Source organism: Callorhinchus milii, unplaced genomic scaffold (genome assembly GCF_018977255.1).
Source record: "Callorhinchus milii isolate IMCB2004 unplaced genomic scaffold, IMCB_Cmil_1.0 Scaffold1, whole genome shotgun sequence".
Lineage (NCBI taxonomy): Eukaryota > Metazoa > Chordata > Chondrichthyes > Chimaeriformes > Callorhinchidae > Callorhinchus > Callorhinchus milii.
In genome coordinates, this window is record NW_024704742.1 from 58,067,569 (window position 1) to 58,119,402 (window position 51,834).

The 51,834-nt window shown below is 43.2% G+C and overlaps 1 protein-coding gene across 2 annotated transcripts; it reads right to left on the minus strand.

Moving 5' to 3' along the window:
- Nucleotides 1-9,336: 9,336 nt before the first annotated feature.
- On the minus strand, nt 9,337-40,846 carry LOC103187395 (solute carrier family 22 member 5). Of its 2 annotated transcripts, XM_007906865.2 has the most exons (10): nt 40,400-40,846; nt 27,710-27,813; nt 21,990-22,144; nt 20,293-20,464; nt 19,061-19,193; nt 18,520-18,614; nt 16,325-16,539; nt 13,345-13,527; nt 11,424-11,559; nt 9,337-10,023 (listed from the first exon to the last, which is right to left on the minus strand). In XM_007906865.2, exons 1-10 carry the CDS (start codon nt 40,763-40,765, stop codon nt 9,930-9,932), a joined length of 1,653 nt encoding a protein of 550 aa, XP_007905056.1. In that variant the 5' UTR covers nt 40,766-40,846; the 3' UTR covers nt 9,337-9,929. The 2 variants fall into 2 exon arrangements, with proteins under 2 accessions (XP_007905056.1, XP_007905057.1); XM_007906866.2 differs by lacking the exons at nt 20,293-20,464; nt 21,990-22,144.
- Nucleotides 40,847-51,834: the final 10,988 nt, after the last annotated feature.

Below are 51,834 nucleotides of genomic sequence, written 5' to 3' on the forward strand. Positions count from 1 at the left end.
CCCAGGCTCCTCTTCTCCACCACCAACCAGTTCCTCCGCTCACCCTTTCACGTCTTGCCCATTCTCTCCTCCAACTGCAACTGCAAGGAGATGCTGGACTTCCTCAAAACAAAAATCAAGGGGATCTGCTCAGCTGCCTCTGCCCTTCCAAATGCTGACCCTTCCCCATTTCCCCCTCATACTCCTACCCTTCCCTCCCTCCACACATTCAACCTGTCTCCCCCTCCTCTCTAACCACTATTATAACCCATATGAAACCCACCACCTGATCCCTCGACCTCATCCATACACCTCTCCTTACCTCCCAGCTCAACCTCCTTGCCTATATACTCACATACCTTGTCAACCTCTCCCTGTCCAATGACACTGTTGCCACCCCCTTAAAATAGTAGTCATCAACCCTATCCTTAAAATATCTTACCTGGACCCTTCCCTGTTATCAAATTACTGCCCAATCTCCAACCTACTTTTTCTTTCCAAGGTCCTTGATCGAGTCATTGCTTCCCAGCTTCATTTCTTCCTCGCCCACCACTCCCTCTACAAAACATTCCAATTTGGTTTCCTTGCTGCCAAAAGCCTTGGGCAAAGTGACAAATGACATTCTGTCTATCTGTGACCAGGGTTTCCTCTGTCTCCTTGTCCTCCTTAAACTCTCTGCTGCTTTTGATACCGTCGACCACTCGATCCTCCTCCATGACCTCACCTCTCACCTCAGCTTTCATGGTTCTGTCCTTGATCAGTTCACATCCTAACTTGCACACCGTCTCCACTTTGTCTCCACAAATGGTTTCTCCTGCAGCCCCCGCATCGTCTTGTGTGGCATTCCTCAGGACTCTGTCCTTGGCCCTCTCCTTCTCAACATGAGGGTAGTGGCGAATGGTTGTTTTGCAGATTGGAGGGAAGTATACAGTGGTGTCCCCCAGGGGTTGATATTAGATCCACAGCTCTTTTTGATATACACAAATGACTTAGATTTAGGCAGAGAGAGCAAAATTTTAAAGTTTGCAGATGAACACAAAATGTGTAAACATAGTAAACAGTGAGGAGGATGGTAGCAGACTGCAGGAGGACATAGACAGACTGGTGAAATGGGCAGGCACTCTACAGATGAAGTTTAATGTAGAGATGTGTGAGGTGATGCATTTTGAGAGGAAGAATAGGTGAGGCAATATACACAAAATGATGCAGTTTTAAAGGGGAATAGGAGCGGAGAGACCTGGGGGTTCATCTACATAGGTCTTTGAAGGTGGCAGGACAGGTTGATAGAGCTGTTAAAAAAGCAGATGGGATCCTTGGTTTTATAAATAGAGTCATAGAGTATAAAGGCAAGGATGTTCTGCTAAACCTTTATAAATCACTGGTTAGGCTTCAGCTGGGGTATTCTGTCCCATTCTGGGAACCACACTTTAGAAAGGATATCGAGGAGATTCATCAGAATGGTACCAGGGATGAGGGGCTTTAGTTATGAGGAGTGACTAAAGAAGCTGAGATTGTTATCCTTGGAGGAGAGAAGGTTACGGGGAGATTTAATAGAGGTGTTCAAAACTATGATGGAGATAATTGGCAAAAGAACCAGAGAGAAGATGAGGAGATTTTGTTTTACACAGAGAGTTGTTACGGTCTGGAATGCACTTCCTGAAAGGGTGGTGGAAACAGATTCAATAACAACTTTCAAAATGGAATTGGACAGGTACTTGAAAAGGAAACATTTGCAAGGATATGGGGAGTGGGTGTGGGAGTGTCACTGACTGGGTAGCTCTTCCAAAGAGCCGGCACAGGTACAATGGGCCGAATGGCCTCCTTCTGTGCTGTAATATTCTGTGATTCTAATGATTCTACTAGTGCTCTGTTATCATCCCACCTGCCCTTTCTAGAAACAATAGCTATTGAAATAAGTAACGCAAGAATAAATAATGAGGTCACTTTGATATACCTTTGCTCAGTGTAATGTAAAGTAGCTCTATGAAGCTAACCAGCCATTTAGCTCTCACATTATCAATTACCTTCATGAGGCTGGCATGATTGATAGTTTGGGGTGCAATGCATGGTGTTCATTATTTAACACCGAGTATAGTGGTAAATAAGAAATATCATAAATATCACCCCTTACTGTCACATATGACCACCTCACACCTCTCCAAGGCCTCACACTTCTCCAAGTTAAGACACCCTAGAATGGCCTTAGTTTAAGTCAGGATGGTCCAAACTATGGGTTGCCATGGGCCATATTCCCTATTTGAGAAAGGTTCGCAGGCCACATCCATCGTGGGCAGCTGGTGGCCCACGGCCGTATCCGGCCCGAGACCATTTCCAACATTCCAACCCATTCTCTCCCTCCCTGGTGAATGGCCTCCCAGGGCAGCGGCTGGAGCCAGTGGTTGGGAGTTTGTAGCCCGGAGACTCAAGCGCATCTCTTACCAACCATGTTCTTAGCAACCAATTTGCTTTCCTGACAGACAGCAGTGAAGGCTCTGTGTGCTGGGTCCTCCCAACCATCATCTCCTGCCGCTGCCCTGGGAGGACATTCACTAGGGAGGGAGGGAGCAGAAGTTGGAATGGTGGAAATTGTCGAGGGACGTGTAAAATCACCCGCCACGGAGCTGACTGCCCACGTGCTGCCTGTTGGAGCAGGCTGCTTTATTTGAAGACAGCACGGAATAGCAGAAAACAACCTGGACAGATTTCTGCCCTTTCAGGTGTTTCAAAGTTTGAATGGGGTGCCTTCTGCAGCTGCAGAAACTCCCCCAGCTAACTGCAACATAGCAACATGGTGGGAAGCTTAGCCTGAGCACTAGGGAAACTTGCTGGAATGGCTTAAAAGTACACATGGTTATCAGTGAGCACTGCTGATACAGAAACATCATTTTCTACTGATTCAGACCTCTTGAAAGACAACAGATGAAGCATGACAGAAGTCAAAGTGAAGATTCTATTCATGTTAAAATATAACAATCACTAAACCTTTGGCTGAGACTTTTTTTGTGTTTTTAGCTCATTGGGACGCCCTTCCGATGTGAAAGGCACCATATAAATGTAATTTGTTGTTGTGTTTGTTTCTGTCAAAATTTGATTTTCAATATTTTGGTTTCTCTACTAACTGTGTTGCACCTCAAATTTCTGCTGTTCAAAAATACCCTGTTGCAAAACCTGAAAGAATATTTTGGTTCAAAACTATCTATACATAGAAACTGCACTTTTGCACCTTTTGAAAAGTGTTATCTTCTGCTTTTGTTAAATAAAGCATTGATAAATTATTATTTTGGAACAATCTATCACGCGTTGTTTCTTCATGTTTATTTTTTATCAATAAAGTGAAAAAATGTAGGTTAGCAGTAACCCATGGCTTTCAATAACACCAATCAAATTCCCGCAATTTTCTGCTCCAACCTGGGAATCCTCCGTCAGCTCACCGTGGCACTCGCCATTGGCTGTCCACCATGGCACAGATGTGGGGTAGAAAGGATAGTTGAGGGTCAAACAAGATGTCAAGGTTCCGGACTGACTTAGCAAGGTGGAGCGAGGACCCTTGGATGGTGATGCTGTCAGCGACTGAGGTGTGGAGGCGCTGACAGGAGTCAATCAGGAGGGCTTTGCTCTTGTTGACGTTCAACTGTAGAAAATTAGCCTGGCAGCCAAGAAATGACTGAAAATGAACAGTTGAACATTGACTAAGGCACTAGCTAAATTTTCACAAATGTTTCCATTTCAAAACTCTATTTCAGTCAGAAAATAAATGGAAGTGAGTTTGAAAAATTTGAATAAAGGAACTAGACGGATGATGTAGTTAAAACTTGGCACTCGGCATCCAGCCCTGCCAATGTGCAATATTCTGAGGTGTTATCGTGTATGAAGGGCTCTATGTAGATTTGTTTTGCAATGGTGGGTGCATGCCTTCACGTAGTTACATATGTATGTTGTGTAACATTGCTGTGCACAATCTGGCTGCCGCGTTTCGCCCACAAAATAAAGTCAATCCACTTTACAACATATTCTGTGAAGCGTTTTGAGATGTAATAAGGTTCTATATCAAATGCAAGGATTATTATTATATTGATATTATTATTAGTATCATGAACATTGTAGCTGGACCTCAATAAGATCAATGAATGAAGTGAATCTCCACTCTGCGATGTGGCTGCATTGTGTATTCACGAGCCAGGCCCTTAATTTCTGATTTGTATCTGTCCATGCAAGTTGCAATTTGTGGCAAGATGAAGGTGCAGATACAACTACACTCAGAAATCCCAGAGATAGATGGTGGGAATGGAATGTGCACTCTCTCCCTGGAGGGACGCATCCTGCTTACCGAGTTCGGAAAATATTAGTCCCTGTGATTGATGTGCAAAACATGTTAATTGACTGCTGCTTTCCCCCCAAAATGCTCCCTATTCTGCAACTCTCCGTTGTGTCCTCCTTTCTCTCCGACCTCCTCGACTCCTACTCCCACTTGACCATCCAACAGCCTCCTTCTGCTCCAGCCTAGAAATCATCCATCAGGCTCACAGTGGCACTTGCGTTGGCTGTTCAGCAGCAGCCACACTGACTGCCCCATTCTCCACAATCACTGCAGGCACCGCCAAACCCAGACCCCGGAGCCTAAACTCTCCTCCCTCATCCTCATTCTCACCCTCCCTGCCAATCAGTCCATCATGCCCTCCCATCTCACACATTCCCCTGGCAACTGTCCCCTCTGCATTGGCCTTCAAAATGTTCGCTCCCTTTCTAACAGGGCTCTCGTCATCAGCAACATCATCATTGATAAAAACATCGATATCCTGGCCCTCACTGAAACCTGGATCACCCCAGCCGACACTTCCCTCTGATTGAGGCCACACCACCTGGCTATACCTTCCACCATACCCCAAGTCCTAACTGCCATGGCGGTAGTGTTGCTCTCATATCCAGGTCCTCACTTCTCTATTCCCCTACTCCTCCGGCTCATTCCTCTCCTTCCAGCACCTTACCCCCTAACATCCCTTCAATCTTTCTCTCAAAATTCTCCTGATATATCATCCCCCAAACCTTCACACACCTTCATCTCTGACATCTCCACCCTCCTAGCTTCCCTCCAACTCTGTTCTGAATGCCTCTTCATCTTAGGCAACTTCAACCTGCACTGCACTCGCTCTTGCTCTAACTCCACTGACTTCTCATCTCTCAAAACATTTCCCTCAACATCCACTCTGCCACCCACATCCATGGCCACCCACTCAACCTGGTGATTACGTGGGACCTCAGTGTCTCGGACCTCACAATTACCGATAAAGCCATCTTAGATCACCATTTCATCTCTCTTAACAGCTTAATCCCTCTCCCCAACACCACCCAGCCCATTTCCATCTCCGACTGTTCCTGGAAAAGAATCTGCATGCACTCCCTCTCCGCTATCCTGGAGTTGTCTCAACTCCTCCCCCTATGGCCCAGCTCGTGCACTGAGTTATCTTCCTCGGTCACTCTCCTCCACAATTCCATCTCTACCATTCTCAATGCTATTGCCCCCCTCACATCCCGAACCACGCCCTACTCGGGCATTCACCCTGGTACACCAGCTACCTTCGCTCACTCAAGGGTCAGGTGCATGCCGCCAAATTCACCTGGCTCAAATGTGATTAACGGTCAACCAGCAGTTGTGGCTGGACCACATCAAAACTTACAGCTCCGCCCTCGCCTCTGCTAAATCATCCTTCTGGTTCAAATATTCTTGGAGGCCAAGGACAACCCTAGATTTCTCTTCTCCACTACCAACTGGCTCCTCCATCCACCCTCTCACTCCTCGCCCATCTTCTTACCTCCCAGCTCTAACTCCTCATCCTTTTACTCTCAGACCTCATCAATCTCTCCGTGTCAAATGGCACTGTTCCCACCCCACTAAAAACAGCTGTCATCATCCCGATCCTAAAAAAAACCTTCCTTGGACCCATCCCTGATCACTAACTGCAGCCTCATCTCCAACCTCCCTTTCCTTTCCAAAATCCTTGAAAGAGTTGTTGCTTCCCAGCTTTACTCCTTCCTCTCCTGCCATTCCCTTTACAAACCCCTCCAACCGGGTGTCCGTGCAGCCCATAGCATGGAAACAGCCTTGGTCAAGGTGACAAATGACTCTCTGCCCATCTGTGGATTTCGCCTCTGGTGGATCTGTCCATCTTGCCTCAGCCAAATTGTCCTTCTACTCCAAGATAATCTTGGAGGCGAAGGATAACCCCAGGCTACTATTCTCCAACATCCACCGACTCCTTCGTCCACCCTCCCACGCCTCACTCATTCTCTCCTCAAGCTCTGACTGCAAGGAAATGCTGGATTTCCTTGAGTCCAAAATCGAGGAGATCCATTCAGCTGCCTCCCCGATCCCAACTGCCACTCCCTCCCCATCTCTCCCTCACACTCCAACCCCTCTCTTCATATTTTCGAACCTATTTCCCCCTCCTCTCTCATCACCACTACATTTAGCATGAAACACAACACCTGTTCTCTTTATCCCATTCCAACCCTTCTCCTTACTTCCCCGCTCCATCTCCTTGTCCTTCTACTCTCCGACACCATCAATATCTTCCTATCATCTGGCATTGTTCTCATCCCCCTAAAAACAGTTTCACTTATCCCCTATCAACATGTCTGCTCCCGCCATTCAGCAGGCTCCGCCCTGCTCCATGTTTCCCACCTGACCCACCCTATCATCAGTGGTCGGACTTCCAGCCTCTCTGCCCCCACTCTTTGGAACTCCATCCCACAATCCCTATGCCTTACTCACTCCCTTGCCTCCTTCAAGTTATGACTCAAGATCCTCCTTTTCGACTATGTCTTCAGCCGCCCTCTTACCTCTCTGCCCTCCCTCACCCTAACCCCCACACTCGGGTCCTGATCCCCTACTCTTCAGCACCTTGGGATGTCCTCCCGATGTGAAAGACGCTTTAAAAATGTTGTTGTTGTTGCTCTCTGCTGCCTTTGACACTGTGGACCATTCTATCAAGTCCTGGATGACAGCCAACTTTCTACACTTGAATGTCAGCAAGATCGAGGCTCCTCTGATTGGCTTGTGCCATTGCCTCCAGACCTTAGGCATTCAAGGGTGCACACTCCACCTCACGAAGCCAGTCAGGAAACTTGGCGTCTTGTTCAACCCTCAACTGTACTTTCTCCCTCACATCCATGTCATGACCAGCTCTCCCTTCTCCACCTCTGCAACATTGCCCAACTCCACCACTGCCTCACCTCTCAGGCCGCCAAAACCCTCATACATGCATTCATTACATCCAGGCTCGACTATCCCGATGCCCTGCTTGTCAGCCTTCCAAACTCTTTACTCCACAAGCTGCAGATCATCCAGAACGCTGCAGCTCATGTCCTCCCCCGCACCAGGCTCCGTGATCCCATCAACACTACCCTCACCCAGCTCCACTGGCTCTGTATCCCAAGAGAATTAAGATCAAAATTCTCATCCTCACCTTAAAGGCCCTCTATGGTCTTGCCCCCTCCTACCTCTCGGACCTGCTTACCCATTGTCAACCTGTCTGCTCCCACCACTCAGCAGACTCTAGCCTTCTCCACATCCACCGCCCAGCCTGGAATTTCTAATTATAAGTGGGATACATGGAACTCTGAGTTTGCTTAAGATACTGTTAAGAATGGCAATGGCTTTCCACATGTCAGACACCTGGATAATCTACAGCTTTTGTAGATAAGGGTTGGAGAATCCATTGAGCAGGGTGTTAGCATAGTCAAGCGTGGATGTGATGAAAATGTGGGTGAGGGACTCTGTAACCTGGGGAGAAATAGTTGCAGTGGTGGGTAATGTAACATAGGTGAGGGAAAGCTGAGGGAGTAAAAGCACAGTATTGCTTATTCGCAATATTTCTTCAAAACTGTGGGATGAAATTCCTCAATTTTGTGCCCCACTCAGATAAATCTGAGTTTCTCCTGACATGAAAGGGCACTATATCAAATTCAAGGATTATTACTATTTATCATATATAGCTGACTCAGGTGCCTACAAAACATAAATCCTGCATGTGACAGTAATTATTGTAAAGCATTTTGAGACAATTTAACCTTATAATAATATTCCTTGCATTTGATATGGTGCTATCTCACTTCTTCAAAACGCCTCGAAGCGCTTCACAGAATATACTGTAAAGTGAATTGACTGCATATTTTGTGTATGAAATGCGGCAGCTAAATGCTCACAGCAGTGTCCCCACAGTCATGAATTTGGTGACTTTTTTTTGAAGGCATTATTACCACTAGTAAAGCGATCCCCAATCGACTAACATCTGGGTTCCTACTTACTGCTAGGTAAACAGAGGCTGGTTAAGACCTCAGATTGTTCTGAACTCTGATTGTGCTGAAGTGTGGCAAAAAATTGAGGAATTTCTTCCCCAGTTTTGAAGAAACATTGGGAATATTTTATATCCTTCATTATATCTCAGAAATGGGTTGAACTCTGAAGAAACAAGCAGGTTATAGAAAATTACTTTATGAAAAGTAATTCTTTTTTTCAGAAAATTTATAGATGTACAATGCAATCATTGATATGTGGTCACACGATAAGCAATACTATACTTTTACTCCCTCAGCTTTCCCTCATCTCCGTAACATTGCCCGCCTCCACCACTACCTCTCCCCAGGTTACAGAGTCCCTCATCCACATTTTCACGATGTCCAGGCTTAACTATGCTAACACCCTGCTCACTGGACTCTCCAATTCTTATCTACAAATGTTGTAGACTATCCAGAATCCAAAATTGAGAAGGATATTTTGGTCATCCAGGTGTTTGACATGTGAAAACCCATCACCATGCTTAACAGTATCTAAACCAAACTGAGAGTTCCATGTATCCCACTTATAATTTGAAATTCCCGAGATATTTATTGAAATTAGATATTTATTAGAATGCATTGGGGTACTGCTGGAGTCCAACCAGCTAAAACCGTATAGATTGCTATTGATAACACTGTCTAGTGAGTTTTCCTGCTGCTTGTCCAGCTAGGACCACCCTAGCTATTATGGCTTTCGCTTGCAGGGGTAACGGGATCTGACTGGGAAAAGTTCCTGTCCACAGTCTCTGGTCTACCCTTCCAAGTCCTGCCTTCATCACCAGTGCCCTGGAGTAACTATACACTTAGCTAGTTTAGGAACTGGATTACTGAGTCTGCCAGAGAGAGTTGGCTCAATTCTGACATTCAGTTGCAAACATTACAGCAAGCTCAGCTCTAAGAGGACCCCACCTACCTACACCCAAGGAGGTTAGTCAAACAAATTGGGAGAGGGAATTCGATTCGAAATCCGAAGCTAAATCGTGATTTAAAAATGTTAACATATTTTGGAATCAGTAAGCAAGATAGCTTCTAATATAATGGTTGCTTTATTCATGAATATAATTATTGATACATTAGAAAGAGCAAACATTCACACTAATTGAGACCAATCCTATTATGGACAAGGAGACAGTGCAGATAATTGGACATTACACAAAAAGGCTACAGTCTAACTTTCTGTCTGTTTCCATCTCTCTTTAACTTTCGAAGTCAATGACTATCTCTAATCCTACACTTTACCTTTGCAATACCATAAAAAAGATTGTGTGCATGTGCAAAGTGAGGGTGAGCAGGGACTCGATTTGTCCACACTGTGCAGATCAATCACCTCCCCAGTGACCTTCTGTGCAGCTTTTTTTTAAAGTAAAGTTCAGAAGAAAATGTTTTCTTCTTATCAATTATCTTTGTATTTTTGGTAAAACAAAATCTTAAATGATTCATAAATATTGAGTTACATTGTGTAGTGGAAGTTGTTTGAAAGAGCCTTCCTTAAAATACTGTTGGGAATTTGATTTGTTGTGGATTTAAATGTGTTGCCCTTCTTTTTAAATGTTTTCCCACCTCCCTCCCATTTTCTGAGGCGAATTGCCTATAAATTGCAGCACTTTAAGCAATGTTCAGACAGCATCCACTTTGATGGTCAACCTTTCCTTCTGAGCAATCTCGTTCCTTTCTGCCATGGTAATGATTTGATTCTTATTGGTTTTACACCTGAAACAACAGCAGGAAAATCAAACATAGACGAAAGCTTCAATTTGATTCATTTTATGTGTCAGCCTGACTCCTATGGGAATCACCCAAGTTAAATCAGTGACGGTGAAGAGCTCAGTTCAATAAAAAGGTATTAAAGGGTTCATTTTGGACAAGGTATCAAACAACAAAGGCTTGTAGGTATCTGATCTGAGGAATCTTTGTTCTATCAGATCTTAAGTAAAAAACTCCCAAACAGTGCACATGGGGCACTCACACAAGGCCAATCTTTTGAAACAACACAGTGAATGGGATTATTTGTCTCTTTAGTGACAGCAGACTAAAGAGGACTCTCCTACCCAGATTTTTGGAGCTGAGAAAATAATCATTACAACAACAATAATAATAATCCTTATATTTGATTTAGCACTTATCATGTTGTTGAGATGTCTCAAAGCGCTTCACAGGATATTTTGTAAAGTGGTGTGACTGCATATTTTGTGGGTGAATGCAGCAGTCAATCAGCACATGATTTGCACATGAATCATCAGAGGTGCAATGCTTTGGATGACGCATTAAAGCAAGGTCCCATCTGCCTGTTCAGGTGAATATTAAGATACCAAGGTACTATTCGAAAAGAGATGAGAGTTTCTTCTGGTGTCACTGGCCAATAATATCTTTAATAACATTGTTCATTCACTCCATGGTTGTTTGTGGGACATTGCACAAATTGGCTGCCAAATTCATTTACAAATTACTGTTAATACACTTTACAGGATATCTTGTACGGCAGTTTGAGATGTCCTCCCGACATTGAAAGGCACTATCTCAAATGTGAGGATTATTGTTAATATTTGTCCTGTTCATCAAGCGCTCCCAGCTCAGAAAAAAACACAACCAGAAGCAACGTAAACTCTATACCAGGCCACCAATGTGTCTTTGAAAAGATTCTCCTATTAAATCAATGCATATTTCTCCATTCACCACACTAATAATTTTTGTAGTATTTCTGAATAAAATATCTGATTTAATGCCACATTTAATTTTGTGCAAACCCAACAGAAAATATCTTTAAATTATTCAAACCCCTTTCAAATAGGGCCTTTTCACCTTCTAGAGAAAAAAATATTACACTGACACCTTATTAATTTGGGGGCTCTTTGGAGCTAATCCAGCAGTGAAAAACATGTGGGAGGGGTGGTTACATTCTACATGTGTTCACTTTAACTTCATGTTTGCTACATGTCACATGCTACTTCACTGGCACGACCTGGTCCATCCATCAGAAAAGCATTCCATTATGTTCACCCAAATGAAAGCTAAAGCAAAATCAGTTAGAAAAAAGAAAGTTGGGAAGAGCTAAAGAAAGCATGGATGCCCCACACAGAAAATAAACCATATTTCCTAAACCATAGACTTACCATCTAACTGGCTGTGACTGCTGAACAGTGTCCGGAAGAGATCCATCACGTGTTTCAGGTAAGATTAAACAGACAACTCCAGCTACTATTGTAAAGAATCCCATTAGCATGAAGGGCAACACCTTGTTATACGTTCCTATCAAACAGAAAGAGACAGTATTACAAGGAACTGGGTTTTATAAAATTCTGCTATCTAAACACTAATAAAGCACTCATATAAAAAAAATGAAATGCATTTTTGAATTTGGATTAAAAATTCAAATATTTTGAGACATTTTAAAATATACTAATGTATTTAATATGTGCAGAAGAATCTTATTAAGCACTTCCAAGTATTCACAGTGGGACTCTATTCCTAACTAGATAAAGACCTACTCTAAATAGACAAACTCCTCTCACCTTATTTTATCATCTAAGCACAGAGGTAAATAAGTCCTTGCTTCTCTTATCATAGGTTCACTCTGTGCCATATTTATTCCATACATTATCTATGACACCATGGTCTACAAATCGTTCGACATGAGTCAATATCACATGTCGGCTGACACACCAATCTAGTGCTGGGGGGATACTACATTGTTTGAGGTGTTTTTCGGAAGTGATGTTAAACAAAGATCGCTTTCAGGTGGACACTAAAGATCTCATGACACTATTTAAACAGAGAAGGGAATTCCCTCTGGTGTCCTGGTCAACAACCCCCCAGTTAAAATGACCAAGTAGTGTAACTCAGTGGTTAGACCAGTCGCCTCGCAAGTGAGAGACTTGGGTTTGATTCTCGGCAGGGCAAAATGTTGGGCAACAACAACAACAATAAAATTACATTTATAGACCGCCTTTTACGTCAGGAGGATGTCCCAAAGCCCTGAACAGTCAGATGTTGGGGCCCAAGCATGGGGGAGAGGTGGTGTGAGGGTGAGGGAAGGCAGAGAGGTGGGAGGGAGACCAAAGGCACAATCGAAGAGTAGGGTCTTGAGACCGGCCTTGAAGGTGGCAAGGGAGGAGGCAAGGCAAAGGGACTATGGGATGGAGTTCCAGGGTGTGGGGGCTGAGAGGTTGGAAGCCCGGCCACCGATGGTCAGGCGGGTCAGGCGGGAGACAATGGAGCCTGATGAGGATGGGTGTCATGGGTGTGTAGAACATAGCCTCAGGAGAGGATACACGCTGAGAGTTTTGAATGATTTGAAGCTGAAGTAGAATGGAACTCTAGTGAAGAGATCACTGAAGTCTAACCTCGAAGTATATTTAAATAGAGAAGGGAGTTCTCTCCAGTGGAGTCTAGTGGAGTCGTGTGGAGTCCTGTAGCTCAGTGGTTAGAGCACTCGCTTTGCAAGCGAGAGACCTGAGTTCAATTCCAGGCAGGGCGAAACCTTGGGCAAGTTTCCTTACTCCACACGCCTAATAATAATCCCTCCAAAACCAAAAACAATAATAAAATTGGTCATTTTCAATCTACGACTGTTTGTGGGACATTGCTGTGCGCAATTGGCTGCCGCGTTCGCCCACAAATATACAGTCAATTCACTTTACAGTGTGTTCTGTGAAGCGCTTTGGGACATCCTCCCGACGTGAAAAGCGCTATATCAAATGCAAGGATTATTATTATTATTATTATTAGTGTCCTTAGGGAACAAAGGTATGGAAAAAGAAAAAAGCAATTTTTATCAAATAATCAATATGAGGTATGATGCAGAGCTGAAGGTCAAATAGAACATCAAGGTTGCACACTGGAATGAGTATTTCGGAGATCCCACTGTGATGTAAAAATAGCAGAAAATAAAAGTGTCCTTATCCCAATTTGTCTCAATATTGCAATAATCTGATAGGTGTACATAAATAATAGAAAGCTGCTTTGAAATAATTACTGTAAGGTTTTCAAAACCTTACCAACTGTGAAACAACATGTTGGTAACTTCTTACTTACCAAGATAAGTTAAATATGGGGAGAATATGGCACCAACTCTAGATGCCATAATACATGCCCCAACCCCCATGTTTCTCACCACAGTTGGATAGAGCTCCATTGAGTAAATATAAACTATATTGAAGGCTGTTGTAATGGCACATTTACCAACCATTGCCAGAAGCATGGTAACCATGGGCAAACCTGTGAAATTCAAATAAAAACAATTAATCCATTCTTATATTTTACCCTCATTGTAGTATTATTTACTGGACCCTGGAGTCAGCTTATCTATTGAACCTTGGAACCCAGCTGACTTGTGCCACTCAGGAATCAGATCATCATGTCTTCACATATTGTGATTCAGATCGGGCTTTGAACTAACACAGCCTAAGCTGGCACTCCAATGCAGTGCTGGGAGTGTGTTACATTGTCGGAGGTGCCATCCTTCGGATGAGACATTATTTGCCTACAAATATACAATCACTCCGCATCACAGTAAATCCTGCCAAGTGCTTTGAGACGTGATAAGGCGCTATGTCAAACGCAAGGATTATTTATTATTATTATTTGTTTTCAAATAGTTAATCATCACAAAACAAAATATGATTTATCAGAGTTATCAGGATTAAAGTATTCTAGAGACATGTCTCCCTCTTCCTAGTAGGGTTTCCTTCCTTTCTTCAGATGATACATTAAGCAAACCATCTCCCTGTTCAGGTACCCATAAGAGGTCCTATGGCACTATTCGAAAGGAGCAGGGAATTTCTCCTGGCGGAGATTTCTCCTGGCCAGCAAATATAATGAGTTAATCACTTCATGGCTGTTTGTGCTGTGTACAAATTAGCTCTTGTATTCTTCTACAACATACACAGTTACTACACTATGCAATATATCATGTGAAGTGCTTTGACATCCTCCCAATGTCCTCCCAACATGAAGGGTTCTACATCAAATGCAAGGTTTATGCATTTGCAAGGATTATGCAAGGATCGTGGAGTCCTGTAGCTCAGCGGTTAGAGCACTGGCTTTGCAAGTGAGAAACTTGGCTTTGATTCCCGGCAGGGCAAAACGTTGAGCAAGTTTTATTACTCCACACGCCTCTGTTTACCTGGCAGTAAACGGGAACCTGGTTGTCAGTAAATTGGCGGATTGCTTTTTTGGGGTTAATAATTCCTTTAAAAAAATAATAAATTGGTCACTCAATCCACAACTGTTTGTGGGATACTGCTGTATGCAATTGCATGCTATGTTTCACCCACAAAATATACAATCAATTCACTTTACAGTATATTGTGTGAAGCACTTTGTGATGTCTCGAAGACGTGATAAGGCATTGTGGAGTCCTGTAGCTCAGTGGTTAGAGCACTCGCTTTGCAAGTGAGAGACCTGAGTTCAATTCCAGGCACAGGGCGAAACCTTGGGCAAGTTTCCTTACTCCACACACCTAATAATAATCCCTCCAAAACAAAAAACAATAATAAATTGGTCATTTTCAATCTACGACTGTTTGTGGGACATTGCTGTGCGCAATTGGCTGCCGCGTTCGCCCACAAATATACAGTCAATTCACTTTACAGTGTGTTCTGTGAAGCACTTTGGGATGTCCTCCTGACATGAAAAGCGCTATATCAAATGCAAGGATTATTATTATTATTATTATATCAAATGAAAGGATTATTATTATTAATAACAATTATTTATTAGTAGTAATACTGCCAGGATTGATAGCCAATGATCGCCTGTACCCTAGAGCCCAGCTGACCTGTTCCACTCAGGAATCAGATGGACATGCGCTCCTCATATTCTGATTCAGATCCACTCTCCCTTCACGAAGCATGCCAACATGGAGCCAGCTCAATCCCAATTACATTCCCCACTCTCAGAAATGAATCACAAAAGAGTTAAGCAATGAAGGTCAATTATCTTCCAAATAAACATTCAAATATCGTTTACTTATCAGTTATTTGTTAAAAATATTCTTATGATCTTATGCAATAGTATTCGATGAGAAACAGCAACAACAAAAACAACAACAACAAATTACCCTTGTATCGCACCCTTCACATCATAAAGATGTCCCAGGGCTGTTCATCTGGATTTGCGCTAGGTGCATTCGGCGGAGCTTTCAGGGAACAGAGATGGTTGGTGTAACAGGGTGGGTTGTGTGAACAGGATGAGGTGCAGGAGATGATGGAAGCAAGCATGTCAAGGATGGCTGAGAGGGAGTTGATTAGAAGGGTGACCAAGGAGGGTAGGTCATTCCAGGAGGAGGGCCAGACAGGTAGGACCTCAGATGCCTCCAGGGCCGCGGAGAAGGCATGGAGGGGGATTTTTCTCCACAGGCGATAGGAGATGCACGTGGAGTGGGTGGCAAGGAGGGATGGAGGAGTTAAGGGAGATAAAATAGTGATCTAAAATGTCTTTGTCAGTGATGGTGACATCAGAGACGGTAAGGCCCCAGGTCATCACCAGGTCTAGATAAGGTGGCCAGGGATGTGAATGGTGGAGTTGATGTGGAGGGAGAGGTAGTGAGAGGAGAGGAGGGAGGAGAAGTCAGCAGATGTGTAGCAAGAAGGGGTAAATTGGAGGTTAAAATTGCACAAGATGATGAGGTTTTCAGAACAGATGCAGAGGGAAGACAAGAGGATGAAGTTGTCAGAGAGGAAATTGGAGAAGGGTTTGGAAAGAACGACAAATGAGAAGGATTATTAAGGAGGGATGGTAGAGAGTGAGGTGCTCAAATGAGGAGAAGGGTCTAGAAGGGTAAGAGGATAGACCCAGCGAGGACCTGGAGATGAGGTTCAAACCACCACCAAAACGGTTGGGTTGCAGGGCATGATGGAAGGTATAGCCAGGTGGCGTGGCCTCAGTAAGGGGAAATGATCCAGGTTAAAGTGACAGTAAGGATGTCAATTTTTCATCCACAATGTGTTTGTGGCAATGAGGGCTTTATTAGATAGGAGTGAGAACTCCACAAACAGCTAGTTTAAGCACTTACTTGAAGGCATCAATTGGGTCAGCAGCAGCAGAGTTCCACCAAGTAACAAAAGAGAAGCAGTTGCAATTCTTCGAGGTGATGTGCGCAGCAGCCACCAGGCAGCTGTGGAAGCTGCAATTTCCGAAGTTGCACTAATAAAACAGTTGATGTAGGGATCTCCGTTCATGTTAGACGTGTTCAGAGATAACCCAAAGTAACTCATGGTTAAAATCATCCTGTAAAGAAAAACTTTTGTTTACGGTTATAATTTACTAATTTGAGAGTAAATTCCTTTCATTTTTCTTGTTTTTGCTCTGACATCTCCACCCAATACACAATTTCTATGGTTAGGTTGGTGATGATCTTTTTGCAAGACTCATATTCACTACAAATCTGAGCAGCCACAAGGTTCTAGCTGGAAGCCTCGATCAACGTCATGAAACTACATCCAGAGCCAGTGGAGCATGAATTTCTCCTTTCTTAATCCGACTGAGTCCAGAAAACAATTCTTAAACAAAAAAAATTACTATTACTGTAAGCGCTACAACCAAAAAAACATCTGCTTCATCAGAACAAATAGTTTGCGAGGGGAATAAGGAGGGAGGATTAGGAGGGCTGGAGATTCATGATCTAATGGCCTGTTTTAGTGCTGTACATTCCATGTAATTTAATGCAACGAGAAAGATGAAAATCAGGTACCAGTATTCTATTCAGAACCGGTTTGATCCATCTCAGAGTTATTTGTTTTACTCTACGGGGTAAAAGTGTTCTGTCACACGCGGTTTATCTTAATGAGCAGAAGAAAATGTTAAGAAACATATGCAAATATAGTTCTTAACAGTCAGCTTAAAATCTCATCTCATAATGAGAGCTCTGCTCCCAGCCTCTGATCCACACAACCGCTTCTCCAGATCAGCTGCTAGCAGGCTAGTCAATGGAAAAGATTGCAGGAAACAGACTGAACCTAGGTCCTTGATCTTGGCTGTGGAGGTACCCGTTCAAACTTTAATATGGTGTTTAAACATTAGCAGAGAAATTTGATTATTTACACTCCTTGTATGGAGTTAAAACTTACATTCCATTTGTTTAGTATGATTACACACTGAACACCAATATTTAACATCAGTGATCAATACCAAACAAGAACAAATTTACATTTATGTTGTGCCTTTTACGTCGGTAGGATATGCCAGGTGATGGACAGTCTGGAGTTTGCACCTGAGCAGGATCTGGCAAGATAACAGAATACGGATCGAAGAGGAAGGTCTTGTGGCGAGGGAAGGGGTGAGTCATTGAGATTCCAGGATGCAGGTCTGTGCAAATCGGCTGAAAGCACAGCCACCTATGATGTGGTGGGTGGGGCAGGGATGTGAAGCTGGCCAGTGTCCGCTGAGCGGAGGGAGCGCCTGTATTTCTTTGGTTTCAAAAGTTCACACAGTTAAGGTAAAACCATATTGGTGGCCAGTGTAAACAGTCCATCATTCCCCATTGGGAACATGTAGCAGGAAATGCATCCAGAGATAGCCATAGGATTATTTATCCTGAGTACTTTGCCTCAAGAGATAAGATTTGTTTTGCTCGGTCAGGTGTCTAACACGTGCGGAAACAATGGAGTGATTTCAAGGTTACAACAAGGATTGAACCAGCAAATTTAACCTCATATTTCCATCTTTACAGTCATTTTTCTATGTTTACTTACACTGAGCAATTGACAAAATCCTTCTCTCTCTCTTCATTTTCCAAACACATCTTAAAAACTATTTATTTGACTGCACCATTGGCCAATTTTCCTCCCGAAGTCAGGGGGGTGGCCAATGGGGCGGTCAAATAAACAGAGGGCAATTACTCAGAGGGTAATTCATGACCTGGAACAGGTGACCAGGAGGGGTAGTTGAGACCAGGTCACTAGACTCATTTAAAAAGCAGCTTGATGCTGTGATGGGAGAACAGTAAGGTGACTATTCTAGAGGAATAAGATCAGATGGGCCTTCTTCATCCGAACTGTTCTTGTGAATTGCACAAGTAAACAAGATTCCAGATAACTGACTTAGATTCTTCACCTGAGACATTAAAAGTAGTAAATATTAGTGTTTACATTAGTATTCAATATTAATACTGAACTATACACAACAGTGTAAATCTATTACTGATTTCACATATTTGGATGGGAAAACATTTTTGTAGTTCAATTCATTCCGCATAAAGCAACCACTCACCATATAAAAGAGCACAAGACTGTGATGTTTCTTATGTTAGAACTTCTAACCAAATCCAAATAATTGTGAGTTCTCTTCTCATTTTTTGCAGGATTCTGGAGCAAGAAGAGCAAAAGAAACAATTTGTTTGAAGTATGCACGATTTACGTATACTAAAGCAAGAACATTAGCAAATAAGCAGCAGCTTTTGTAATCTGAGTATTGAATTCCTTGTGTTGTGGGGAGGGAGAGAAAGAGAGAGTGGTGCAAGCAGACAGTTCAAGAAACCCTGCCTCCAAGGTTGAATGAATAGTATCCGGTCCCAATACTGCTAAGCAGGAATCAAAGATGGAGACAACAACAAGATTACATTTGTATAGCCCTTTCACATAAGATAGCATCATGGAGTGCTGAAATAAAAGTGCTGGGGGAGAGGGGAGGAAAGAGAGGATGTTCACTTGTAAATCTGTCAATGGTTAAAAATAAATGTAAAATCCCTATCTCAGACATTGATGCAAAAAAGCAAAGTAATAAATTACCAAAAAGCAAAGTAATAAATTACCAAAAGGTCCTCATTGTTGAATATCACTCCTACATGTGTAATGCCATTTCTTTTAGCCACAGCTTTAACAATGACCTCTGCTTCTTCCACTCGACCTTGCACAAGCAGCCACCTGGGAGACTCAGGTATAAACCTGAAATAAAAAACACATAGATGTGACATTAACAGTCATCATAAAAATACTTAGCAATCAATGTTAATAATTGTTAAGGTGTAAGAGCGTGTTGGATAGCACGTGTCAGCCTGGCTCGGTTGTAGCATTCTCTACTGTGGGTTGAAGTCCTGCTTCAGGAATTTGAGCTCACCAGCTAGACTGACAATGTACTGTTGAGGGGCAGCACTGATTATCAGAGGTACTGTCCTTCAGGTGAGGCTTTAATTAGAGGTCCCATCTGCCCATTCAGATGGATATCATACATAAACCAACATTCATTACCTCTACGAAAGAAACCTTGGATGACACTATCCCTAAACAATTATGTTTGCTGCATGGATATGTGGACATGTGATCCTCCCTAGTCTGCAATGACTAAACCTCTGTCTCTTTCTATTTTTTTTATAATGCCATAGTGTTCTTTTGTTGCTGCCTAACTTCAAAATGTCATCTCCTGTACTCTTCTTCCTACCTGTATGTTTACTGGGCGAAATCAATGACTATCACACTGTCTCCTATTCCAACTCACTCTTTCCCAGGACATTGTGGAAGATTGTGGAATCCTTATCTCACTTAATATTTAATTTCCTTCTTACAAAGTCCTCATATTGAATAAATTAACCAACACATTTGATTAAGAAAACACTATGTTTGGTTGTCACTGTCACTGGTCTTTCAGAGGGTTTTACAGTCTTTCCCTGGTCATACATCAACTGCAGCCCAGAGCAAAAGAAAGTAAGCCGCTACCAAACTTTAAACCAATTGGCAAAAGATGAGATTAACTCAGGAACTGAGCGAGACTAAAGGGAAGACTGAATATGTTCCTCACCATTCTGGATCAGTGTGTATTGATGCTTCAAAGCATTAACACTCAGAACAGCTCTTAAAGCAGCATTAAACAATTGAAACACTTGAAACATTATTTGAAAAAGCTACATGTTGATTGCCACATTCATCTGCAAAAAACACAGTCACTACAGTACTGTAAATCCTCCTGATTTGCAAGGCACTATATGAAATATAAGGAATGTTACTATTATTATAATATTGAATAGCTAATCAATTAAAGAAAACTCACCACCACAAAGGTACATACAGAAGTCCTGGCAGAGACAAGGCTAGTAACAACATGGACCAATCTCGGATATAATATGCAATAAAAGGGAGAAGCATGTAGCCAAGTGCGTAAAACATTGGCAGGCCAAGTGTTCCAAAAGCAACCCTCACAGATTTGCAAAGGAGCTCGGTTCCTGTTGAGAAGAGCCATTAAATAACATTTATAACAATATCCTGATGTAATTTTTAATATAATTTTAAATTCAACAATCTTAACCAAAAAATAAGTAGAAATTAACAATTCATCAAAGGAAAAGAGAAATAATCTCACAGCTGGATCAACACTTCATGGAAAGCATCACCAAACAATTTGTATGGAGATTATGAGCAAACTGTTTGTTGCCTTTCTAAATGTTTTAAAATACTCCTTCAACTTTTGATCAAATTCATTTTACCATTGATATTTTCATTGTTCATTTCACCAATTGTTTTGTCTACTTATGTCCTTATATCACCAAAACAAAGGCACATATACAGAAGTCCTGGGAGAGACCAGGCTAGTAACAACATGCACTAATCTTGGCTACAATAAGCAAAACAAAGGCATAAGACATTGGGAAACCAAGTTTTCTAAAAGCAACCTTCACAGATTTGACAATGAGCTTGGTTCCTTTTGTACTTTAATATTTAAATTCTAACAATATCTTGGTAAAGATAGTCAAGAGAGGGAAAGAGAGAGGGAAAGTGAGAGAGAGACAGAGAGAGTATGACAAAGAGAAAAATGGAAAGACAAAGAAAGGGTGAGCGCACAGCTCCAGTGTGACACTAAAGGCCTTCGTAACTCTTGATGGAAGACGTTTTCATTTGGTACTGTACACAACTTGTGTTTTGCATGATGACCTCATATCCATACTGTTAAGTAAGTGGGGTCGCCCCAATTAGTGTACATGCTGAGTTTTCTAATGTATTTAATGGCTCAGAAAGTTTGGTTTGGTTTCTCAGTGTCACAACTGAGGCAATAAGTCTAATTCAAATCAATTGTTTAAAGTTTTGCAATGAATAGACTATCTATCAACCTAGCTTTCTGAATTTACTCCCTCTACTACCCTCCTTTTCTTCTAGAGCATGGTTCCATTGGGGCGAGCAAAATTCCAGTAACTCACACAAATGGCATTCTTAATAAATAATAAAAATAATTCTTGCATTTGATATAGCGTCATATCACGCCTTTGAGTCAAAGCACTTCACAGAATATACTGTAAAGTGAATTGACTGTGAGCAAAACACAGCAGCCAATTGCTCACAATGTGTGAGTCTTCTTTCCACACTGTGTTGTGATCTGGGTCATCAGAAGGCTCAAGGGATCTATTTTGCACATATATCCACAAAGGATATCAATAATGCAATTAAAATTCATGGTATTTAAATTAAATAATGCATATCGAAAGAAAGTTACCATTTACTGGACAGACACCCATTGATGACAAGCTTTATTGCCTTAGCTGAAGTAAATATCACATAGAGGCTTGTCGCAACCTCTTGGCTGATTGACAGCAGTGTGGAAGTATAATCCCAGACATTTACAGCCTTGAAGCTTGTATCATGAAGACAAAACATTACGGAGAAGACAACATAAAAAGGAGAAAATGATTGAAACATGATCAGAATTTGGTGTAAACCTAATGCACGATTTCTGCAATAGCTTTGAAATAAACTTACCTAAAACAAAAGCAGCGACATAATTCGAAATTTGTCCGAGACCAATCAGAAAGAACAAAACGCAGAACATCTCCCAGCTCTGAGAGGCTACTTGAATAAGGCTGAAGACAGCTTGCACCCCCATTGATGCAAAGAGAATATTTTTTCTCCCATACCTTTAAAAGAAAATAAGTAAAAGCGTATTCAGACATCAGTGAAGTTACTTTTTTTTAAGCAATCCAATTATTTTCTTTCTTTTTATTTTTCTATTTTTATTCTTATCTTTCTTCCTGTCCTTTGGATGAGATGTTAAACTGAAATCCCGTCTGCCTATTCAGGTGGATGTTAAAGATCCCATGGCATTATTCGAAAACAGAAGGGAATTTCTCTCTTCCAACACAATCCCCCAAATAAAATTGATCAATCAATCCATGGCTGTTTGTGGGATATTGCTGTCCGCAACTGCCACATTTTGTCCACAAAATACAGTCAATTCACTTTACAGTATATCCAGTGAAGCACAATGAGATGTCTCAACAAAGTGATAAGCAGCTACACCAAATGCAAGGATTATTATTATATTACTATTATTTGTAGATGGACATAATGTAATGTACAATGTAACAGAAAGTTTCATTTCCCCTTTTTTCTTGATTTGTCCCTCTTAGATTTTGTTGTATTGTTCCACAACTTTGTCGTTTCCTTTTGGTTTCTTCCTCTTTTTGGTTTGCATATTGAAGTTTATTTTTCCTTGCAGTTCTATCTTATATATTTTCCTGTATTTTCCAATGCTCATTTTGTCAAAGCGTCTTTCTGTCTGTGTTTACAAGTAGAATTTTTTTGTTTTCATTTTATTTTGCTTCGCTGCCTTTTTTATTTTCTTTGGCTGAGTTGTTTACCTTAGAATAATAATCCTTGTATTTGATACAGCACCTTATCACATCGTGAAGACTTCTCAAAGCGCTTCACAGAATATATTGCAGAGTGGATTGACTGTGTGACCCAGCTTGGGACTGATTGTTCAAGGCTATAAAGGCAAGATAAGATAGTGACTGAGGTTAATACAGCAGCAGCAAAAAAAGCTAAGTCAGTGACTGCGGTTAAATTGAATGTGCCTCTGAAATACATATTAATTTTTATTTATACCAAACTATGACCTACATTTTCATGAATCCCAGCAGCAACAATGCAAATGCTTTGGGTAATTTGTACTCACACAAGACTGATCCGTCTTTCAATGAGATGTTAAACTGAGTTCCCATCTGCCTGTTTAGGTAGATGTTAATGGCATTATTCGAAAAGAGAATGGAGTTCTCCCAGTGTCCTGGCCAACAAACTACTAAATAAAATTGGTCATTCACCCATGGCTGTTTGTGGAACATTGCTGTGCACAATTGGCTGCTGGGTTTCGTCCACAAAATATACAGTCAATTCACTTTACAGTATATTCTGTGAAGAGTTTTGAGACATCTTGATGATGTGATAAGGCACAATATTAAATGTAAGAATTATTATTATTATTTAACATTATGAACAGTTCTGTGTTTATATATGCATCTCACATCAGGAAGACTTCACAAAGTACTTTAAAAAATCATCTGGGAGCCCGAGCTGGGGTAGGAGTAGAGGAAAGCTGAGGAACAGACATAACAGATTATTTCCTAGAGGTGGAGAGACTAGATAGTGTTAGTGTTCAGAGGGATTTGGGTGTCCTTGTACACCAGTCACAAAAAGTTAGTATGCAGGTACAGCAAGCAACTCGGAAGGCTAATAGCATGTTGGCATTTATTGCAAAAGAGTTAGAATACAAGAGCAGGGAATTCTTGCTGCAACTGTATAGGACCTTGGTGAGACCGGGCCTAGAATATTGTGTGCAGTTTTGGTCTCCTTATTTAAGAAAGGACATACTCGCCTTAGATGGGGTGCAGCATAAATTCACTAGGTTAGTTCCTGGGATGAGGGGGTTGACCTATGAGGATAGGTTGAGTAAACTGGCCTATATTCTCTAGAATATAGAAGAATTAGGGTTGATCTTATAGTAACATATACGATTCTTATGGGGCTTGACAGAGTAGACAATGTGAGACTGTTTCCCTGGTAGGAGAATCTAGAACTAGGGGCCACAGTCTTAAGATTAAGGGACAGCCCTTTCGAGCAGAGTTGAGGAAACACTTCTTCACTCAGAGGTTAGTGAATTTATGGAATTCTCTACCCCAGAAGGCTGTAAATGCTCAGTCCTCGAACATATTCAAGACTGAGATTGATAGGTTTCTAAAGGATAGAGGAATTAAGAGATATGGGGAAAAGGCGGGCAGATGGAGTTAGGTTAGAAGATCAGCCATGATCTTATTGAATTGCGGGGTAGGCTCAAGGGGCCGAATGGCCTACTCCTGCTCCTAATTCCTATGTTCCTATGTTTCTATGTAAACAAAAACACAGTTGAAAAGAAAGTTTTACGACATGTTGACTCTAAATAATAATAATATTCCTTGCATTTTACATAGCACCTGATATTACTTCATCGAGATGTCTCAAAAAGCTTCACAGAATATATTATCAAGTCCATTGACTGTGTATTTTATGGGCGACTCATGGCAGGTAGTTTGCACACAGCAATGTCCCACAAACAGCCATGGAAAGGGAAACTGAGCTCGGGTGGGGGTTGGGGAGGCAAGTGGGATCTCCATTGAGCTGAACTGATTCAACAGTGAAATGCTTAGCAACAGAATGTCGGAATTGAGCCAGCCCACTGTGGCAGTCTCGGTAGTCCAGTTCCTGAGCCAGGCGGGTCCGCAGTATTACTGGGCACTGCTGATGATGGCATAGCCGACCTGGCTCATCGGCAGGACCTTGAAGAGAAGACCAGTTACTGGGGGCAGGGTGTCATTCCACTCATCTTCCCATTAACTTTGTAAGCCAAAGCCCTAACAGGTTAGGTGATCCCAGCTGGACAAGCAGCAAGAAAGTTTGCCAGATAGCAACATCAATGGCAAGTTATGCGGTTTTAGTGGTTAGACTCCAGCCGTATCCCAACCACACTATGGAGTCCCCAAGCCTTAGCTCTTACCAACCTGCACTTAACACTTTCCAGAATTATGTAAGCAGGATGCATCCCTCCAGAGAGAGAGTTCACATTCCATTCCAACAATCTATCCCTGGATCTTCCATGTGTAAGTGGGATGCATTGAAATCTCAGCTAAGTTTGGCTACTCTTAAGCATGATGATGATTTCTCCAAGTGTCAGATACCTGGCTGATAACAAAAAAGAGAGAGTGACCAATTTTATTTGGGGATTTTTTGGTCAGGACACAGGGAGAAACTGCCTTCTCTTTTTCAATAGAAACATAGAAATAGGAGTAGGCTATTCAGTCCCTTGAGCCAGTTCCGCTATTTTATAAGATCATGACTGATCTGTAACTCAAGTACAGTTACCCGTCCTTGCCTCGTATCCCTTAATACCCTGACCTAACAAATAGTGCCATGGGATATTTTATATCCACCTCGACAGTTAGACGGGATCTCGGTTTAACATCTCATCTGAAGGACATCACCTCCATTAATGCAACATACCCTCAGCTAGTCTGTATTGGAGTGTCAGTTTAGACTATGTGATTTCAAGTTCCAACATGATTGTGGGCTTGAACCTACAATCTTCTGACTCAGAAGCGATATTGTGACAACTGAGCCAGGCTGACACATTACGAGTTACATCTATATTCCATCTTTTCCATCTGAGACATCTAAAAGCACTCGTCAATATTGTCCATGCACCCAAACTGGGGTTGGGGCACCATCAGCGCGGCCAAACAGGCATGACTTAAGACACACCTAATATTAGGGGATGGAGGGTATCAGGAAAGTGGGGGCAGAATGGCTGAAAACCTATTTGCCGGTCAGCAGAGCACATGAAGCAGGCAAAGGGAGCAACCAGGTTGGTTAGCAGGGTTGAAGGAGAGCTCGGAGATAGGGTGGGGCGAGACTGTGGAGGGATTTAAAGAAGGAACCAAAGAAGGGAGCCAGTGGGATGCAATATTCTGCTTCCTTTCACCTAGGGAGAGGGGATAGATGAAGAGGAAGAGGTGGGCAAAAGACCATGGAGGGACGACGCCAAGAAGGAGATGGAGGGTGGAATCAGAGAGGTAGATGGAGTCGGAGGTGAGGGGGAGAGACAAAGTGGGCAAAAGGGAGACTGGGGAGAACAAGAGGACAAGAGGGAAAGATGGAAGTGGGGACAAGAGGAATAGATGGCTAGAGGGAGAGATGGTGAGAGGGAGAGAGAGAAGCGGCGAGGGAGAGGGTGGAGAGGAATACGGAGAGTGAGATGGAGAGAGAATCTTGGGCTTGAATTTTGGGGTTTCGAACACCAGATAATCAAGCTCATATCAACAACAGAGTTCAACTTATTTATTAGTCAGCAAAGTCAGACAGATTATAGTTACTCAATCGGGTGAACAGAGGTATGGTGACTTCAGCATGCTGTCTTCTCGAGTCTGTTCTAACAAGCACCAGATGCTCTAGGCAATTTATACCTGACTTGCTTACTATATTCATCCTTACTGCTGCCATCCTTGCTCCAACCATGTGACAAAGTCATCTGGTTATCACACTCACAGATATTTTTGCTTGTCTTACTTCTGCTTACAATGGCTATCTGGTTACTCCTCTCCTTTCTCCACAGTTGCATGAGACAGGACACCAGAAATTGCAAGGATGTTAAAACAAACACATTCAACAGCAATGGTACAAATGTTCAGTGCAGAGGTACAAATGTTGAATAATTTTCCAATATAGGCAGGATAGTGGTCAACTGAACAGAATTTCATCAGTCCAGAGGCAGCTGTATAGGTGAAGAAGGAGAGGGATGGGGTGGAGTGACTCCTGGATGGAGTTCCAGAGAGCAGAGGCAGAATGGATAAAAGCTTATCCACTGATGGTGGGACAGGTTGGGTGGGTTTGAGTTTTATTTCACTCACTTATAATACACTCCCATCTGCCATTATTACATCCAAAGTGTATTACCTGACACTTTGTTTAATTGAACTCCATCTGCAATAGTTCCATACACTTTCTTAATCAGACTATATCTCTGCAATGTTTAAACCCCTCCCAGTTCAGTGTCACCAGAAAGCTTGGATATACTCTCCTCTATTCATGTATTGTATTTAGTACATAGTATACAATATAACTCTGTACATGACAATTCTGTAGTTTTGATCAGAAATAACTAATGGTTTTATAATGTCTTATCAAGCCAAAATATGTCCAAATGTTTCACATATAATTACTTTCAAGTGTAATTACTGACTTTGTTGGCAAATAAAGCAGTCATTGCACAATAAATCCATGTGATGAAGAGCCCTGAAGCATCTTTGGCTACAGCACCTAGATAATTCTTCTCTATCCGAATGGTTTCATGGATCTTTAGAGCCCACTTAATCAGATTAATGTCTCACCAGAAAGGCGACACCTCTGACAATGTAGTGCTTCCCCAGTACTGTCCGTCAGCCGAGATTATGAATTCAAGTCCCGATGTGGAGCTGGAAACAACAATTTCTAACCCAGAGGCAAGAGTCAGTTCAACAAATAGGTTCTACCCTTGTTTTTGAAAAAAAATAACTTTGGTTTTACTTTAAACCAGATCTTATCCAGTTCACATTTCATGATAACAACAACTAACATTAGCAGTTCAGCGTTAAATTCCAAATTTGTTTTAGTGATTTCTCACGGAAAACATGTTGTACCTGTCAGAAAGTTGTCCCGAGAGGAATGAACCACACAGCACACCTATGAAAAACATCGATGTACATAATGGTCCTTTCCAGTTACTGTCACAGACAAGATCCCACTGCAACAGAAGCAGAAAAACTATCAGCAAGTATCATGAAAATGTACTTGTAGTCTAACGTGGTTCTGTTGAAATTATAAAACAAAATAATTTCCATTTGAAATTCTACCACAATTTCATTGTGAAACTATGTTTGTCTCCTGGAGCTCACTTTTTGAAACTGTTTGATTTGCTACTTCTTTCACTGCTTTCAAAATTCTTCTTCATTGATGTTTTCAGTCACCTCAGAATTACTCTCACTTCTTGCTTTGTAGCTCACTGTTCCTATTTTAAAATGTTTTTTCAAATAATAATCCTTGCATTTTATATAACACCTTATTACGTCATTGAGACATCTCAAAGCGCTTCACAGAATATATTGTAAGATCAATTGTGTATCTTGTGGGCAAAACATGGCAGCCAATTACACACAACAAGAAGTAATTCTGAGGTGACTGAAAACATCGACCAAGAAGAATTTTGAAAGCAGTGAAAGAGGGAGCAAGTCAAATAAAACAGTTTCAAAAAGTGAGCTCTAGGAGACACAAATGTTTCAGAGGGAATAAAGGTATAAAAGAATAGGGCTTAATCAATAAACCTGATTCAGAAAGATGGAAAGTGAAATAATAATAATAATAACAACAACAACAATAATAATAAGCTGGGATGTGGACAATAAAAGACGGCACAAATGTCAATATCCAGTGGAGATATTTGAAAACAAGAATATTGAAAGTAATTCTCTGATGGAGACAGAACTAGCAAAGATAGTCAGGATTCAATGACAAAACCGTAGAATTGTAAATAATAATAATCCTTGTCTTTGATATAGTGCCTTTTCATGTTGTCAAGACGTCTCAAAGTGCATCCCAAGAGTGAAGTGAAGACTGTATTTATCAGCAAACGCAGTAGCCAATTTATGCGTAGCAACATTCTATGAACAGCTATGAAGTGAATGATCAAATTTTGATCTGGAAGATTGTTGACCAGGATACCTTCTCTTTTCAAATAGTCCCAAAGTGCTGAAGTGTGCAAAAACTGGGTGGAACCAAGGAGGTCAATGAGAGCATTGGTTTTAACCAAATCAAGTCTGTCCTTTGATTTGCCTGAAACTGGATGGTTTTCCTGAACATTGACATGTCCAATGTTGCCTGATGCAGACTCACACATACCATTGTTTGGTTGAACATAGTTAGTGACAATCATATGACTGAATAATCTAGTCCTGTTGCTTTCACACATTAACTCCTGGTGCAGTTGCCATGGGGCAAATTGGGGGATGGGACCTATTTGAAAGCAAAGTGCAGTCGCCAACGTAAAACGTTTGAATGTAAATAGCAATGAAAACGTGTTTTAAGATTGCCCATTGTAAATCTTTGCATCAAGTGTATCATCATATAGCTAAATATCTGTTGAATTGTGAAACTGATCATTAGGCATTGGAAATCGGTGTGTGTTTCAGTGTTGTGCACAAACAAATCTTCAAATGCCATTTGTAATAAGCTCTCTAAGCTCCAAGACTCTGCCGCTCGTGAACAGAGGAGCAGGAGGAACAGGAGGAGGCCGTTCAGCCCTTTGAGTCTGTTCTGCCATTTAATTAGATCATGACTGATCTGTACCTCAGCTAATCCTTTCAATTCTAATTTCCCGCTTTTTCCCCATATCCCTTAATACTCTGACCTACCAAAAATCTATCAACTTCACTCTTCAAGGTATGGATGCATCCAGCATCCACGGTCTCTTGGGAAGAGAATTCCAGATTTCTACCACACTGAGTGAAAAAATGTTGTTTTTTATTCCCCCACCAGAGGAAATAGCTTCTCTGTATCTACCCTATCGAATCCCTTTATTATCTTAAATACCTCAATCAAATCACCCCTCAAACTTCTAAACTCAAGGGAATACAATCCAAGTTTACACAGCATTTCCTCGTAAATTAATCATTTTAGGCCTGGTAACATTCTGGTGAACCTACGCAGAACCCACTCCAGGGCCAATATATCTTTCCTGAGGTGTGGTGCCCAAAACTGAATGCAGTACTACAGATGGGGTCTGACTAACGCTCTATAGGAACATAGGAACATAGGAATTAGGAGCAGGAGTATGCTATTTAGCCCCTTGAGCCTGCCCCGTCATTCAATAAGATCATGGCTGATCTTCTAACCTAACTCCATCTGCCCGCCTTATCATCACTCCCACCCTCGCTCGCCTCCACTGGCTCCCCATCCCCCAGAGGATTGATTTCAAGATACTCATCCTCACCTACAAGGCCATTCACGGCCTCGCTCCCTCCTACCTCTCCAACCTACTATCCCCCTACCTACCTGCCCGTACCCTCCGTTCCTCTGACTCCGGTCTGCTCCACATCCCCCGCCCCAATCGCCCTACCATCGGTGGTCGGGCCTTCAGTCTCTCAGCCCCGAGGCTCTGGAACTCTATCCCCCAGTGCCTTCGCCTTGCTTCCTCCCTCTCCTCCTTCAAGGCCGGTCTCAAAACCTTTCTCTTTGACCGAGCCTTCAGCTCCCCTCTCGCCTCTCTTTCCCCTTCTCGCTCCCTCCCATCCCTCCCCTCACCCTGACCATTTCCCCCTCCTCACTCCCTCCCCTCACCCTGACCATTTCCCCCTGCTCGGGTCATGACCCAACTGTGCAGCGCCTTGGGACGTCCTCCTGACGTGAAAGGTGCTTTATAAATGGAATCTTGTTGTTGTTGTTGTTGTTATCCCCATATCCCTTAATCCTTTTATTCTTTAGAAACCTATCAATCTCAGTCTTGAATATGTTCAAGGATTGAGCAACTGCAGCCTTCTGTAGTGTTTCCTCAACTCTGTTGGAAAGGGCTGACCCTTAATCTTAAGACTGTGGCCCCTAGTTCTAGATTCTCCTACCAGGGAAACAGTCTCACACTGTCTACTCTGTCAAGCCCTATAAGAACCTTATATGTTACTATAAGGTCACCCCTAATTCTTCTATATTCTAGAGAATATAGGCTAGTTTACTCAACCTATCCTCATAGGTCAACCCCCTCATCCCAGGAACTAACCTAGTGAATTTATGCTGCACCCCCTCTAAGGCAAGTATGTCCTTTCTTAAATAAGGAGACCAAAACTGCACACAGTATTCTAGGCCCGGTCTCACCAAGGCCCTATACAGTTGCAGCAAGAATTCCCTGCTCTTGTATTCTAACCCTTTTGCAATAAATGCCAACATGCCATTAGCCTTCCAAGTTGCTTGCTGTACCTGCATATTAACTTTTTGTGACTGATGTACAAGGACACCCAAATCCCTCTGAACACGAACACTATCTAATCTTTCCCCTTCTAGAAAATAATCTGCTTTTCTGCTTTTACTACCTAGGTGAATAACTTCAAACTTCCCCACATTATATTCCATCTGCCATCTTCTTGCCCACTCACCTAGCCTATCTATAATCCCTTTGCAATTTTTTTGTGTCATCCTTAGAGTTTACTCCACCCTATCTAACCTGCTAGTTACATCGTCAAAAACTCTAAAAGATTTGATAAGCATGACTTTCCTTTTGTAAAGCCATGTTGACTCTGCCTCATCATATTATGGTCTTCTAAGTACCATCTTCCCTACCACTGATGTCAGACTGAAAAATATTGATTTCCTCGCCCTCACCAAAACCTGGGTCACCCCAGACGACACCTTCCCACTAGTTGACCCTCCAGGTTACACTTTTCACCAAACCCCATGGCCTAATCATTGTGGCGGTGGTGTGGCGCTCATCTCCTGGTCCCCCCTAGGCCTTTCCCCTTTCTCCTCTGGAACCTTCCCCTCTTTTGAACACCTTACTTTCTACCACCCCTCCAGGTTTTCCTTCAAAATCCTCCTTCTTTACTGACCCCCCAAGCCTTCCCCACCTTCCTCTCGGACATCTCCACCCTCCTATCTTCCCTCTCCCTCTGCTCTGCACGCCTCCTAATCTTAGGCGACTTCAACCTCCACTTCACACCCTCTTGCTCTACCTCTGCTGACTTATCTTCCCTCCTCTCTTCCCTTAATCTCTTCATCCTCATCCACTCCCCAATACTGTGGCCACTCCTTTGACCTGGTGATCACCCGGGGCCTCACCGTCTCCGACATCACCATCATCGATAAAGCCATCTCGGACCACCACTTCATCTCCTTCAGCACCTCCATATCCCTTCCCCTTTCTCAACCCTCCACCATCACATAATGTCCATGGAAAAAAGTTTCCTTCCTGTCCCTCTCCACTGCCCTGGAGTCATCTGAACTCCCACACCTCTGGCCCTCCCTGACCGATCTCCCCTCCTCACTCTTGTTTTTCCACAACTCCCTCTCCTCCATTCTGGACTCCCTTGACCACCTCACCTCCCAAACTGCCTCTTACTCCTGTAAATCCCTCTGGTACACCAGCCACCTCCATTTCTTCAAGGCACAAGTGCGAGCTGCTGAACGCGCCTGGACCAAATCCAAACTATGGTTCATCAGCAGATTTGGCTTCACCATACCAAGACCTACCGCTGCGCTCTTTCCTCCACCAAATCCTCCTTCTACTCCAAGGTTATCTTGGAGGCAAAGGACAACCCCAGGCTTCTCTTTTCCACCACAAACCGTCTCCTCCGTCCACCTTGCCACGCCTCGCCCATCCTCTCCTCAAACTCCAACTGTGAGGAGATGCTTGACTTCCTTGAATCCAAAATTGAGGGGATACATTCAGCCACCTCAGCCCCGTCCACCATCACCCCACATTACCTCTCCCTCATGACCAACACCCCACCCATCCCCCTATACTCCTTCGACCCTATCTCTACCTCCTCCCTCTCTGCGATTGTTCTCTAACTCAAACCCACCACCTGCTCCCTCGATCCCATCCTCATCTCTCTCCTCATCTCCCAGCTCCACCTTCTGACCCCTCTACTGTCCAACGTCATCAACCTCTCCTTGTCCACCGGTTCAGTTCCCACCCCCCTAAAAACAGCCGTCATCACTCCCATCCAGAAAAAACCTTCCCTGGACCCATCCCTCCTCTCCAGCTACTGCCCCATCTCTAACCTCCCATTCCTCTCCAAGGTCCTGGAACGAGTTGTCGCGTCCCAGCTCTGCTCCTTTCTTTCTCGCCATTCCCTCTTTGAACCCCTCCATTCCGGCTTTTGCGCTGCCCATAGCACGGAAACAGCCCAGGTCAAAGTAACAATGACATTCTGAACATCTGAGATCAGAGCTCCCTCTGCCTCCTTGTCCTCCTCAACCTCTCTGCCACCTTCGACACTGTTGACCACTCCATCCTTATACACCTCCTCTCCTCTTGACTTAATCTTCGCGGACCTGCCCTTGCCTGTTTCGATTCCTATCTCTCTCACAGTCTCCACTTTGTTGCCTCTAACGGTTTCTCCTCCAGACCCCGCACTGTCATGTCTGGTGTCCCCCCAGGGCTCTGTCCTTGGCCCTCTCCTCTTTAATCTCTACATGCTCCCCCATGGTGACATCATCCGCAGACACGGGGTCAACTTCCATATCTTTCTGCCTCCACCCTCAACTCCAGGACCACTGCTGTCCTGACAGACTGTCTGTCGGACATCAAGTGCTGGATGAGGGCAAATTTCCTACAGTTGAATGTGAACAAGACTGAGGCCCTCCTGATTGGCTCACGCCAGCGCCTCAGCACTTCAGGCTCTGGCAGCATCAACCTCCATGGTTTCTCACTACAACTCACCAAGCCAGTCAGGAACCTAGGTTCAACCCTCAACTGTCTTTTCTTCCCCACATCCAAGCCATGATCCACTCTGCCTTCCCTCACCTCCGTAACATTGCCTGACTCTGCCACTACCTCACCCCTCTGGCCACTGAAACTCTTGTTCATGCCTTCATCACCTCCAGGCCCGACGATGCAAACGCCCTGCTTGTTGGCCTTCCCAACTCCTCCCTCCACAGGCTGCAGATAATCCAGATCTCTGCAGCCCGTGTCCTCTCCCGCACCAAACTCTGTGACCCCATCTCCCTCATCCTTACCCAACTCCACTGGCTCCCTACCCTTCAGAGGATTCAGTTCAAGGTCATGGTCCTCACCTACAAAGTTCTCCATGGCCTCACCCCACCCTACCTCTGCAACCTCCTAACCCCCTACCAACCCGCCTGCTCCCTCCGCTCAGCCGTCTCCAGCCTGCTCCACGTCCCCTGGCCCACCTGCCCCACCATTGGCGGGAGAGTTTTCAGTCACTCTGCCCCCAACCTCTGGAACTCCATCCCCGAATCACTCTGCCTCTCCACCTCCTTAGCCTCCTTCAAGTCTCGCTTCAAAACCCTCCTCTTTCACCTTGTCATCAGCCACCCCCCTTCCCCTCCCCCCCGTTCTACCCCCCTGACCCCATCTCGGGTCTGAAATGCTGTACACTGTCCAGCGCCTTGGGAATGTGAAAGGCGCAGTACAAATGTAATCTTGTTGTTGTTGTTGTTGTTATCTATGGCTCCTCACCTTCTCTCTCCCACCCTTCTTAAATAGTGGTGTTACGTTTACGATCTTACAATCAATGGGAACCGTTCCAGAATCCAGAGAATTTTGGAAGATCAAAAATGAGGTATCCACTATCTCAGCAGCCATTTAAAACCCTATGATGTAGGCCATCAGGTCCAGGAGATTTGTCATTTTTCAATTCCAACAGTTTCTCTCGTACTAATTCTTTACTGATGTTAATTTCCCGAAGTTGCTCACTAACATTAGCTTTTTGGATCCCCTCTATTTTTGGTAAGTTTTCCATGTCTTCTAATGTGAAGACAGCAGCAAAGTATTTGTTTAATGCCATATCTTTGTCCCCCATTATAATTCCTCCTGTCTCTGCCTGTAATGGATTCACATTCACGTTTGCTAGTCTCTTCCTCTTTATGTATTTGTAAAAACTCTTGCAGTCTGTCTTTATGTTCCTCACTAGTTTGCCCTCATAATCCATTTTCTCCCTCCTAATCATTTTCTTAGTTTTTCTTTGTTGGTCTCTGAAGCCCTCCCAATCCTCTGGTTTACTACTATTTTTGGCAGTACTATAGGTCTCTTTTAATTTTATACTTTCCCTAAATGCCCTTGTTAGCCATGGTTGAACCGCTTTTCCCGTGATATTTTTATTCCTCAAGAGAATATGTAATCGCTGGGAATTATGTACTATATCTTTAAAGATTTGCCATATCCTTTAATCTAATTCCCCAGTCTATTTTAGCTAAATCTTCTCTGATACCTGCAAAGTTGGCTCTATTTAAATTTAAGACCTTTGCTTCAGACTTAACTACATCACTCTCTAACTTAATGTTAAATTCCATCATATTATGGATACTCTGCCCCAGAGGAGCCTTGACTTCCAGATTGCTCATTAACCATATATCCCCTTACCTGCCTGATTATCAGTTACTCTGTCCTGTCCCTCACTAATAACATAATCTATACGTTCCCTGAGCCTTAGGGGAGTAACTGGCTCCAGGATGAAACTGTCGAGGAAGCTCCCCCTTTCCCTAATACTGCGCAATGTCTGCACCTCAGATTCCAGCTCAGCTACTCTGCTCAGCGGAGCTTCCTCAGTTGCAGACACTTGCTGTAGATGAAGTCGCCCGGGCTCAGGCTGCCCTCCATCAGCTCCCACATACCGCAGTCCTCGCACATCACCTGCCATGCCATCCTCCTCTCTCTCTCATTCTGGATTTTAGGGATTTTTAAAAAAAATGTAAGTTTTTTTTAAAAGATGACGACCCTATCGCGCATATGGACAAATTAAAACAAGTGCTGCAGCCGCTGACCACTGCAGGCTTTAAAATAAATTTACGTAAAACCCAGAAAGGAAGATTCTAAGTGGAAGATTCTACGTTTTCCAGGTTAAGTACGACGTCACGCTGATGTGCTTGTCGTTCTTTTACAGCTCCCCCTCTCCACCCCGCTCTGGCCCAGCTCCGCCCTGCTCCGGCCCAGCTCCGACCCGCTCCGGCCCAGCTCCGACCCGCTCCGGCCCCGCTCCGGTCCCGCTCTGGCCCAGCCCCGCCCCGCTCTGGCCCAGCTCCGCCCCACTCTGGCACAGCTCCATCCTCCGTCTCCTGTACAGCTGAAGCCTCATTTCTTCCCTTTGTATTCGAGGCCCTGTGAGATAACGGCTAACATTCCATTCGCCTTTTTGATCACTATTTGCACCTGGGAACTAGTTTTTAGTGATATGTGGATATGGACATCCAAACCTCTTTGCTCCTCCACAGTTCTTAATTTCTCCCCATTAAGAAAATATTCTGCTTTATCTTTTTCTGGTCCATGGATGACCTCATATTTCTCTACATTGAACTCCATCTGCCACAGCTTTGCCCACTCACTTAATCTGTCCAAGTCCCTTTGTAACTTCCTACTCCCATCTACACAACTTACTGAGCCTCCTGCAAACTTGGGTATAAAACTTTCTATTCCTTCATCCAAGTCATTTATATGTATGGTGAATAGCTGGGGTCCCAGTACAGACCCCTGGGGGTCACCACTTGTCATGTCCCGCCAATCAGAGAACGTTTTCTTTATCCCTACTTTCTGTTTCCTGCCTCCCAAACAATTTCCAAGCCACGTCAAAAGGTTACCTCCGACTCCATGTGCTTCCATCTTCACTGATAATCTTTTGTGTGGAACCTTATCAAATGCCTTCTGAAAGTCCATATAAACAACATCAACAGACACTCTCTTAGCCACCATTTTAATGACCTCCTCAAAAAGTTTAACTAGATTAGTCAGACACGACCTACCCTTCACAAACCCATGCTGACTCTCTTTGACTAGCTCATACCTGTCCAAGTGTTCAGTTACTCTGTTCCTGATGATGGATTCCAGTATTTTCCCTGCAACTGATATTAATCTGACAGATCTATAGTTTCCTGGTTTCTCCCTCCCTCCCAGAGGATCAATTTCAAGATCCTCATCCTCACCTACAAGGCCATTCACGGCCTTGTTCCCTCCTACCTCTCTGACCTACTATCCCCTACCTACCTGCCCGTACCCTCCGTTCCTCTGGCTCCGGTCTGCTCCACATCCCCCGCCCCAACCGCCTTACAATTGGTGGCCGGGCCTTCAGCCTCTCAGCCCCTACGCTCTGGAACTCTATCCCTCAGTGCCTTCGCCGCCTCCTCCCTTTCCTCCTTCAAGGCCGGTCTCAAGACCTTTCTCTTTGAATGAGCCTTCAGCTCCTCTCTCGACTCTCTACCCCCTCCTCGCTCCCTCCCTTCCCTCCCCTCACCCTGACCATTTCCCCCCTCCTCGCTCCCTCCCTTCCCTCCCCTCACCATTTCCCCCCCAATGCTCGGGTCCTGACCCAACTGTACAGTGCCTTGGGACGTCCTCCCGACGTGAAAGGCGCTCTATAAATGGAATCTTATTGTTGTTGTTGTAAAAATAAAGGAGTGACATTCACGATTTTTCAACCTTAAGGCACAATTCCCAAATCTAGTGAGCTTTGGAAAATTATGCTGAATGCATCAGCAATTTCCTCTCCTATTTCCTTTAACACCCTGGGGTGGAAACTATCAGGTCCTGGAGATTTGTCTATCTTGAGTCCCATTACTTTCTCCATTACCATTGTTTTATTTATATTAATTTTATTAAGCATTTCTCTTTGACGTATTTTTAGGTTCCCCTGAAGAGCTGATATTTTGTCCTCAACCTCTACTGTAAAAATGGTAACAAAGTATTTATTTAACAAGTCAGCCATTTCCTTAAATGGTAGCAGAGTACTTATTTAATAAGTCAGCCACTTCTATTATAGCCTCAACTCTAATGGAGCCACATTCCCCTTGACCTTTCACTTTCTTTTAATATATTTATTGATTAAAAGCATTTACTATTGGTTTTAATATCCCTTGCAAGTTTTTTTCATACTCCCTTTTTGCTCCTCTTATTACATTCTTTGTATCCATTTGTTGCCTTTTGTAATTCTCCCGGTCCTCTGCATTCCCACTTTTTCTTGCATTTGAGTAAGCCTTTTCGTTTAGCTTGATACAGTTTTTAACTTCTTTTGTCCACCGTGGTTGCTTAACTATATGATTGGAGCTTTTGCATTTTAGGGGTATGTATTTGTTCTGTATTGTATCAAATACTTTTTTGAATACTCCCATTGTTCATCTGCAGATTTACCCACTAACAGTTCAGCTCAGTTTACTGTGGTCAATACATTTCTCATTCCATCGTAGTTTGCCTTCCTTAAATTTAAAACCTTGGTTTGGGATTCTCCCTTTTCCTTCTCAGACCCAATGTCAATTCAATCATATTATGATCACTTTTTGCAAGATGTTCCTTTACTGTCAAATTGTTAACTAGTTCTGGCTCATTACTCATCACCAAATCCAGTATGGCTTGTTCCCTCCACTAAAGCATATTGCTCCAAAAAACTATGCTAAATACATTCTAGAAATGTGTTGCCTTTACTACCCGGAGGTGTCCTGCTTCTCCCAGTTATGTGAAAATTAAAATCTCTCATTATAACCACATTGCTTTTGCTACTTGCTTCCCTGATCTCCGATTTATACATTTCCCCACTACATCACAACTCTCTGGAAGTCTGTAGACTACTCCCAACAGAATTTTACCTCCTTTGCTGTTTCTTAATTCTAAACACAGTGTTTCCACTACCTGTTCGTCCTTATTGAAAGCTTTCCTTCCCTCTGCTGTAACAGTGTCTTTTATGAATATTGCTGCTCCACCTCCTTTCCCAATGACCCTGTCTTTTCTAAAGATCTTAGAGTCTGGAATATTTGCCTCTGTGCCCTGACGATGTTCTTCTCAAACTTTTTGACTTGTTATTTACACCTTTTGCCTTTTTCTTTCCTGAGTATTTACGTTATCTTTATCACTATTTGTATTCTGACCGTTGCTCTCATCCTCGCTTTGCCTATATTTTGGTTTCCACCTGACCTGCCCCTCCACCTCCCCCCCCCCCCCCACCGCCCCTTACTGGTTTAAAGCTTTTTCTACTGTCATATTTGTCCATTTTGCTAGTACCTTGGTCCCAACCCTGTTCAGGTGCAGCCCATCCCAGCAGTACAGCTCATTCCTGTCCCAGTACTGGTGCCAGTGTCCCATGAAATGGAATCCCTCCTTCTCACACCACACTTTCAGCCACACATTAATTTCCCTGATCTAATTATCCCTATGCCAATTTGTACGTGGCTCAGGTAGCAATCCGGAGATTACTACCTTTGAGGTCCTGTTTTTTAATTTAATCCCTAGCTCTTTATACTCCCTTAGCAGGACCTCCTTCTTGCTCTTTCCTATATCATTAATTCCCGCATGGATAACAACTGTTTTTTTCCCCTCCTTTTCCAAGTTCCTTTCCAACTGCTTTGAACTATCCCTTACCCTGGCACCGAGAAGACAATACACTCTCCTGGACTCTTGATCTCGACTGCAGAGGATACCCTCGATCCCCTTAATTATTTCATCCCCTATAACTACAATGTTTCTATTCTGCTCCTCCCCTGCTTGCACTGCCTTCTGCTCTGTGGTGCTTTGTATTCAGTATATTCAAAATAGTATATATAAAAGTATTCAGAGCTCCTTCCCCACAGATTTCTCCCTCATCCAATTTAACAAATACATTGTACCTGTTGGAGAGGACCAGTGCCTCCTTCTCTGTCTCTACTAAGTAAATGCTACCCTGCTGGTTATCAATCTCACACTCCTCTTCCTTACCTCTCTATGTGGTGTGGCTATGTTCTGAAGTAAACTGTCCAAATATTCCTCCTCCTCCTTTATGTGTCGGAGTGTTCTCTAACACTTACTTCAGGTCAAAAATGCTGAGCCGGAGTCGACTCAAGACACGTGCACTTCTCACAGATGTGAGCATCAGGGACAGTCTTACTGTCCACAAATTCACACATACTGCAGCTTTAACACACTACCTGTGTTGCCACTATCCCTTTCTAGCTTCTACTCCACTTAACATTTAGGATTATTTATATATATTTTTTAAATTTACGAGGTTTTACCTTTGCCATTTATTTGTTTTTAGTTATTTTCCCTTCAATCTATTTTACCCTTAACAATTTGAGGGTAAATAGGTAAACAAGTAATTTCACACCTTTTGCGCCCCATGTCTAGACCAAGTGAAACTCCCGTTTTCTACGCCTGACTTCACTTTCCGATCTCTCGCAGGCCCCAAAATGGCTCCTGCACTGAGCTATCTCACTGGTTCTGTTCCTCCTTTACAAGGACACACCCAAAAAAACAAAATAATAATAAATTGGTCATTTTCAATCCATATGACTGGTTGTGGGACATTGCTGTGCGCAATTGGCTGCCGCGTTCGCTCACAAATATACAGTCAATTCACTTTACAGTGTGTTCTGTGAAGCGCTTTGGGACATCCTCCCGACGTGAAAAGTGCTATATCAAATGCAAGGATTATTATTATTATTATCAAAACAAGTTCTCACCTGCACCTGGTTCCCACTCTCACCAAATTCTTTAACAGAATTCTCACTCTATTCCACCTCACTCAGTTCCCTCCTCACGCTGCTGGGCTCTCTGCTCAAGGCGCATGAAGGGCGCTATATAAATGCAAGTTGCTGCTGTCGTATCTTTTTTAACACTAAAGTTTTTTTTGAATGAAAACAATTTAAATTCTTACCTGAGTGACAATAGTAGAGATGTACCTGTCAGTGCTGTACTCCCAGCCATCCACACAGGGCTCAGTCTCACGTGTTGTGGCATTTAAAGCATCTGTTGCAGGAGTTTTGTATCTTCTACATCGACTGTAGATCATCTCACCATCCACCTCCTCTACAGGCAGCAGTGAACTCAGATTAGCTTCTCCAGTGGTTCCGTTCAGAGAGTCAGGCAGACGGCAGTGGTGCTGAGGGGTGTCTGCCAGAAACACCATGGACAGACCCACATAGCCATTAGGGATAACTGAAACACTCAACAAAAAGAACACAGTTTTCTGGAAGGCTCCCCAATCTCCCAGGAAAGCGATGGCTTCATCATAGTCTTGCATTGTCCCTGGTGTTTGCTGTGTGCAGGGAGTTCAGTGAATGAGCTCACAGATCAACTGTGGCCACCGACCCCTCCCCTCTCCCCCACAAGGAATCTGGATCCCCTGTCCAGCAGTGCTGTGAGTGCTTTCTCACTGAATGAACATTGTGTGGAAAATGGACGATCTATTCCGAGGGCATTATTCTAGGAGTGGAAGGGGACCTGGATATAATCCAAGGAGTTTCTGACTCTGCCTTGAATCCAGTGTGAGCCCCTGGACTGCCTCTGTTTACACCCTCACGTTGGTGTCAAAGATTCATCCCCACTTTTGTGAACTGTGAGAAAGGCATCAGCTTTGGTTAAAAGTCAGGATCGCTCGAATTTACAGGAATAAACGGATCATCGACCTGTGAGTGCAACTCCTCACTGCTTTGCAAAGTTACTGGATTGTATTTTTTTTTAAAAAAAACAGCGGATCAAATAATTAGGAAAGTCTCCACACGTTAGTGACCCAACTCTCTAACGCTCTTCAATCTGGGCTTCTGGATCCACAAGTGGCTTTTTGCAGATTGCTGAGTTATTTTTTTTGTACGTTGGCTCCTGCACTGCTCTCAGTCTGTGCCAGGCTGCAGGTCGGTATGCCTTGTACTCCAGCATGTGAACAAACTGGCTGGAGCTGTTCAGAAATAAGTTAACCAGTTCAGCGTGTTAGTGATGCTCGATTCAACAACACGTTGCATTGATTCAACAACCACATTGCATTTTTTTTGTCATATTTTTTTGTTATATATTTTGTCATCCACAGAAATGAATTATGCACCGGAAGTATTCCAAAGGATATGGCATTTTCAGGGAACGGTTATGAGCTCCATTCTGCTCCAGAAGCATCAGCCTGCAGGCTAGACAGGCCGTCTGTTTTGTGAACACTATTTTTTCTGTACATATTTCTAGCATTGACTCTGATTCACAGTGTCAAAAAGGATCAGAGCAGAGGTACTCATGTGATTCTGGTAATAAGCTTAGTGTTATCTCTGACTGGCTTTCCAAGGCTCTGGAGTTCAAAAACTCCTCACAATTTTGTTTTCTTACAGTAAGACCAACAGTTGGTGTCTGAACAATTTCGTCACTCAATTCCCACCCTGAAATCTCTTGCAGTTAGCCATGAGCCATATTTTGTGTCATCTTAAATGTTGATATTATGCCTCCCTTACACCCATGTCCAGATCATTTATATACATTCAGAAGCTCCTATCACGAACCGCTGGGGGATACCACGGTTTACATCTCTCCAATCTGAAAAATAGTAATATTCAGCTCCTAGTCCTGCCGGGATATAGCTCAGACAATACTATCATATTCTCCTCCTTATAAAATTGCGGATTCACTTTTTGTTTGTGGGCAATTGCTGTGGCAGATGGGCTGCTGAGTTCACCTTCAAGTACACAGTCACTACTTTATGGTAAATGTTGTAAAGCGCTTTGAGATGTCCTCCTGACATTTGTCTATATCAAGTGCAAGTCTATTATCATACACCCGCCCCCCACCCCCTCACTGGAATTACACATTTTCAATATTATTTTACTTACTTCCAAGCAAATATTTCGATCCACCACCACCATGTCTGTGGTTATTTTGGAAGAAATAAATTGTGAAATACACAGTAAGTTTCATATGATCCAGTATTTCTTGACATTTAACTGATCTGAGTTCTGATTAAAACTAATTCATAAATCAAGGTAATAAAAAATACTATCGGAAAAATTTTTTGTGTGGAAAAAATGACTTCCAATTTGGCTAGTCCACATAACTAGCCCTGAACGATCCCACAGTAACATTGAATTTAGAGCAAGCATCCTTTCTATTTTAAATCTGCAAATCCCTGGTTTTATATATCCTGCTGAGTTTGGTTCCTGAAATCAAAGCTGAGCAGCATCTGTGTTGCTGCTGCTCATAATTCAATGTCCAGACATTGCTGCATAAAAATGACTGAAGGTCAATTCTTTGTATCCCTACTGAGCTCTGACAAGACACAGTAAGTTGGTGCAAGTCGGATTCACTGATTTACAGTGTGAGGGGAGTGGATGAGAAGGGGCAGTATGCAAAAGCTTCACTGAGGTGAGCTGGATCCTGCACTTACTGCCCGTCTACATCAGTGACGGTGGAACCGTGTTGAGAGGCACTGAAGTGTGTTTACGAAGGATGGCACCTTCAGATGAGATATCTGCCTATTCAGGAGACGTTAATGATCTCATGGTACTATTTGAAAGGAGAAGGGAGTTTCTCCTGGTGCCTTGATCAACACACTGTGTTTGCCAGCAAAAATACAGACACATTTTAAAGTCCTGTGAAGCACTTTTAAACATCCTCCCAACACTGTGTCAAATGCAATGATTATTAATTATTATAATTCACCTTCACATCTGGAATGACTCCAAATTCTGAGCTAGAGATCATCATATTGTTCTGCAGATACTTCTAATTTTTTGTGTCTACAGTTTGAAGCAAAAAACATCTTAGGACTGTCTTGGCTAGAGGCAGACACCACCCTTTCACCCCCAAAATCAATATGTCCTCCTCGCTAATTGCTCTCTTGGGACAAAGTGAGTGTGTGAAGAGAGGGGGAGAATAACTTTTCAAGGTGTGAAAAACTGAATGTGAGAGAGGGGGAAGCACGAGTTTGAAGGTTTGTAAAAGTGTGAGAGAGGGAAGAATACAAAGTGTTTAAAAGTGAGTGTGAGAGGGGAGATGAATATGAAATATATGAAAAGTTACTGTGCATCAAACTAGCACAACAAAAATGAGCAGCTGAAGACACTCTGCAAGGAGCCACTGCCATCTTATGATCACTCCACCTCACTGAGCCAGTCAGGAACCTTGACATCTTGTTTGACCCTCAGCTGTCCTTTCCCCCTCACATCCGTGCCATGACCCGCTATGCCTTCCTCCACCTCATCACCAAAAATCCACCACTGCCTCACCCCAAAACCCTCATTCATGCATTCACCACATCAAGGCTCAACTACGCCAACTCCCTCCTTGTCGGTCTTCTCAACTCTTCCCTCCACAAGCTGCAGATCATCCAGAACTCTGCAGCTCATGCCCTCTCCCACACCAGCCTCCATGACCCTATCACCCCCACCCTCTCCCGGCTCCACTGACCCTCTATTCCTCAGGAGTTAAAAATCCTCATTCTCACCTCCAAAACCCTCAGTGGCCTTTCCCCTTCCTAACTATGTGACCTGCTAACCCCATATCAACCTGTCCACTCCCTCTGTTCAGCAGGCTCTGGCCTGCCCCAGACTGCCCCACCATTGGCAGTCGGGAATTAAGCCACTCGGTCCCCACCCTTTGGAACTCCATTTCACATTCCCTTTGCCTCGCTCCCTTCCTTGCCTCCTTCAAGGTACATCTCAAGACCCGCCTCTTCAACCATGCCTTCGGCCACCCTCCTACTCTCGCTTATCCCAACCCCCACCACCCAGTTTGGGTCCAAATCCCTGATTGTCCAGCATAAATATGAAAATATTTCATAGAACTATGGAAATTTATGGCACAAAAAGCAATTTGATTCATCATGTCCACACTGGCCATTTGGCTCACCTTGTGGTCAGGCTGACTCTTATGATGTTTAATTTCAGTTCTGCCTTCAATTATATAACTCTAATCGATTAAATAATAATCCTTCCATTTGATATAGTGCCTCTCATGTCAGGGGCATGTCTCAAAGTATATCATAGGATACACTGTAAAATGTAGTGACTATCATTTGTGGGCAAACAATTTTCACAGCAATGTTCCACAAACACTCATATCCCACCAACAACCAGATCGTTTTGGGGTGGAAAATGCTATCCAAGACATTCTTCTCTTTTCGTAGTGCCATGGGATCTTTAACATCTACCTGAACAGGCAAACAGGAATTTAGTTTAACATCTCATCCCAATGCACCTTTATCTGTGAAAGAAAAAATGAATCACTCCAAGGTGTTTAATTATTTTTGTTGTGGTTTCAGTTGTAAAACCAAGAATAATTGACAACATCACCTTGGTGAAGAAGTGCTGAACAGGAACAGTGGAACTTCAACGAGTGTAATCTTCAGGAAATGGGAGTGAAGTGGGAAAATATTTAAAAAGTCAATTATGCAATCAACATTTTTCAGAAAAGGTCATTCAATCCCAGTTAAACATCTTTTGTTCCCCTTAATATTTTGCATCTACATTTTTTTCAAACATCTGCAGTTAAAAGTTTGTCCATGGTGGGGTTAAAAGTATGATATTTGCACACTGGAATTTGCTGTGCTTATAGTGTCTTCTGGTTTACGACTGTCAATTTGTTAAAAACACATTTAAATTAAGAATAGTATACGTATAGACACATGTCTATAAATGCACTTATTTTCGGTTTCCTATTGTTTATTTGTTACTATATTTGAAACTGTGCACTTCTCAGGAAATGAACTGCACTAAAGATAGATACTGTAACAGTGCACTAAAGATAGGTACTGTACCAGTGCATTAAAGATAGATACTGTACTTCCATGTAAACTTCAGACTGTCCATCACCTTGACACGTCCTCTGGATGTGAACAATGATATATATTATACATGTGTGTATGTAAATTTGCATTGTAATTTACTATATGTATAGTAATAAGGTTCCTACTTACTGCTAGGTAAACAGAGGCGTGAGGAGTAAGGAAATTTGCCCAATGTATCACTCTGCCCAGGAATTGAACCCAGGTCCTCTCGCTTACGAGGTGAGTGCGCTAACCACTCTGCCATAGGACTCCACATTGGAATTGATAGTCCAGAAGAACAGGATGGTTACAACAATTTGAAGGCTCCTGCGAAAAGTTAGGAAGCTTCTAGAAAGTCATGAAGCTTGAAAAGTTTAATACCTAGCTTTGCAGCATTGGCTTTTAATCATAATAATAATAATAATAATCCTTGCATTTGATATAGCGCTTTTCATGTCGGGAGGACGTCCCAAAGCGCTTCACAGAACACACTGTAAAGTGAATTGACTGTATATTTGTGGGCGAACGCGGCAGCCAATTGCGCACAGCAATGTCCCACAAACAGTCGTAAGTTGAAAATGACCAATTTATTATTGTTTTTGGTTTTGGAGGGATTATTATTAGGGCTCTGTGTGGGGTAAGGAAACTTGCCCAAGGTTTCGCCCTGTGCCTGGAATTGAACTCAGGTCTCTCACTTGCAAAGCGAGTGCTCTAACCACTGAGCTACAGGACTCCATTTTGATACTATGCAATTACTGTGGGCTATAATTAGAAAGGACTTTGGAAGAAGCAGCCATAATACGGGTTCAAGGTCATCCTTTCTATGGAGAACAGTTCAACATTAACTCAACTTCAAAGGAAGTTTTAAAGAATGAGGAGGGAATAAGTGGCTGCAATGGATCAGATTGCTGGAAGAACACAAGCAAAACAGAATTACTTCAAAAATACACAAATAAGATACACAAAAATACACAATTTATAGTACATAATTCCCAGCGATCACATATTCCCTTGAGGAATAAAAATACCACTCTAACAGTGGTTCAATCATGGCTAACAAGAGCAATTAGGGAAAGCATAAAATTAAGAGACCTATAATACTGCCAAAAAGAGCAGTAAAACCGAGGATTGGGAGGGCTTCGGAGACCAACAAAAAAAAATCGAAGAAACTAATTAGGAGGGAGAAAATGGATTATGAGGGCAAACTAGCGAGGAACATAAAGACAGACTGCAAGAGTTTTAGCATAGGTATAAATAGATCAGGGAAATTAATGTGTGGCTGAAAGTGTGGTGTGAGAAATGTGGGAGTAGTCACAGACTTCCAGAGAGTTGTGATGTAGTGGGGAAATGTATACTGAATACAAAGCACCACAGAGCAGAAGGCAGTGCAAGCAGGGGAGGAGCAGAATAGAAACATTGTAGTTATAGGGGATGAAATAATTAAGGGGATCGAGGGTATCCTCTGCAGTCGAGATCAAGAGTCCAGGAGAGTGTATTGTCTTCTCAGTGCCAGGGTAAGGGATAGTTCAAAGCAGTTGGAAAGGAACTTGGAAAAGGAGGGGAAAAAAACAGTTGTTATCCATGCGGGAATTAATGATATAGGAAAGAGCAAGAAGGAGGTCCTGCTAAGGGAGTATAAAGAGCTAGGGATTAAATTAAAAAACAGGACCTCAAAGGTAGTAATCTCCGGATTGCTACCTGAGCCACGTACAAATTGGCATAGGGATAATTAGATCAGGGAAATTAATGTGTGGCTGAAAGTGTGGTGTGAGAAGGAGGGATTCCATTTCATGGGACACTGGCACCAGTACTGGGACAGGAATGAGCTGTACTGCTGGGATGGGCTGCACCTGAACAGGGTTGGGACCAAGGTACTAGCAAAATGGACAAATATGACAGTAGAAAAAGCTTTAAACCAGTAAGGGGAGGTGGGGGGGGAGGTGGAGGGGCAGGTCAGGTGGAAACCAAAATATAGGCAAAGCGAGGATGAGAGCAACGGTCAGAATACAAATAGTGATAAAGATAACGTAAATACTCAGGAAAGAAAAAGGCAAAAGGTGTAAATAACAAGTCAAAAAGTTTGAGAAGAACATCGTCAGGGCACATAGGCAAATATTCCAGACTCTAAGATCTTTAGAAAAGACAGGGTCATTGGGAAAGGAGGTGGAGCAGCAATATTCATAAAAGACACTGTTACAGCAGAGGAAAGGAAAGCTTTCAATAAGGACGAACAGGTAGTGGAAACACTGTTTAGAATTAAGAAACAGCAAAGGAGGTAAAATTCTGTTGGGAGTAGTCTACAGACTTCCAGAGAGTTGTGATGTAGTGGGGAAATGTATAAATCGGAGATCAGGGAAGCAAGTAGCAAAAGCAATGTGGTTATAATGAGAGATTTTAATTTTCACATAACTGGGAGAAGCAGGACACCTCCGGGTAGTAAAGGCAACACATTTCTAGAATGTATTCAGGATAGTTTTTTGGAGCAATATGCTTTAGTGGAGGGAACAAGCCATACTGGATTTGGTGATGAGTAATGAGCCAGAACTAGTTAACAATTTGACAGTAAAGGAACATCTTGCAAAAAGTGATCATAATATGATTGAATTGACATTGGGTCTGAGAAGGAAAAGGGAGAATCCCAAACCAAGGTTTTAAATTTAAGGAAGGCAAACTGCGATGGGATGAGAAATGTATTGACCACAGTAAACTGAGCTGAACTGTTAGTGGGTAAATCTGCAGATGAACAATGGGAGTATTCAAAAAAGTATTTGATGCAATACATAACAAATACATACCCCTAAAATGCAAAAGCTCCAATCATATAGTTAAGCAACCACGGTGGACAAAAGAAGTTAAAAACTGTATCAAGCTAAACGAAAAGGCTTACTCAAATGCAAGAAAAAGTGGGAATGCAGAGGACCGGGAGAATTACAAAAGGCAACAAATGGATACAAAGAATGTAATAAGAGGAGCAAAAAGGGAGTATGAAAAAAAACTTGCAAGGGATATTAAAACCAATAGTAAATGCTTTTAATCAATAAATATATTAAAAGAAAGTGAAAGGTCAAGGGGAATGTGGCTCCATTAGAGTTGAGACTATAATAGAAGTGGCTGACTTATTAAATAAGTACTCTGCTACCATTTAAGGAAATGGCTGACTTGTTAAATAAATACTTTGTTACCATTTTTACAGTAGAGGTTGAGGACAAAATATCAGCTCTTCAGGGGAATCTAAAAATACGTCAAAGGGAAATGCTTAATAAAATTAATATAAATAAAACAATGGCAATGGAGAAAGTAATGGGACTCAAGATAGACAATTCTCCAGGACCTGATAGTTTCCACCCCAGGGTGTTAAAGGAAATAGGAGAGGAAATTGTTGATGCATTCAGCATAATTTTCCAAAGCTCACTAGATTTGGGAATTATGCCTTAAGGTTGAAAAATTGTGAATGTCACTCCTTTATTTTTACAACAACAACAATAAGATTCCATTTATAGAGCGCCTTTCACGTCGGGAGGACGTCCCAACGCGCTGTACAGTTGGGTCAGGACCCGAGCATTGGGGGGAAATGGTGAGGGGAGGGAAGGGAGGGAGCGAGGAGGGGGGAAATGGTCAGGGTGAGGGGAGGGAAGGGAGGGAGCGAGGAGGGGGTAGAGAGTCGAGAGAGGAGCTGAAGGCTCATTCAAAGAGAAAGGTCTTGAGACCGGCCTTGAAGGAGGAAAGGGAGGAGGCGGCGAAGGCACTGGGGGATAGAGTTCCAGAGCGTAGGGGCTGAGAGGCTGAAGGCCCGGCCACCGATAGTAGGGCGGTTGGGGCGGGGGACGTGGAGCAGACCGGAGCCAGAGGAACGGAGGGTACGGGCAGGTAGGTAGTGGGATAATAGGTCGGAGAGGTAGGAGGGAACAAGGCCGTGAATGGCCTTGTAGGTGAGAATGAGGATCTTGAAATTGATCCTCTGGGAGGGAGGGAGAAACCAGGAAACTATAGATCTGTCAGATTAATATCAGTTGCAGGGAAAATACTGGAATCCATCATCAGGAACAGAGTAACTGAACACTTGGACAGGTATGAGCTAGCCAAAGAGAGTCAGCATGGGTTTGTGAAGGGTAGGTCGTGTCTGACTAATCTAGTTAAACTTTTTGAGGAGGTCATTAAAATGGTGGCTAAGAGAGTGTCTGTTGATGTTGTTTATATGGACTTTCAGAAGGCATTTGATAAGGTTCCACACAAAAGATTATCAGTGAAGATGGAAGCACATGGAGTCGGAGGTAACCTTTTGACGTGGCTTGGAAATTGTTTGGGAGGCAGGAAACAGAAAGTAGGGATAAAGAAAACGTTCTCTGATTGGCGGGACATGACAAGTGGTGACTCCTAGGGATCTGTACTGGGACCCCAGCTATTCACCATACATATAAATGACTTGGATGAAGGAATAGAAAGTTTTATACCCAAGTTTGCAGGAGGCTCAGTAAGTTGTGTAGATGGGAGTAGGAAGTTACAAAGGGACTTGGACAGATTAAGTGAGTGGGCAAAGCTGTGGCAGATGGAGTTCAATGTAGAGAAATATGAGGTCATCCATGGACCAGAAAAAGATAAAGCAGAATATTTTCTTAATGGGGAGAAATTAAGAACTGTGGAGGAGCAAAGAGGTTTGGATGTCCATATCCACATATCACTAAAAACTAGTTCCCAGGTGCAAATAGTGATCAAAAAGGCGAATGGAATGTTAGCCGTTATCTCACAGGGCCTCGAATACAAAGGGGAAGAAATGAGGCTTCAGCTGTACAGGAGACGGAGGATGGAGCTGTGCCAGAGTGGGGCGGAGCTGGGCCAGAGCGGGGCGGGGCTGGGCCAGAGCAGGACTGGAGCTGGGCCAGAGCGGGGCGGAGCTGGGACAGAGCGGGTCGGAGCTGGGACAGAGCGGGGCGGAGCTGGGACAGAGCGGGGCGGAGCTGGGACAGAGCGGGGCGGAGCTGGGACAGAGCGGGGCGGAGCTGGGCCGGAGCGGGGCGGAGCTGGGACAGAGCGGGGCGGAGCTGGGACAGAGCAGGGCGGAGAGGCGGAGCTGTAAAAGAAATACAAGCAACATCAGCAAGTGTCTGCAACTGAAGAAGCTCCGCTGAGCAGAGGAGAATCTGAGGTGCAGACATTGCGCAGTATTAGGGAAAGGGAGAGCTTCATGGACAGTTTCATCCAGGAGCCAGTCACTCCCCTAAGGCTCAGGGAACGTATAGATTATGTTATTAGTCAGGGACAGGACAGAGTAACTGATAGTCAGGCAGGTAAGGGGATCCCAGAGAGAGAGGCGGAGAAGCCCCAGCCTTTAACCTTGGCCAACAAGTACGAGATACTTGCAACCTGTGTGGACAAGGAATCCTGTGAGGAGGGTGGGCAAACTGACTCCAACACCTCTATACAGGAGGCCACACAAGTGGGGAGAAATAGGCGGAATTTAATTGTAATTGGGGACGAGACAGTCAGGAGGACAGACACACTTCTCTGCAGGCGCAACCAGGAGACACAATGGCTCTGTTGCCTTCCTGGGGCCAGGGTGAAGGAAGTGTCTCTTCAGGGCTGGAGAAGAATCTGAGGCAGGAGGAGGAAGATCTAATTGTGGTAATCCACATAGGCACCAATGACATAGGTAGTACTAGTAGGGACGACTTGAGGAGTGAGTTCAAGGAATTGGGAATGACATTAAAAAGGAGAACTTACAAGGAATAATATCGGGATTACTGCCTGAGCCATGTGCAAATTGGTACAGGCACAAACAAATTAAAGAACTAAATGCGTGGCTGAAAGAGTGGTGCGGAGGGCAGAGGTTTCATTTTATGAGCCACTCGCACCAGTATTGGGAGGAAAGGGAACTATTCCATAGAGATGGGCTCCACCTAAACTGGGCTGGGGTCAATGTCCTGGCAAAATGAATAAATAGGGAGGTAGGCAGAGCTTTAAACTACTAAGGGGGGTGGAGGGAAAGCTACAACTACAGTTAGATGTAAACCGGCAAAACTAAGAACGATGAAGGTGGTAGAGCAGATTAATGAGGGAGATAAACAGTGTGTCAAGGAGGGACAAGAAGCTCACAAAAGAAAATAGGACATTAGTGAGTAGGGGAAAAAGCAAGAAGTGGAAATTAAAGGCGCTATATCTGAATGCTCGAAGCATTCGTAATAGGATAGACAAATTAATGGCACAAATAGAAACAAACGGGTATGATCTAGTAGGCATTACTGTGACATGGTTACAGGGAGATCAAGGGTGGGAGCTAAATATTCCGGGGTATTCAGCATATAGGAAATATAGGCAATGTGGAAAACGAGGTGGGGGGCTTTGTCCTGCTAATAAAGGATGGGTGGAATCAGGAAATATCCTAGATCTTGTTTTGTGTAATGAAATAGGGTTAATGAGCAATCTGGAAGTCAAGGCTCCTCTGGGGCAGAGTGACTATAACATGATGGAATTTAGCATCAAGTTAGAGAGCGATGTAGTTAAGTCTGAAGCAAAGGTCTTAAATTGAAATAGAGCCAACTTTTCAGATATGAGAGAAGATTTAGCTAAAATAGACTGGG

Excerpts from the sequence above, each read along its gene's own strand:
- LOC103187395 (XM_007906865.2), bottom strand. The coding sequence starts at position 40,765 with ATGCAAGACTATGATGAAGCCATCGCTTTCCTGGGAGATTGGGGAGCC. Across the intron at positions 20,465-21,989 it reads TGTCGCTGCTTTTGTTTTAG|GAACCGAGCTCCTTTGCAAA; the intron begins GTAAGTTTATTT and ends TCTTCTCAACAG. Across the intron at positions 10,024-11,423 it reads CAGTCACAGCCAGTTAGATG|GTGTAAAACCAATAAGAATC; the intron begins GTAAGTCTATGG and ends CTGTTGTTTCAG.